Raw genomic sequence first — 72089 nt, forward strand, 5'->3', positions numbered from 1 at the left:
CTATTAGCCATGGTTAGCATGATGAAAAGAATGCCGGGGCCCATCATTATCTCAACAGATCCTTGTTCTAAAGAAGGATCACTGGACCTGAAACTTTGTTTTCTCTTCAAGGATGCTGCCAGACCTGTTGAGTTTCTCCCGCAATTCCTGTTTATGTTTCAGATTTCCATCACCCGTATTTGTTTGGTTTAATCAAGTCATGTCTTTCTCTCTTGCAACAAAAGAGTTTGAGGATATCCCGGCCCATTCTTAAGGACTTACGGTACGATTGTGGGTTGGGGGTGGATATGTTGGGGTTATAAGATGGGGCATGTGTTATAGCACCAATTTTAAAACACTCACTCATTCATTCACTTATGGCATGAGTTTCATCAGCACAATCACGACTGTAATGAACTTAACATAGTTCGAAATTCCAAGGCATAAGTCATCTTCAGACTGCATTCATTGCCACTTACTAACTAAATAGTCAAACCACATATTACTCAAGGCCTTTTATTTTATCATTTTGTTTGTCACAGTTAATATAACTGGTAACTTTCATTTATTAATGGATATGGCAAATATGCTTACTAGACAAAAAATATGGAAAATTCTGAGCACACTCAGCAGGTCTGGCAGTTTCTGTGCAGCGTGGCAACACGTTCCTGTAGGCTTTGGGACCCCAAAGCTGGGACCATGTAGGTGCCCCCTGAGTCCATACTTGTTGGCAGTGTGATTAGCTCAGCAAACTTCTAGAGGCAACTTCCAAACGGGTGCCCTCTCATTCAGTGTTCCATTCAAGATGGGCAGCCTCTTGATGCAACATGGAAGAGATTTAGGATGCATCTCAGGATAGGTCTATACGTCATTTCAATGTGCTTAAGTTAGTATTACTAAGTACTGATTTCTGGGATAGCAGGACTGACATATGAATAGAGACCGGATTGATGAGGATTATAATCACGGGAGTTTAGAAGAATGAAGGAGGAATCTCATAGAAACCTATAAAACCTGTAACATTCTAACAGGACGAGACAGGGTAAGCACAGGAAGGACGTTCCTGATGATTGGGGTGTTCAGAACCAGGAGTCAACAGTTTAAGGAGATAAAGTAGGCAATTTAGGGCTGAGAGAAGGAGAAGTGTCTTCATCCTGAGGAATTCTTTGGCCACAGAAAATGTTTGAGGCCAAAACATTAAATGGTTTCAAGAAGGAGTTATAGGGTCAGAGTCTTACAGCATGGAAACAAACCCTTTAGTCCAACCTGTCCATGCCAACCAAGTTTCCAAAACTAAAGTAACCCACTGGCCTGCGTTTGGCTCAGAATCCCTCTAAACCTTTCCTAGTCATGTACCTATCCAAATATCTTTTAAGTGTTGGAACTGCACCTGCATCTACCATTTCATCTGGCAATTCATTCCACATACAAACCACCCTCTGTACAAAAAAGTTGTCCCTCAGGTCCCTTTTAGACTCTTCTCCTCTAACCTTAACAATATGCCCCCTAGTTTTGAATTCACCAACGTGAGGGAAAAGAACTTTGCTATTCACCTTATCTGTGCTCATGATTTTATAAACTTCTGTAAGGTCACCCCTCAGCCTCCTATGCTCCAGGGAAAAAAAGTCCCAGCTTTTCCAGCCTCTCCCTATGACTTAAACCCTCAAGTCCCTGGTAAACCTTTTTACGACCTCTCCAAATTAATAATATCCTCACTGCAGCTGGGTTACCAGAACTGTACTCCAAAAGTGGCCTCACCAACATCCTGTACAACCTCAACGTGACGTCCCAACACCTGTACTCAAAGCTATGACCGATGAAGACAAGTGTGCTAACGCCTTCTTAACCATCTTGTCTACCCATGATGCAACTTTCAAAGAACTATGTACCTGAATTCTTAGGTGACAGTGTTCAACAACAATACCCAGGGCCCTACTATTAAGTGTATAAATCCTGCCCTTGTTCATTTTAGCAAAATGCAATACCCTGCATTTATTTAAATTAAACTCCATCTGCCATTCCTCAGCCCATTGATCTAATTGATCAAAATAGTTCTTCAAGCTAAAGGGATCAAAGGGTATGGGGAGAATGCAAGAACAGGGTGCTGACTTGGGAATTAACCTTGATCGTAACAAAGGGCCAAAAGGCCTACTCCTGCTCCTCTTTTCTCTGTACTTATGTTACTTTATGCTTGTAAAGTGTAATAACTATACATTCCTGCATTATAGTAGACTTATAAACATAGAAAATAGAAACAAACATAGGCCATTTGCTCCTTCAAGCATGCTCTACCTTTCAATATGATCATGGCTGAAAAGCCTGTTGTCGCTTTTCCCCGACATCCTTTGATCTTTTTAGCCTCAAGCGTGATACCTAACTCCTTGAAATCACACAATGTTTTATCCTCGTCTGCGTTCTGTGGTAGACACTAATTGGACATCAATTTGATTCAGTTGGTAAAATGTTTAGCCAGATTCAGAAGGAAAGGTTAGATCTCACGGAATAAAGGGAGAACTAGACATTTGGATACAGAACTGGCTCAAAGGTGGAAGACAGAGGGTGGTAGCGGAGAGTTGTTTTCAGACTTGTGGCCTGTGACCAGTGGAGTGCCGAGAAGTGGCAGATGGAGCTTAAGTCGGATAAATGCGAGGTACTGCATTTTGGCAAAGCAAATCTTAGCAGGACTTATACACTTAATGGTAAGGTCCTAGAGAGTGTTGCTGAACAAAGAGACCTTTGAGTGCAGGTTGAAAGTGGAGTTGCAGGTAGATAGGATAGTGAAGAAGGCATTTGGTATGCTTTCCTTTATTGGTCAGAGTATTAAGTACAGGAGTTGGGAGGTCATGCTGCGGCTATACAGGACATTGATTAGGCCATTGTCAGAACACTGTGTGCAATTCTGGTCTCCTTCCTATCGGAAAGATGTTGTGAAACTTGAAAGGGTTCAGAAAAGATTTACAAGGATGTTGACAGGGTTGGAGGATTTGAGCTATAGGGAGAGGCTGAACAGGCTGGGACTGTTTTCCCTGGAGCATAGGAGGCTGAGGGGTGACCTTATAGAGGTTTACAAAATTATGAGGGGCATGGATAGGATAAATAGACAAAGTCTTTTCCCTGGGGTGGGGGAGTCCAGAACTAAAGGGCATAGGTTTAGGGTGAGAGGGGAAAGATATAAAAGGGACCTAAGGGGCAACGTTTTCACCCAGAGGGTGGTACATGTATGGAATGAGCTGCTAGAGGAAGTGGTGGAGGCTGGTACAATTGCAACATTTAAAAGGCATTTGGATGGGTATATGAATAGGAAGGATTTGGAGGGATATGGGCCGGGTGTTGGCAGGTGGGACTAGATTGGGTTAGGATATCTGGTCGGCATGGCCGGGTTGGACCGAAGGGTCTGTTTCCATGCTGTACATCTCTATGATTCTATGAAAGAAAGTTCAAAATTTGACTATTCTCAGGTTAAAATGGATATCTATTTATTATTATGCTGCTGGTTGAGACCTTGCTGTGTACAAACTGGCTACCATTTTCTACATTAGCACAGTGACTACAACACATGGCTAAATTTGCAGTGCAAAATACTTTCATACAATTTAAAAGTTGTGAAAGAAAGAGACTTGCATTTATGCAGTGCCATTCACAAACAGCAGTTATCTCAAACATATTACAGGAATTGAGGAACTTTTGTGGTCATTGTTGTCAAATAAGATGCGTGATGTGGATGTTGGAAATCTGAAATAAAAACAGACAGTGCTGGAGAAACTCAGCAACTGTGAGGAGATTAACAGAATTAGTGTTTTGGGCCCGATATGACTTCTTCAGAACCGAAAGGAGCACGGGCAGGATCCTGAAAAAAATCAGAATAAAGTTCACAAGACAGGTCTATACATTACTTCAATGTGCATAAGTTAGTATATCCCTTCAAGCTTCCAGTTTGTTTTTATTTTGTTTAATTTGAGTGTTTAATTCAGTGCCAACTCACTTCCAGGTATGCCCACCTCGAAGAAGTTCTGCCCCTGGGATTTTGATATTAAAAACTGAAAGAATTGCGAATGCTGTAAACCGGAGACAAAAATAGAAATTGCTGGAAAAGTTCAACAGCCCTGGCCGCATCAGTGGGGAGAAATTAGAGTTAACACTTCAGGTGGAGTGACCCTTCCTTGGAACCCGTCCTGGATTCCAAATTAATCTTTTGACTCGTCCACCTTCATTGCAATCTTGTGTAGGATAAAGTATTTACTAAACCTCACTTTCACTGACATCTTTTGTCAGTGACTGCCTGGCTTCCTGATGAAGGGCTCTTGCCTGAAACGTCAATTCTCCTATTCCTTTGATGCCTCCTGACCTGCTGTGCTTTTCCAGCAATCCACCTTAGACTCTTTCTTCCCCACACAGATGCCAACTGAAGTCGCATCTTTTAATGTTTCAAACCCAGCCGTGGGTTGGAATTAAGATATCTTTATGACATGAAACTCTCCTGAGACAGATCCTCTCACCCTATCCTGGCATCCACATTCAGTGCCATGTGCAGCCAAATGCATACTCTTGACCGCTCTATCAACACTCCTTCATACCATCTCTAAACTGTCTTCATCCCCACTTCCATTTCATTCTTTGAATCATTCAACATTTTAACAACTTGTTCTCTTCTTGTCAGGTGTTAATAAGCACAAGGTCCAAAGACCAAAAGTACCAATGTTGCTCTGGATTCTTCTTCCCCTTTAACTCCATTTCTCTTATAACCCCACCTCTCTGCCTTTATTAAATATACCCTCTGACCTTACGTGCTCTGATGCTAAACGATCTGTGCTCAGCAAAGTACTTAGTTGTATTCCTTTACAGCCTCACCTCAATGAATTTCAGGCTCAGTTCTTCTTCCATTGCCTTCAACCACGTGCCCATTTCTTTGAACAGAAGTCCTCTCCCCACCACATGGACCCTTTCACCAACCTCCACCTGGACACCTCCCTCTTGCCTTTTACCTGCACTCGATCTCTTGAGAACTGCTGACGTGACATAGGTAGCTTTAATTACTCTGCTCCCTCACCTGCTCTAAACTGTCTCCTTCTGAACTTGCTGCACTCCATTCCCTCAGGTCCAACCCCAATCTTGGTATCAAATCCGCCAAGGGTGGTACATGTGTCTCTTGGCATGCTGACCTCTATCTGTCAAAAGTTGAACTCCAACACAGACATTTCCTGTAATCTCCCTGGACCACGATCCGCCAGTGATCCATCAAAGCTGTTCCTTGTAGGATTCACGCACATCACATCCTCTGAAGATCTCCCATCCCCAGCTTCACATCTCAGACAATGGGAAAATCACCGTGGCAGAGGCAGTCACAGGGAAGAATTCATAGAATGCCCTTGGGATAGTTTCCTAGAATGATATATGTATATCTAACCAGGGATCAGGCTACTCTGGATCTGGCAACGTGGAATGAGGTTGGTTCGATAAATGTTCCTCTATGGAACAAATAAAATAAAAGATCCTCTATGGAATAGTGACTATTACATGAAAGAACTTAGTTTTCAGTTTGAGAGTGAGCATCCAGGGTATAAAACAACTAAACTCATGGGAATGAGGGCAGAATTTGCTGGAGTGGATTGGAAAGGATTTTAGCAGTAAGACACTTGATGAACAATAGCTGATGTTGAAAAAAACTCACAGCAAAGATATACCCCAGTAAAGAAGGATACTGGGAAGGGGATGAGTGGAGCTTGGTTAACTAGGGAAGTTAAGAACAGTTTTGAACTGAAAGGAAACATTCAAATGTGGCAAAGATTAAAGGTAAATCAGAGAACTGGGCCACAATCATTCCAGGTAGATATTAATAACTTGGATGAAGGAAATGAATGTACTGTCACCAAATTTACTGATGACAGAAAAATAGATAGGAAGGCCAATAGTGAAGATATGCAAGAAATCTGTAGAGGGATATAGACACGTTGAATGGGCAAAAGCTTGGCAGATGGAACGTAATTTGAGGTTGTGCACTTTTGCAGTATTATTCAAATGGGAAAAGACTGCAGAAAGCACCAGAACAAAGGGATTTGGGGAAGGGTCTAGGTACATGAATCACAAATAAAAAACTAGCATAAAAGTTCAGTGATTATTAGGGAAGAAAAATTGAATGTAGGCCTTCATTTCAAAGGGAATGGAGTATAACTAAGTCGGCCTTTCTAAAATGCTACAAGGCACTAATCTGCTGGAATACGATGAACATTGAAAGAAGAGATACTGGCATAAGAGGCAGTTCTGAAAAAATTCAACAGGTTAATCCCAGGTATGGACAGATTGTCTTATGAAGAGATGTTGGGTAGGTTGGGCTTTTACTCACTGAAATTTAGAAGAATGAAAATAGACTTTTTTGAAAAATAAGGTTTTTATGGGCTTCACAGAGTAAACATGGATTATTTTCCCTTCTGGGAGAGGTTAGGACCATTTAAGACACAGATAGTTTTCTCTCTCAGAAGATGGTGAATTCTTTACCACACTTAAAGGCTCCGCAGACTTAATGCTCCAAATGGCCAAAATTTGCTCCCAGGTTTATGATCCATAGTAATTACACCTACTTTATGTGTTTATATCACTCCTGTACCACCATTAGCATGTTTTGTCTTTTGCTTTGGGCACTCTCATCATCTGTATCACTCATCCCTCCTCCCACTTTATCAGCAGAATAAAGCCCACCATTTTCTATCCCCTTTCAGTTCTGAAGAGTCATATCAGACTTGAAACATTAACTCTGTTTCTCTCTCATCCAACATTACCTGTTTTTATTTGACTGGCAATCAAATTGTGCAAGTAAACTTGTACGAACAGCTCTGTTCTGATTTGAACCCCCTTTTTTTGTGAAGTTGACTAAGATATACACTTGCTAACAGGAATAACTTGCCCGCCCAACTTTGAAATAGTGTAATGGAATCTTTTATGTTCACCTTAAGACAGTGGGAGCCCCACAGTGAGTGATTTGTTTTGTATTTAAGTCAGACTTGAACTCAAAACATCTGACTTAGCAGCAAGTGTGCTTTCAACAAGTCTAAGACTTTCTGAGCTACAGCTGATGCACAATGGTGCTACATAAATACAACTTATTTATTGTAAACATTATAAATGATCTTTTGCATGATTATATCTAGCGATCTCCCCATCTGCAGGAATGAGGTAAGTCATATTTCTAGCTGTCAATTTGTGCTTTTAAAATCACAAATAGAATTCAACGTTTGAAATTGTTTGCAGGTAATATTATCTGTGTGGGACTGCGGCACTGTGTTGGATCTAGAAGTAGGGAAGGTATCCACAGAAGATAATTTGGAAATTGACAACATAGAAATTTACAGACAGAGCTGAGATACCTGCAATGGCACCAACTACACAATAAATTAGACCTGCAGGACTCAAATCAGACTTTAGACCCATAGGAATGTAGGTGACTCTTGACTGCCATGTGGGCAATAAATGTTGACCTACAGGAAGTGATGGCCGAATGGTATTATCGCTAGACTATTAATCTAGAAACACAGGTAATGTTCTGGAGACCTAGGTTCAAATCTCACCATGGCAGCTGGTGGAATATGAATTCAAGAAATAAAACCTGGAATTAAGAGAGTTGAAAGATGATGAAAAGCATTGTTGATTATCTGGTTTATTAACGTCCTCTTGGAAAGGTAACTGCTGCCATTACCTGGTCTAGCCTATGTATGATTCCAGACTCATAACAATGTTGTTGATGCCAACTGTCTGATGGGCAATAAATGCTAGCCTAGCGATCAATATCCACATTCTATGAGTGAATAAAAAGCAAGCAAAATTATTATGGAAAATTCTGATGTAGCCAGACATAGAAAATAAATGTGATTCTAAAGTGAGACACAGGAAATTGAGTCATGGGATGTGAGCAAAATATTCAAGATGTTTAATGCACCAGGTAGCAACTGCTTACAAGAAGAAAACATTTGAAACACAAAAATAATGAAAACAATGAAGTTTATAAAAGGCAATTTCTGTAAAATGAACTCATGCTTACTTATTTAAAACTTCAGTCAAGGTACAGTTACTGATCTTCTTTCTGATCCAAATTAACGCAATATTTCAAATAACATGGTACAGTGTTGCTTATGAGGGTAGGGATAACACATACCTTCCTACGTAACAAATTAAAGAAGGTATAAAGAACAAAGTTCAAAGATAAAAATAGGAAATCTTCCTTCCTGTCTTAGTCACAGCAACTGGAGAAATCAACAACAGATTATTAATTCAGACACTTCTTCAATAGGTTTGGCTTTTCCACAATGTGTTTCCTTCTTGATTTAAATAGGGGTCAAACACAACCCACCCCAGCATTTTACACAGACTATATTAATGCTGTATAGCTAACTGACTGTTACAATTAATCAGTCAATAACTTTATCACCATACTGCATGACTACCAGGGTAACAGAAGGTGATTCCTACTCAAATTCGGTGACCAAGCTGCACAAAACAGGTTCAACAATAGGAAGATTTCACAGTAACACCTCAACAAAATGCAGTGTAATATTCTCAAATTGTAACAGATTAAACATGAAAGAACATGAAAACAAACTGAACACACTGTTAGTACTAGGTGATTTTTCATTTGCCATCCCTAGTTTTCTCTCTAATAATTTGGAGATTGAGATTACTTAGAAATATTCGAGGCAGCAGAGACAACATTCAGTGGACAGAAACTGGGAGAATGCAAAATTTCCTCTTAACCATCACAAAAACATTTACATTGTCAACTATATACATGTGTGCAATATGCACAAATTATGATTTGCAAACAAGTGTGCTCGTCTGTAAAGAAAATCATTTCAAAAACCCTCACAAGAAGGAAAGATATATAACATTTCTGATTTTGAATTAAAAATTTGTAAAACATTTTTATTTGCAGACTGTATACTACTCTTATGGACACATTATGCGATTATTGGCAGTCTTCGTTCCTGCACTAATCTAAACTTATCTACAATTTATTAGCAAATAGGAAAGTTAGGTGAACATCAGAAATAATAATTTAGCATGGGTGCAGAGTGTAGAGTTTGCTAATATGGAAAGCTATGTAAACATTTATATGCAAGATATTGATAAAATGACAAATAAAACTCAAGGTATTCCAAAAACATCACACAGTCATCAGAACTCATTTTAACTTTGCAATGTTGTGCAGTTTGCACGTGAACCAGTATTAACTCCAGAGTCTGATTACACAAAGTACTGAAGACAAGCTGCTCACGACTCAAAGGCAGGATGTTTATTTCGAATAAGACTCTGGGATGCGTGAAAGTGGATGTGGAAAATCTTCAGTAACATGGCTTGTCTAATCTGACAATACAATTGGCAACTCCATAAGCAATTCACAGTTTGTGAAGTAGTTCATAGGCACATGTACAAGAAGTACGGTAAGGCACTGCAGAATTTCAAGTCTTTTTTTTCATTAAGTGGTCCACTGGGCACTTTAGAAACATAGTTTAATGGTATGATTAATAACCTTAGCAGACTGGGGCTGTGGCAAGGGTGGAACCATACAAGAATTGAGCTGACTCCCAAATATTTGCAGTCTGAACTGTAAGTCATGAATGGTTAGTTAGAGTTGTACACTCTAGACATTAAAGCTGAACTGCAGCTAGCAAGTATTCATGATCTGGCAGCAAAAACAAAGTAATTGCTCATAAGGACACAGATCTGATCCCGAATGTGATTCACTCAAAACTACAAAAATATATTTGAACTCTCAAGTTTGGCAGAAGGTCCAATTAACGAAGGCAGTAAACCTTCTCTATAACTGCAGGGTTTTACCAAAGAAATCAAAGCCTCATCAAACTCAGTGCAAGTTTAGAGGGAGAGAAGAATGGGATTGGCCGATTACAAAATGAGAGAACTTATCACTTGACACTGAGAGATCACAATATAAACACCCACTGCTAGAACGTCCTATCCAATTCAAAACACATATAAATTGCTCTTGACAGAGAAAACATAATGAACATGTAGTTCCAATTTAACAAAAATTCTTCTGATTTACTGGGCGTGGCTCCACAAAAGATGATTGGATGAGGCACAATATTGCCTATTCAATATTCAACAATACTTTTGTTTCTGATATAGCGAACCCTGAGTGCCCTTTAAGTATCAGGACTGTTTGTTTAAAGAGGCAGTGAGTAGACTGTGTACTTCTTAAAATTTCTTTCTTAAGTCAAGGGTGTTGTTAGCAATGTTGTGACTTATTGCCCATCCCTAAATCTCTTTAAGAAAAAGTGAGCTTACTGTGTGCACAGCTGGTAAATTCCTCAACAGAACCTGCAGGGTTTTAGTTGTGACTAAGAATTAGCCTTGTCTGTCAAGTAAATTAAACACTGATTTATCAAAACTTTTGTTCACAGCAATAGCGTCTCTAGCTACAGAGACCTTGTTATAAACAGTTTAGATTGTAACCCCGAGTCAAACGTTATTACAAATAACACAGTATTAAACATTTGTTATGCACACAAGTGATAACTTTACAAGTCTGCACTTGCAGGACTGCGTGGGAGTGTACTATTGAATGAGGCACACTATTGGGAAGGATCATAAAATACACCCACCTCAGTCAGTTCTAGGTGAATCATATTTATAACAGTGCAGTCACCAAACTGACTGAGCCCACTAATTGCAACAGACAGCAACAAAATCACAATGAGGCCAGTATACAGACAAATGCCTCCATTCATAATTACAAAAATATACTGCAAGCCTCACATGCATACTGGAAGGTTCCATTAACCAGTAAAGCTCCACCATAGGGCTGGAAACACCATAAACTGGTCACTGGTTACCAGTGGCAATCTTTTCAATGCCACCTATTTCATGCTGCCATTATAAACTGCTCATGTTTACAACATCAGACTCTAGTTTTACAATACTGGGTGTCGTCCACTGTTCAAGAGGACATAATATTGAGATATTCCACCAAGTTCACAAAGGCATTGCCGCAGTTATCATCATAACACAGTTTACAATTTATTCCTTTGACAGGATGTTGTGTTAAAATAAAAGCACTCATAAGTCATTTTCACAGTTTAAAAATCGTCCATTTGATGAAAGATTTTACAGGCTCATTACTTATGAATTTTACAGAATTAAGTCAATAAAAGTTAATACAGAAGGCACCAGTGCATAATCAAGGCTGTAATCTGAACACAAAAGTGAGTAGCGATGTCGAAAACGGGTCTGCCACTTTGTTCAGGTTAAAAACTGGATAGCCCATTATTTTTCTCCAAAAAGCTATATTAAAATTTCTGAAATGAAAATCAAACGCTTCCTACCACACTGCCATTTTATTTCCAGTTACAATGTGGCAATGTTATTTAGCAGGATTTCAACAAAATTGCACAGAACCCAAATTTCTACTTCCAGTCAACAATCAAAGCTCCCTGTCAGGCTTTGGGAACTTGGCAACTTCCCTTGGAAACAAGTCCAGCCTTCATTTTTAAGGAAGAGTGAGCAGAATGAAAAAAGGAGCAGTTTCTAAGGGCTTCTGTACAAACTGTTGCATTATCAGGATAAAATGTTGCTGGTGGCATTATGTGTGGGAGACAAACAGCAGTTGTGGCATTTTGTTATTGTTCGGCTTCTGGAAGGTGCAAAGTGACTGAAGGGTTCTGCACTGCCACATTGATTGGAAAACTGGGGCCTCAGCCACAAGTTAAATCCAGTATAGATGACATAAGTCTCACACCTTATCTGCCACACATGTCCTAGAAACATGGAGGAGCTAAAAAAGCAGGTTAAAACTGCAGTTCAACAAGCACAGTGGAACCTTCACAAGGCCCAAGTGACTTGACCAGGGTAATTCCCATTTAACGAGATTGAATAGTTTCCTGAGGCTCCAGTTATAGCAGTCCTGCAAAGGGATGAGGCAACTTTGTCCCAAATATTTTCTTAAAAGTTACTTTACTTTGAAATATGCAGAGTTCCTGGCATTTATTGCCCACTCTCACTTTGTAAATAACTTGTTAGGCAGTACCAACAGGCAGGTAAGTGTCAAAGACATTCATTAGCTGTCCCTTGATTATGAGGATGTCAACTACTCAGGATTGAGAGTTTCTGTAGTGAGTTTTCATGTGTTTGTATAGAGTGATTCTCATCCTGCAGATCTTTCAGTACATGGTGCAGGACATCCCAAGAGGCAGTGGGATACAGGGTGCACATTTGCTTCCATTTCTTTCTTTCTCTCCTTCTGCTCCACCTCATAATGAAGGCATTTGGGCACAAGGTTACATAAGGGACAAATTATGGCTGTTTAAATGGATGATAGCCAGCTCTCCCTATTTCTAAAGATGCGCTTCAAGGATAGCTTCAGAATGTCTTTGTAACAATTTATTTGTTCTCTCTTTAACACTGGACATAAGAGTTAATTACCTGGCAGTGAATCGAATTGATGTGGTGATTTGCCTGAATGCTTGTAGAGCCAGCTTCAAGAAGGACGCTAGCATTAGTTCAACAGTTCCCCTAATTAAAAATGGATGACAGGGTGAGAGGCATTTCTGTTGGAATGCAGGAGTGTGGTGACAGCCGCTTTGTACATGAGGACACTTGTTGACTTGCAGAGGCTTTTATTGCCCAAAACAGTTGCTGCTGGAGTTTTTTTTAAGAAGGCTGATCTAGTGCAGCTGAGTTTTTGATCAGATTAATGGCATCCATTCAAGACAGGTGGCCACAAAGTTATGGCAAGTGTTCAACATATCTCAGAGTCTCTCCTTCAACATGTGTGGCACGTGGAATATTTGGTTGTCCAACTGTGAGTTGATGTTGTCACAACATTCAAGAACAGGCTAAGATTTTTGTATGATGAAGAGATCAAAGGTGGCTAGCAAATCTGCTGCAGTGTGGACAATGACACTGCAATCATCTGCAAAATGTAGGTCTACATATGTATTGATGTGGAACTGGAGTCACACATATAGATCACAGAGGAGTTAAATGCCTATTTCCTTTACAGAAGGACAGTAATGAAACAGCCAGATCTCCCCATTCTCAATTAAACGTTTGGACTTACACATGGACAATGTTTCCAAAGCCTCAGTCAGAACTTCACACTAATGGGCAGAAATCATCACCATTGACACGGTGAAAAGCAAGGGTATACGGAGTTGAAGCAAGATTAAAAATTACACTGGTATTAGCCACTGTCTATTTATCTCTCATGCTGGGGTGGTTCTGTGCCATTGATGAAAGCAGTACTGTGGTATAAATAAGGTACATTTCTAAACATTACAAAAAAAAACTTTATAACTGTTTTAAGGATAAGTCAACCTCAGATGACCCCACATGAAATCATTCAAAAGTTAAAAAAGTCCTAACAAAAAAAGTCATATTTGCTTTTTAGTCAAAAAAAAAGGAAAAGGTGAGTGGATACAAAAGGAAAACTGATTTTTAGATGATTAAATTGAGGAAATAACAGAGGACAAGTTCACTACATACTGGAGAGAAACAAAGAGGGTTGCAAGAGAAGTGAGGGCACTATTTCAGAGATGGCTCAGTGATGAGTTGGCAGTCAGCCAGCCAAGTTCCTCTAAGGGATCAGAAGCTGAACCCTGAACTCATTTAGCAGTCTACTTAATTGTCATACAGTGCTTGGGACAACAGATCTTAGACTAACATCTGACCTAATGTCAAGAGTGATATGTACGCCATCTGTGACTTCTCAATTAAAATTTGAAAAAAGTCAGAATAAAATATATAATTGAGCTGCTCTGTGCAGGAGACACAAATTCATGCACACATCTGTGCTGGCTCTGTAGCTAAAAGAATAACATCTCAAGAGGGATCATAAAGGTTGTTAAATGGGATAAAGTAACCGTTAAAGAGAGGGAGCAACAGCTACAGCAGGTTGACAGGAAGACTGGCCAAGACACTGAACTTCATTTAAAATAATCAGTTGTATATCAGAATGATAATTCAGAATCCTCATATTTCCTTCTTTGGCTCGACATTCATTGTTCTTCTGTGAAGAGTCTTGGGTAGTTTTTCTAAATCGAACATGTTCTATATAGGCGTTGGCTTTTGCTGGCTCCTTTGCTGTTAAGAAGGGCCCATATATCATCTGAACCTATCTTGTCATTCCCTCAATCTCAATACAATTGCAGATCAAGCTGTTCCCTCCTGCCAAGAACACTGGAAGACAATGGTCGACAATTAGTGAGAGACAGGTACAGTCGGGGGCCTCCTTACCCTTTTCCAACATGTTCAGGCACGGTGAATGCTCTGAATAATTTTTTTTGTTTGTTTGTCTCTATCTCCACAGATGCTGCCAGACCTACCGAGTTTCACCAGCACTTTCTGTTTTTATTTTAGATTTCCTATATCCACAATCCTTTGCTTTTAAGCAAGAATAAGAAATTGATCTAGCATCCAGTTGATGGTTATCTAAAACATCTGAACATGCAGCAAGCTCTCAATACGTATAATATACAGACAGTAGGACCCTGTTAAGTTGTAACTCCAAATCCACCCCCACCCTCCCACATGACTAAGCTTTATTTATGGAACTACTGTTCAAAGAAGTTATGGACCTTGGTTTCACCAATTCGCTACCAGCAACCCTAACTATCCAATTATCTGAATGCCAAGACCTCGTGCTACCTTCTCCAATGTTTCAACAGGGTCAAGAGAGGAGACAGCTTCATTCCTTTCGGGAGCAGTAGGATGCCCGGTTGCTGACTGGGATACATTATGAAGGACAGAGTTGGTAGGAGAACCATTTCCAGAAACGTCTGAACATTGCTCAGCCCTTTTGGGAGGCTCTAGAGAGTTGCACTGCTCCAGCTGTGGGGCCTTCTCTGAAGGCTTGGTTGGCAAGTTGGTAGCTTCCCGGTGCCCAGCACGCCTCAGCCGAGTGGCGATTGCGAGATAGTCCTCCTCCTCTTTGCTGGCTTTGCCAGTGGTGGGCTTTGCAGAGAGGGCCTTGCGGCGGGATTCTGGTGCAAATAGACACGCTTCTGTCACCTTCCTTCGGGGTCCACGTCTCTTCTCCAAGTCCTTAATGACCTGTTGAGTCAGCTCAACTGTTTCATAGCGCACCACATGTAGTTGCAAATATCCATCCGCATGCTCCTTGTATCTAGACAGTTAAAGCAAAATAAATCGTGTTGGATCCATTTTCATCATCAGAGCTAAAATACTTAATTTGAAAGGGATGGGGAAAGGGAAGAGTGTGGTTGAGTGGTACAATGGTGGAAGTACTGACCTTTCACCTCTGGAATTGGGTTCAACTCAAGTGGCCCAAAAGTCTTGTGGCCAATGATGTTTCAATGAACGAGTCAGCTTTAATCCAGCATTGCATAAAACAGCATTCAACTGGCAAATCTCACTCAGAATGCTATTGGGAGACCAAAATTACAGAACTGTTGCATTGCAGGAGGGGGCCATTTGGCCCATCGTGCCTGCACTGGCTCTCCAAATGAGCATCACCACCTCACGTCAATATCCTGCTTTTTCCTCTTACCCTGACACACTATTTCTTTCCAAATGAACACCAAATACCCTCTTGCATGCCTCAAGTGAACTTGCTTCCATCACACTTCCAGGCCATGAATTCCATACCCAAGCTACTCACTGTGTGAAGACATTTTGCTCATTTCACCCTTGCTTTTCTTTTTTGCAGATCACTTTAAAGCTATGCCCTCTTGTTCCTTTAATGAGCGGGAACAGCTTCTTTTTAACTGCCCTTTCCTGCCTGCTCACAGTTTTTAAAACCTCAATCAGTTCTCCACTTAGCCTTCCACTTCCCAAGGACAACAGTCCCAAATTCTTCAATCAATCCTCATAACTAAAGTTCTTTCTCCCTGGAACCATTCGTGTAAATTGCTCCTGCAGTCTGTCCAATGCGTTTCAAACCTTCCAATAAGGAGACCCCAGAACTGCAAACAGTTCTCCAATTGAAGTCCACCATTTACTTTATACAAATTCAACATCAGCTCCTTGCTCTTGTACTCTATGATCCTATTAATAAAGCCGAGGATACTCTATACTTTATTTAATGCTCTCTCGGTATGTCCAACTACTTTCAATATCTGTGCACATATACCCTCCGATCTCGATGCTCCTGTATCCCCTCCACCTTTAGAATTGTATCCCTATTTTGAATTGTCTTCAACATTCTTTATACCAAAATGCATCACATCACATTTCCATACATTGAAACTCATCAGTCACCCATCTGCCCATTCTCCCAATTTATTTTTGTACTTCTGGAGCTCTATATTGCTCTCCTCACAATTTACAATTCTTCCAAGTTTGAGTCATCTGCAATCTTTGAAATTGTCTCTTGCGCACAATGGAACAAAATGGAACAGCACTAACATTCTTCACTTTATTGGAACACAAAGCTCAAAGAGGAAATCCAAAGTGTGGGAAAAAAAATGAAGCTCTTGCCCTGCTATGTCCACCTGAAACTGGACAGAAGTTGCCCATCTCATTCACAAGGAAACTTGAACAAAAAAATCTTATCCATTCAGATCTGAATCAGGTAACTGAAGTGAAAGTTCATGATCTAAACCATAGCACCACCCAAGCAACAATGTGAGTCTTCTTTATGTAGGAGACTTGTCAAATTGAGAAGTTAAGCTTGTTTCATTTCAATCATTTACTGCAGCTGTACTGACAGGTGTAAAGTGAGTCTCCCACTATTCTGCCCCAACATGTGCTGGCCTATTAAATTACACAAATAAAAAGCATTAACACTGTGACTTCCTGCCAGATAAGACATTAGCAAACAAGTTTTAGGTAGTCAGCAGTTGATAGGATTAAGAGGCCTCTACTGCGACAAGTTTATAATTCTGAAGACAGTTTTTTTCTGAAAGCTGAAGTGATGTGGTTGTACAAGAAGGCAACAGAAGTCCTGCTTATATCTGGCAATGCTCAATGAAGAATTAGTGTGACTGTCTATAGGCCAGCCCATCACCTGAATTCCCTTTACACTGCTTCATATATTGTTTTTAGATAATTCCCCATTTGCCATCCTGTATCATTGCTTATACAATTGGATTTCAGTTTCTCATTTCTGTAACTGGATCCCCTCTACACTCAGAGCATTAATGTTCCATGTCAACTGGATATATCTTGACCAAAGAATTAACTAAAGCTGACTGAATGGCCTACTTCATCTCTATTTAAGGTAGGGATCTCATACTTCTTTTAAGCTGCTCCAACACGTGCTGGCCTATCAAATTACACAAATAAAAAGCATTAACACTGTGACTTCCTGCTAGATAAGACATTAGCAAACAAGTTTTAGGTGGTCAGTAGTTGATAGCCCCATCTATTTTTCAAAGAAGCACTGCAAAAAGAATGGTGTGGCTTGCTGCTGACAGCTGTCCTGACTCTGAATTGGAAGGCTCCAATCCCAGTACATACAGGTTCATATTATGCGTGGCATCAGCATTTTACTAGACTCAATGCTAGGCCTGTAAGTGATTTAAATTTATCTGGGATGTTGAAAGTGGAAGGACAAGTTATGGAGGGCCCAGGACTAAAGGGGTTAAAGTTCAAAACCAGAGATAAGAACCTTCATCAGAATATCCAACCAAAGATTAAATCTAACTTTCCTCTTGCAGATGATATCCATCCGCTGTGAATGTACACATGTATATATACAAAAACTGCATTCTAGCAGTGACTCTTTTTGAATGACTGTGGGTGTAAGAGGAAACAAACATTTTAGTTCTGCATCCATAGGTGAAATACAGTTCACTGGAATAAATAGCATCAGCAACAGATGGTTTAAGGCAACACCCTTTGGCTCTCGGCAAATGATATTATCCTACCTGAATCGTGCATGCCCAGAAGGCCACTTCAGCTGGTGCATCTTGCGTAGGTGCATTGTTAATGTGTAGGCCCAAGAAAAACACTTGGCACAAATGTGGCACTTATATCGAGGTTTTGTTTCTCCCTGAATAAGACAGAAATATCAGTGACCCATTGCACTGTTAATTTGAAAATGTTTTGAATAGGTTAACTATTTTCTTTACAAACTTTCCTCCGAAGAGCTATTCTTCCATAATATGGTAACCAGGCAATAGGGAAGAACTAATCTGAAAAATCCATTTATTATCCAGTAGTTACACATGATGTTTCTAAACTCAGTAAGTAGCAAAATCAAAAGATGCTATAATTCTGTCCATAGGTTTGACATGATGTCAAAGAAAGCGCATACAAATCTCCAGAACAGGAACCAATTAAAATTCAAAGATAAAACAAAAATGACCATACAGTCATAATGCACATGAGATTGGCAGTTTACCTACTAAATCCATGCCAACTCCTGCGCACAATCTACTTAGTCCCCTAGCTCTCCACGTTTATTTCCATCAAGTGTCCATCCTTTTAAAATCGACTCCACATCATCGGCAGCCAGTTTCAGGTTGTTATCATTCACTGCATAAAAAGCACCTTCTTCATGTTGCCTTGAAATAGTCTGACCAAAACTTTAAATCCACGTCCCCATGTCCTTTGGTCTCTTGGTGGCCTGTGGCGATCTCTCAACCCGGTGCCAAGGTATCTTGGCATGCGAGTGGGTCCTGCCCGAGCATGTTCTGGAGGCAACAGAAGATCAGGGAGATGCCAGCTTCAGCAGCAGCAGCAACGATGGCATTGCAGCCCAATGCAAGAACAGCGAGTGGTGAGGGAGATCCCCTGGTATCTCCGGCAGCATCAAGAACAGCTAGATGAGGTCTCCTGGAGACTGAGCTAAGCAGAGGACATCAAAGACTGTTGAACTTTTAACCTTTACTCCTTTATTTTTCTAGTTATACAAGAAGGACTTAATGTTAACTATATTTCTTTATTTTTCTACATATTCTATCAAGGTAATTAGATTAGATTAGATTACAGTGTGGAAACAGGCCCTTCGGCCCAACAAGTCCACACCGACCCGCCGAAGCGAAACCCACCCATACCCCTACATTTACCCCTTACCTAACACTACGGACAATTTAGCATGGCCAATTCACCTGACCTGCACATCTTTGGACTGTGGGAGGAAACCGGAGCACCCGGAGGAAACCCACGCAGACACGGGGAGAACGTGCAAACTCCACACAGTCAGTCGCCTGAGGCAGGAATTGAACCCGGGTCTCTGGCGCTGTGAGGCAGCAGTGCTAACTGCTGTGCCACCGTGCCGCCCACCAATGCTTAACCTTTTTAAACTTTGTTTCTTCAACAACTGTGTATCAAAGCTTTTTGTACATAGCTACCTTTGTAAGGTAGTACTGTGTGCTAACGTTATATACTTTTCACTGTACTCCTGTGCTTGAGTACATATGACAATAAAATATAAATCTAATGTGAATAACATAGCTTTATCTATTTTATCCAAAACCTGTCAAAATGTTTAACACTATTGAATCTCGTCTTTCTCAATTTATCCTGTCACAGGCAAAGATTTATGCCAATAAACCCCAGCTTTTTCTATCCCCACACTCTTTAAAGCTGTTCCAGTAAGTCTATCTTTTATTCTTCTATTTCTTCTGTTAAATTGCATCACTTCACAATTCTCTCTTATATTAAGTTCCATCTGCCACTTGTTGGTAATATTGTTAACTTTTTAATGTGCTGTTGCAGTTGATTGATTTCATCCTCACTGTTTGCCACATAGTTAAGCTTGGGAGAAAGTGAGGATTGCAGATGCTGGAGGTCAGAGTCGAAAAGTGTGGCGCTGGAAAAGCACAGCAGGTCAGGCAGCATCCGAGGAGCAGGAGAATTGACCGCCTCCTCCATCGCCAAATTCAAGCCATCTAACGCCTGGAGGAAGAACGCCTCATCTTGGTACCGTCCAACCACATGGCATCAACGCAGACTTCACTAGTTTCCTCATCCCTCCCCCCCACCTCAACTGTAAAGGAAAAGCTAAGAGGAAGGAAACAGCTCCATGCCACTGACCTTAAGTGATTTCAAATTATGGTCTCTGAGACAAAAGCATACGAAATCCCATAGCATTGCACAGATCAGCTGTCACTTGGTCACCTACCTCATGTATTCTCCTGTAGTGCTGTTTCAGGGTTTGTACACTGCGGGCACTGAAGTTACACCCATCTGAGCTGCAGCGGTACGTAGGTTCATCATTATGTGTTTCGATGTGCTTCCGCAGATCATACAAATTCTTAAAACTGTAAGTGAAGGGCAAAAAGAAAAGAAGCAACTCTTAAACAAGAGAACTTTAAGAAATGGCCATTAGGGTCAGCAAGCTGCTCTGGATGGCTGGTTTGCATCGAAAAGTGATGTCAAGTGTGCACATTCAATTACCAGGTTACCAGGAAGGACTTTTCTTCTCAAACTCTCTTCTTGTCTGAGGCATGGTGACCCTCAGGTTAACCATCACTAATCATCTCTCATCTCTAATGAGAAAGTAGTCCTATAGTCTGGTAGGACTATGGTGACTTTACTCTTTTAACCTGATCAACTCATCTCTAACCTCACCCATGAAATCATATGATCTGACATTTCAAACTAGAAACCTGAAAATCAGCGACTTTTATTTTCTGCTTGTTCATGGGATATAATCCTCACTGGCAATGCCAGCACTTATAGCCAAACCCTAACTATACATCAAATGGTGACAGTAAGCCACATTCTTGAACCATTGTTGTCCATTCCATGCTATGCGAGTACAACCCACAGTTCAGTTAGGCAGCTCCACAGTACGTGGCATTTAGAGAGCTTTGATACATTCAGTTTTGTATGGTGTCAATGAATTAATTCAAACATACATGAAAGAAAACATAAGCCTGGTCACCTCCACAAAACATAGGAGTGTGATAATATCACAAAACGCAAAGATGAGATGAGGAGAAATTTCTTCACTTAGAGGTTAGAGAACCTGTGGATTTCTTTACTACGGAAGTTTGTGAAGGTTAAGTCACTGAACATATTTAAGAAAGAAATAAATCTATAGAAGTTAAAGGTATCAAGTGGTTAAGCAGGAAGCGGACAAATGGTATTGAAACGGAGGATCAGCCATGATCATGTTGAATGGCAGAGTGGGCTGAATGAGCCAAATGGCCTACTCTTGTGAGGAAAAGAACCTGAAATAACTGCAGAAGCTGTAAATCAGAAACAAAAATACAAGTTGCTGAAACAGATCCTGTTCTGAGGAAGGATCACTTGATCTGAAATGTAAACTCTGATTTCTCTTCGCATATGCTGCCAGACCTGCTGAGTTTTTCCAGCAATTTCTTCTTTTGTTTCAGGCCTACTCTTGGTTCTGTTTCCTATGGTTCTAAAATGTTTATGTTAACATGTCAATTAAGATGAAAGAAGATTTCTTTTGGAAGCTGTTGGCCTGCCTCAAAACAAACACAACGATTACCTCATCAAATCATGATCCTGATCTGTTCCCACGGTTCTCTGATCTTAATGACTAAGTCATAACTAAACCACGTTCCATCCTTGCGTAATCTACTTGGTCGAGGGAATTGCTTGCTATATGAATTCACATTAAGGGGATCAATGAAAACATGAAACAAAATTAAATGGAGCGGAGAAACACAAATTTCTGTGGCTTCGGGCAACTTCATATTCCGTTAAACATCCCAATGCAGTGCAACAGTCTAATTTTCTATGCCTTGCTGATACATCCTGCTATCATCTCAAACAAGCCACAGCTTGCTAAACTGCACGTACTTCATCAATGCATGTAAGCTGATCAAATTTAATAGACTCTCTCTCAATTGTACCAGGATTGCAATGTAGACCTGACTGTGGACAGCTCAAATCAGATGAAGATACACGACTGCTCCCTGCCTGTCTTCACTACCCCAGCAATGAGCAACTAGGCCTGGACAATTTTCAGTCAGTCAAAGTGATATTAATGAAATACATAGTCCAGGGGCTTTTGAGTCATAGAAATCAGGCATAGAAGTGCTAAGGTTCTGCTTCTATCTGTGTCAGCCTGCCTGATCTGACACAAGGAAGTACTGAATATACTATCACTGTCGGAATATCAAAGGAATGAGCAGTAGAAAAAACAGGCACAAATTCAGCCTGGTGGCAGATAAAGAAGCATGATTAAAAGGATTTACGTGGGGGTCTTGGGCACCACTCAGGGACACAATACCATGTTTAAAGATTTGGATAAATGAATGGGAGGTTAGGGATGGCCAGTAGTTTGGAAGGACAGAAGGGTCAAGGCTGAGTTTGCAAAGCAGGTGATGACGAGCAGTCTTTGAGAGAGAAGGACCAAGTAGCTGAGGAGAGCGATTTTACAATGTTAGCTAAGATGGGGATACCAAGGAGCGAAATGTTTGTACTAAACATTTACCGTGGGACTGGATCAAAGGAATGGGGAGCTGAATCTTTAGTCCAGCCTACAGCCCAGAATTTTGAATGGCCAGCATGGTCTGAGGCTGCTAACCAGGTTAGAGGAGTCTCCGCCATTTGGAGGAATGCCCAGCACAGTAGGGAGAAACCAATGTCCTTCTCTACCAGCATCTTCTCTCCAGTACCTTATACTCATTCTCTCTCTGCTACTGCACACATCACTCACCAAGGGTTTACCATTCTCACTAATCTATGCAACATCTTCTCCACCCGACCTCACTGACACCAACCTAAAACATCATTAACCTTGCATACCATCTGTGCAGTCTACTCAATTGCTTAGAAAACCTCCCCATCTGCACCAACTGTAATAGCTATGCCATCCACTTTCAGCTTTTTAATACTTGCCCCTCTCTCTCATTCCAGGACCAATATAGCACACAAGGGAGAAAGTGTCAAGATAGGTGACATACTGCCCATCAATCTACTCCTCTATGAGCAGAGGATTGTAACTCTGAGCTCCTGGAAAAGTCCTGGACTGGTATTGGAGGCTGCCCTTGATTTAGTGAGCCAGAAACTCGTGAGCAAATGCTAATCCCCTTGACGAGACTGAAGCCTGTTGACAACCATAATAAGCTTCCTGGCTTTGTTTCTATATTAAATGGTGCGGCAAGACAAGAGTATTATGAGTCTGATATCACTGGCTAAGGAAGCAATATGCAAAAAAGTTAGCAAGCCAAGAATGCTGGAAACATCTAGATAGGTGCAGAATGAGTGAGTGCTACGTCAGTGAGCAAAGAGCGAAGGGATATAGTCTAGTCCAGTCCATGAGCACCAGGTGATTTTGTATTATAATGATAGTGGCTGATGCAGTCTGAGGCACAGTACTGAAATGCAGAAGCTTCTTATAAGTAGCCTGTTTATATGCCCTGAAGGCTCATAGAGACTGATGCATATTGGATGCCAATGTTCATGGATATGTGAACAGGGTAGCAGGGGCCCATGGAGCTTGCCTGAGATGCTGATACCAGATATAAAATAGGAATGACTTATGGAGTAAGTGATGAGTTGAAGCTGCTATGCTCTGTTTACATGTCGAATTTTCCCAACAGCTAATTTGCATATTGAATTTGGTACAATAGAAACTCGTGTTTGGCTGTTAATAAGAGGCTGAACAAATGATTTTGAGGGTCAACTTGGGATTCACCACTGCCTAATGAGAATCTCAACACATCACTTTAGAAAAGCACACGAACTGCACTGAAATGATTCCAACATTGAGTTGTGGAGGGGTGTTTCTCTGACTACAGGTTTGTGACCAGTACTGTTCCAAAAGGATCAGTGCTGGGACCTCTGTTGTTGGTAATATATATAAATGATTTGGATGAAAATGCAACTGGTCTGATCAGTCAGCTTGCAGATGACACAAAAGTTGGTGGAGTCATCAAAGGATACATCAGGATATATATCAGTTGGAAAGTTGGGTAGACAATTGGCTGATGGAGTTTAATCTGGACAAGTGAGAGTGACACATTTGGGGAGGTCAAATGCAAGAGGAAAATGTACAGTAAATGGTAGGAGTTTGGGTTTCAAGTCCATACCTTCTTGAAAGTGGCAACACAGGTTGGTATGGTGGTAAAGAAGGCATATGTCATGATTGCCTTCATTAGTCAGGCATCGAGTATAAAAGTTGGCAAATCATGTATAAGACTTTAGTTAAGCTATATCTAGAGTACTGTGTACAGTTCTGGTCACCATACTATAGGAAGAATGTTAGAGGGTGCAAAAGAGATTTACCAGGATGTTACAAAAGTGAAATTATTGGAGAAACTCAGCTTGTCTGGCAGCATTTATGGAGAGAAGGCAGAGTTAGTATTTCTAGTCCACTGACCCTTTTTCAGAACTGAAATAGCGTTCACTGTACAGATCCTACCGGACCTGCTGAGTTCCTCCATCAATTTCTGTTTTTGTTTATGAATTCCGCATCTGCAAATCTTTATTTATCAGGATGTTGCCTGGATTGGACTGTATTAGCTATAAGGAGAGGTCAGACAAACTTGCATTGTTTTCACTGGAGCAATGGAGGCTGAGGGGCAACCTGATCGAATTGTATAAAATTCTGAGACATGGATCGGTTGGAGAGTTGGAGTTTTTATGGGTGGAAATGTCAAATACAAGGAGGCATAGGTTTAAGGTGAGATAGGGAGAGTTTAAAGGAGATGTGCGAGACAAGTTTTATTTTACAGAGAGTGGGAGGTGAAAGAAACAGATACAATAGCAATGTTGAACAGGCATTTAGATAGACACATGAACAAGCAGGGAATAGACAGATACAGACCATGTACAGGCATGCGGTTATATTTAAGAATGGCATCATGGTTGGCACAGACATGGTGGGCCAAACAGCTTGTTCCCATGCTGTTCTATGGGCCTTGCAGAACATCTTGCGCAATTCAAATCCACATCTCGCCAAGCGCATATCGCTCAGCTTTGCCAAGGTACTGCATGAGCAATATAAAAGTGCAGTAGCAATTTGAGTAACAACCACAACACTTACCTGTTCTCACAGAAGTCACATCCATATGGCCTCTCATCACAGTGGCGGAATTTAATGTGTGTCCTTAATGAGGAGAAAGTAGTGCAGGTCATGTCGCAGAGTGGGCACTTAAACTGGTTCACTGACAAACAGAAGCACAAAATTATCTGTTAAAAACTTTTGCTCCTGGATACAAACTTTTATGGGAGAAAATTTTATTCTGCCATCTTCTGTATAATTTTTAAATTTACTCTCTCTCCACCCAATCTATGATACGGAAAAATCTAGAGTATTAGATGAAGCACCTGGAATTCGGTAAAGGTGAGTGGAATACTAGAAGTTAAAGGTGGCAGGAAGAAACCCACACTGCTGTGGTGTAGAAACAAATTGACCTTAGAAAGCTGCATTTGTGCACCGAGTAAAGTTCTTTTACAAATATATCAACTGCAGATTCAATTACAGCTCCAAATAATAATTAGCTCAAAACTTTAAACAGTTACAGTGCACCTCATAGTCAATACAGGTGCCAGTGTCCCTGTACTGACAGCATTGAGCGAGCAATGGCATATGTTAAGCAAAAGCAGGGGGAGCCTAGTATTCTCTGATGTCAAGAAACAAAACTTACAAGGTAGTGGTCTGGACAACACTCCAGTACAGTACAGAGGAAGTGTTGCACAGTCTGGGTGCTGTACTTTGGACGAGGTCACACTTGCCCTTTGAAAGGGCAAAATGCCTTGGCATGATGCAGAAAAGTGTTTGAGGGTGTTCTTCTCAAGTTCCTGGCCAATATTTATCCCTCACCTGATGTCAGTAACAATAGATGATTTGTTCATAATGATTTTTTTCTGGGACTTGTTCTGGGCAAAATAACTGGTGCATTTTCTACATTGCAACCTCGTTGCAAAGCATCCTAAAGTTATGAAGAGTTTTTCTTTTACTTTGGCAGCTCAGGGTTCTACACTGCAGAAGGTGGTTTCAATCATCCTGGTCCTTGTTGGAACCAGCAACACAGGAAAGAACAGGCATGAGGCACTACTCAGAGAGCATCAGGAGTAAAGAGCTAAATCAGAGAACACGATTCCAGGGATTATTCTCTATGGATTAATACTCGAGTCACAAATAAATTGACATTGGTATAAGGAGATTAAGGAGGTGCACACATAGCTGGACGAATCGTATGTGAAAGAGGAATTTGATTTTACAGCACATTGGAAGTGGGACAGAAAGGATTGAATTCTAAAACACATGATGACAAAGAGAGCTGAGTTTAAATAAAATCGTGCTTTATGCCAACACAGCAAAGGAAACAAAAGAGTAAACTAATTTGAATTTGTCCTGCTTTCTGGGCTGAAGACATACCTTAGCATTTGCCTAATAGATACCAGTGCTGTTGTTGTACTGGAATAATTTGTTCCAGTATTCTAGACATTATTTCCTTTTTGTCCCAACCTCACATCAATATTATTTTTGTCAGGGTTAGCAAGTGTTGGGATTACATATCTATATTAAGAAATGTATAAAGGGAGTTAGAGGAGATAAAATTATTTGGATACTTTTCTGGATTGAATGAATCATGTGATTTCCTAGAATTGTATTTAGCAGTATGCGTGCTGTGATTCACCTGTTTAATTTGCACTGCAAGCCACCTACTGTTTTTCTGGAAATGATTTTGGAGGAGCAGTATGTGTGTATAGGTGGGATTAAGAGGATATAGTTTTAGTTCTGGATCACAGTATATGTTAATCAGTAATTACCATTTGCTTTAAGAATAAGCTCTGTTCCTACAAATAGATTGCTTTGTGAATTCATTGAAGAAATTGGGTAGATGTTTATTTTGAAGTCAGGCAGAGGAAGACAGCATTCTGCAGTTAACACATGACCTGAGGCCCTCACACCACTAAAGAATAGAACTCAAACAACCATATCATTAGCTTTTGCAACCATTAACAAATGCACTGATGCACCCTACCGTGATTTCGTACGTGGTCCCTTAGTAGCCTCTCATTGGCAAACTGCTTGTCACAGTGCTGACAGGGAAAGGTCTTCTCTAAAATTAAACATATATGAAATATAATTAAGTATGTTCTGTAAACAAATGTACAGTTCAGAGATCAGTCTAAATTCAGTACTTTTGTAAGTAACTGTTTCTCTATCCAAATGCAAATACGTAATATATCATATCAGCAAACTGCACTATTGTTTAATTTCACATTCGTACGTATGCCAGCAATCTTTAGACACTCCCCTTGCAAACACAGGAAAAAAATATTGGACAGGGCATTGATGTCGAGGCAAGACATAGGGAAATGGAAGAAAAAATGAAACAAATGCAGCAAAAGATTTGTTGTTTAACGCAAGAATGATATTGATTAGTTGGGAGCTAGAAAATAAATTCAAACTTAGATTCACAGGTTGTTCATATTGTTGAACCATGCTCCACTCAATCACAGCCTTATTCCAACAGTGAGAAAATAAGAGCAATCTAACAGCAAGCTTACATTCCTGAGACAGACATCAGAGGCTAGAGCAGCAGCTCATGGAAAGAGTAAGTGTGAGGTGTTGTGTTAAAAAGACAACCTTCACCAGTATTCCAGTTCTGTAGAGTCCAGTGAAGCAAAAGAATGGCCTGAACATGCTGATCCTAGTGTGGTTCTTTGAGGTAGCTGAAGATCATCAGCCAGAAGTCCCCTCTTAATTAGTGAGTCCATAAGGATAACAGACATCAGGTGATGACATGATCTGGATAATTTTCAACACTCACTGCCCAATCTCACAAAAACAAAGAAAAACAACAGACAGCATCATTGATATCGTAGGAATTGAACATCAACTTTCAGTGTGATGATCTCTGCAATGAGATTTGCATTGAGCTTTGACTTTAAAAGAAGATCAAGACATTGAAAACTTGTTTCTCATTAAATTTATTCTTGGGATAAGGTCAAGACTGACTAGGCTAGCATACTGTCCATCCCTAATTGCCTGAAAGATGGTGGTGGTGGTGAGCTGCCTTCTTGAAACACTGTAGTCTACGTTGAGTGGATATACACACAATGCTTTATGAAGACAATTCCAAGATTTGATCCAGTAACATTAGGAAAGAAAACATGATACAGCTCCAAGCCAGACAGAGGTGTGCCTTGGAAGGCAGCTTGCAGGTGGTGGAGTTCTGTGGGCTGTGCAGCCTGCATTCTTCCAACTGGTAGAGTCACAGGTTCAAAAAGATGCTGATACTGTCAAAGAAGCCTTGACAAATTACTACAAAGTACCTAATGTGGTACATACTGCTATCACTGTGCATTAGTAACAGGTATAAGCACTGAGATTGGGTGCAGATCAATTGGGTAGCTTTATCCTGTATGCTGTTGAGTTTTTTTTAGTGTTGTTGGAACTGCATTCATCTAAGTAAATGAACAACATTCTAAAAACTCCTGACTTACATGGTCTCTAAGTAGCTGGCTAGGCTGCAATTGGAGCATTGTGTGCACAGAATAGGAAGGATGTAATTGCACTACAGACGGTGTAGAAGAGATTTACCAGGATGTTTGTCTGGGTTGGAGGGTCTGAACAATGAGAAAAGAGAAAATGGCTTTGTTTGCTTTCCTTGGAGCAACAAAGGTTGAGAAAGGATCTGATAGAAGTGTACAGAATTGCGAGGAGCACAGGTAGGATGGAAGGCACTTTTTCCATTAGTAGAGAGGTCAATAACAAGGGGGCATAGATTAAAGGTATGAGATAGAACCCTTAGAGGAGAATTGACGAGAATGATTTTTACCCAGAGGGTGGTGGGAGTCTGGAACTCACTGTTTGAAAGGATGGCTGAGTCAGGAAAATTTGTAACACTTAAATAGTATTTAAGTATTCACATGCTTTGCCAGAGCCTCCAGGGCTACGAGCCAAGAGTTGCAAAACAGTGTTAGTCAGATATTTGTTGACTGCTGCAGATATTGTGGGTCAAATGATCTACTTCCGTGTTGTAATCACCTATGAGACTTGTGCCTTTCAGAAGGTGGACAGGGAGAGTTACATACTTTAGAATTATCGACCTCTGATCTGCACTTACAATGACCGTATTTGTATGGCTGGTCCAGTTCACAGTTGAGTTTCTGGTCATTGGTAACCCTTCCTGGGATAGTATGGGATTCAGCAATGGTGAAGCCCTTGAATGTCAAGAGACAATAATATCTGCTTTCCTGTTGGAGATTGTCCCCATATGACATAAAAAGCAATAATGACAGTAACAGGCATTAAAGTAATAAATTTGTGAATCAAATTCAGCCCCCAGCGAAAAGAGGCAGACCGTGAAGTACTGTTCAGCGTAATCAACATTTATAAATCAAAAGTCAGAATAACTTGGAAAATTCATTTTGTGCAAAACCAGAACAGGTTGTGAGCAGGGGACTGTACTTTATAAGTTTAGATATATTTTGATTACGTTTTATACATATTGCAGTTTCCTATGGAACAGACTGCCTTCTACTGCTGTAAATGTGTATTCCAGGTATTCAATAGAAGTGTATTCCCAATGAAACATATTTTGTAGTGCAGGAGTGCAAAGAACTGATCCTAATGCATTTAGACCATAAGCAGTAGGAACTATATGAAGGTTTCAGGATTTGAAATTTCAGCAATATGAAAAATTAAGGCACCTGCCAACAGGCTGATAGAGTAAGAGGAAATGGAGTGGGTATGAGTTTCAAGCAAACCACAGTCACTAGCTTGGACTAGTTAGACTGAATGCCCCATTTCTATGCAATACCAAAGACATAAGGCTGCAAAGAAATAGTCTTTGTGACTAGGGTAACAGGGAAGGTACAGGGTCAAAAAGGTTTCTGTAAGTATTAAATGATAGTATGATTGGATTGTTTGAATGACAAGGATTGTTTTAAATCCTTGCTTAAAGACCTGAGTCATGATTTTGAAAAGACTTGGTCATTTTCCACATCAGCATTAATGCTTATCATCATCAGAGTATATTTAATGTGTAAGCCTGTATCAATTACAATGGTTATAGAACACCAACTTCATCACTCCAACTCCCACTGCACAGTCTTGAGCACAAACATCTGGACTGGCGTAGTACTAAGGAAGTGCTATAGTTTTGCAAGTGCTTTCTATTAATGAGACATGAAATAAAGGCTTCTCAGGTGTACATGAAAGATCACAACACACTTACTTGAAGGAGAGAGGGAGTTACCCCACATAAAAAAAACAGAAATTGCAGGAGAAACTCAACAGGTCTGGCAGCATCTGTGGAGAGAAAGCACAGTCGACGCTATGGGTCCTGTGATCCTGGTGAATTTCTCCAGTAATTTCTATTTTTGTTTTAGATTTTCAGCATCTGCAGTTCTTTGTTTTTCGTTTAGTGTTTAACTCACTGCAACATCTCTTCCAGGTATGCCCACCTTGAAGAAGTTCTGCTCCTCTCTGTGACAGAATTTGATCCATCTGGTAATTTACCCCACACAGCCTCCAAGCTCACAATCCCCCAACCCCGTACAGCCCGCTTCTACCTTCTTCCTAAAATCCTCAACAGGCTTCCATGTCCTTTACCCACCCCCATACCCCAGGCCTTCTCATCACATGGGCTGCTTTTATTACAGCCAAACCATTTTCATCCACTAATGATCTCCATTAGTCCTCTTTGTCCTTGGCTCACAATTATCCATTCCTTTGTCTTTGTCTCTCTGGATTTCACCTCCACCTATTGTTTACACTCTTTCCCCCTATCCCTCCCTTCTTTAGCATATATACTATCTTTTCCTAGCTACAATCAGTTCTGAAAAAGGGCTATTGAACCTGAAACATTGACTCTGCTTTCCCTCCACTGATGCTGCCAGATATGCTGAGTTTCTTCAGCAATTTCTGTTTTAATTTAGATTTCCAGCCTCCAGAGTTTTCTTTTGGTTAGGGAGTTATCCCAATTAGTTTTGGCCAATATTTATTCTTCAACCAATGTTACAGCACTGAATGCAAAATTACTTAATTGGTTATAAAGTGTTTCAGAACATCTTCATTATGGGAAAGGTACTACATGAATGCAAGTCTTTCTTTCTGTTATACATCGATTATAATGCAGGAAATACAAAATGGGCACAAAGCGGTCTTACACCCAGCAATGAAATAACAAGCAGGTTTTTGTTTTAGTTTATAAAGGGTTAGTTCAGACAGAAGTGAGAATTCCCCTTCTCTTCTTTGTATCAATGCTGTGGAATCTTTTACCTTCACTCATTACAATGGTGGCAACACCTCAAAAATGAAAAGGTCCTACAGGACCACAGGGCTGTTCTCTCATCAGAGACAAAACAACTTTTCTCAGTTTAACTGAAGAATTCTCATGCCTCAGACAAGGGAAAGGTGAAAGCCCTGCATGACAACCTCAGCTGGTGCAGGAATTGAACTCTGTTGGCATTAGTCTGCATTGCAGACCAACTGTCTAACCAATTGAGCCATAAACCCCGTACTTCAAAAGTACCTCATCAGCTGTAAAGCACTTGGTATGCTCTGTGAACAAACAATTATAACTAGTTACTCTACAAATTAAACTCTAAACCCCACATAAATACACTTTTACACTCAAATAGGAGGAAAAATGCATATGGGCAGAGTGCAAAAATGGGAAAACAGCTTCCTAGGCTGTTTGTAAACCAGATCTGTTGGTTTACTTCTTCCTGATTTGAAGGTTTCTTCTTGACCTTGATTTTTTTCTGAATGCTTCCATCGGTTCACAAGAGACATGGTTCACAAGAGTTCACTTACAAAAACTCTCTGATTTATTTAATACAAAGTAACAACTTTGTGGGCAGCATGGTGGCTCAGTGGTTAGCACTGCTGCCTCACATCACTAGGGTCCTAGGTTCGATTCCAGCCTGGGGTAACTGTCTGTTTGGAGTTTGCACATTCTCCTTGTGTCTGCATGGGTGTGCCCTGGTTTCTTCTCACAGTCCAAAGATGTGTAGAACAGGTGAATTGGCCATGCTAAATCGCTCATTAGTCAGAGAGAAATGGGGCTGGGTGGGTTACTCTTTGGAGGGTCGGTGTGGATTTGTTGGGCCAAAGGGAATCTAATCAACAAGAAAGGAGTTATAGAAATCAAAGTTGACAGTGTGTGGCTGGAAAAGCACAGCAGGTCAGGCAGCATCCGAGGAGCAGGGAAATTAACATTTTGAGCCGGAGCCCTGCATCCTGATGAAGGGCTCCAGCCCAAAGCATCAATTTTCCTGCTCCTAGGATGCTGCCTGACCTGCTGTGCTTTACCAGCAACACACTGTCAACTCTGATCTCCAGCATGTGCAAACCTCACTGGCTCCCTATAGAAATCAAAGTCAGTCTTTCTTTCCATAATACACGAGAAACAAAAAAACTCAGGTTCTCAACAAACCTAGCAGCACATGAAACAGACAGAGCATCATATATGTGAGGATTATCTGCTTCATTACTAGGGTGCATTAAAAAAAATCAGAAACTGCGTTATCGTTTCTTCAAATTTCAGCTAAGTTATGCCTTCAGGAAAGAGGCGATATAGAGGCCCAGCTTACTCCATTTGGCGAAATAGAGTCATAGAGATGTACAGCACGAAACAGACCCTTCGGTCCTACTCGTCTATGCTGACCAGATATCCCAACCCAATCTAGTCCCACCTGCCAGTACCCAGCCCATATCCCTCCAAACCCTTCCTATTCATATACCCATCCAGATTCCTTTTAAATGTTGCAACTGTACCACCCTCCACTACTTCCTCTGGCAGCTCATTCCATACACGTACTGCCCTCTGCGTGAAAAAGTTGCCCCTGCGATCTCTTTTATAGCTATCTTTCCCCTCTCACCCTAAACCTATGCCCTCTGGTTCTAGACTCCCCCACCCCAGGGATAAGACTTTGTCTATTTATCCTATCCATACCCCTTATAATTTTATAAACCTCTATAACATCACCCATCAGCGTCCGACGCTCCAGGGAATACAGCCCTAGCCTGTCCAGCCTCTCCCTGTAGCTCATATCCTCCAACCTTGGCAACATCCTGGTAAATCTTTTCTGAACCCCTTCAAATTTCACAACATCCTTCCGATAGGAAGGAGACCAGAAGTGCACGCAATATTCCAACTGTGGCCGAACCAATGTCCTATACTCAATACTCTGACCAATAAAGGAAAGCATACCAAATGCTTTTTTCACAATCCTATCTACCTGTGACTCCACTTTCAAGGAGCTATGAACCTGTACTCCAAGGTCTCTTTGTTCAGCAAAACTCCCTCAGATTTGCTTTCCCAAAATGCAGCACCTCGTATTTATTTATCTGAATTAAACTCCATCTGCCACTCCTCAGTCCTCAGGCAGAAATAAATAGAAGATTTTGTGGCTTCCAAGCCATGTGGGTATTCTTCACCTGTGAAATTACTGACGGCAGAGAGATATTCAACCACTGAAACATCCTCTGCTAGTTCCCATCCTCAATACATCCATGGTTACACACACATGAACTAAATAGTGACCAGCAAGTTTGGTACAACTTCCTAAAGCAAAACCCTAAAGTTAATTTGCTTTAGAAATTAACTATTCAGTTGTAAGAACCACATACGTTCGTTCGAGGTCTGCCGGCGAACATGATCATAGAACTTGGTGTTGTTGGAAAACATTCCTCCACAGTTGGGGCAGGAGACAACCTTCTCCTGTGTGTGACTCCTCAGGTGCTCACGAAGTTTAAACTTGATTTTAAATGTAGCACCACAACCTGGAGCATGAATAAAATGTGAAAAACAAGTTTAAAAATGTCTGGAAATGTACATATTTTCCTACTATCTTACAGGACAGATTTGTGCTGGTGGTGGGGATTTGCATTCAGCCCTTTGTGCCTATGCCAATCATTCAATGGCCATTTCATTAGAATTAAAACACTCTGAAGGGATACATTGGGAGAGGGAAAGCAAAAATATTTCCCACAAATCAAGTTGCAAACCGGCTATCCATAAGACCGTAGGTTATGGGTGAAGAAGTAGGCCATTCAGCCCATTGATTCTGCTCCATCTTTCGATCATGCATGAATAGGGTTCATGTGGGTATTTCTCAACCCTATTCACATGCCTTCCCTGTAACCCTTGATCTTATAACCAATCAAGAAGCTACCTGTCTTAAATCTAATCAATGACTTGGCCTCCACAACCTTCTGTGGCAATAAGTTTCACAGACTAATTACCTTCTGTCTGAAAACATTCTGCCTCATCTCAGATCTAAAGGGTCTTCTGAGGTTGTGCCCTCGAGTCCTAGTCTCTCTTTCTCGTGGTAACATCTTCTCAACATCCAGACCTCTCAGTATGTTGTAAGTTTCAATCAAATACCCTCTCATTCTTTTAAGTGCCCAGAGTCCTCAGCTGCTGCTCCTTTGTCAAGCCCTTCATACACAGGATCATTCTTGTAAACCTCCTCTGGTCCCTCTCCAACGCCAACATATCCTTCCTTAGACACAGGGTCCAAAACTGCTTTCAACATTCCAAATGCAGTCTGATTAGATTAGATTAGATTACTTTACAGTGTGGAAACAGGCCCTTCGGCCCAACAAGTCCACACCGACCCGCCGAAGCGCAAACCACCCATACCCCTACATTTACCCCTTACCTAACACTACGGACAATTTAACATGGTCAATTCACCTGACCTGCACATCTTTGGACTGTGGGAGGAAACCGGAGCACCCGGAGGAAACCCACGCAGACACGGGGAGAATGTGCAAACTCCAAACAGTCAGTCGCCTGAGGCGGGAATTGAACCTGGGTCTCTGGCGCTGCGAGGCAGCAGTGCTAACCACTGTGCCGCCCACGGTCTGATCAGAGCGTTATACAGCTTCACTAGTGTATCTCTGCTCTTGTATTCTAACACTCTTGAAATGAATGCTAACATTGCATTTGACTACCTAACCACCAACTGAACCTGCATGCTAACCTTAAGAGAATCCTGAACTATGGCTCCTAAGTCCCTTTATACTTCAGATTCCTGAAGCCTTTCCTGTTTACAAAAAAGGCTACACTTCAATTCTTCCTATCCAAGTGCATAACCTCACACTTTGCCACAATGTATTCCATCTACCACTTCTTTGCCCACTCACCTGGGATGTTGAAGACCTTCTACCGACTCCCTGCTGCCCCTCCACATATGTTTGTGTCATCTGAAAACTTAGCAACAATGCCCTGAGTTCCTTTATCCAGACCCTTAATATATGATGTGAATAGTTGTGGCGCCAACACTGACCCCTGCAGACCTCCACTAGGCACTGGCTGCCAATGTGCAAAAGACCACTTTATCTCTATTGTCTACCTTTTGCCAGTAAGTTAATCCGCTATCCATGCACTTAACGCCATGGGTTCTGATCTTATTTAGCAGCCTCCTGTGTGAAACAATGTTAAATGCCTTTTGGAAATATAAATAGATCACATCCACTGGCTCTCTTTTGTCTAACTGGCTCGTTATCGCCTCAAATGAATTCTAATAGACTTGTCAGGTATGAACCCCCTTGATGAAGCTGTGCTAACTCTGCCCTATTTTACTATGTACTTTCAAGCACTTGGCAATCTCATCCTTAATAATGGACTCTAAAATCTTACCAATGATCAAGGTCAGGCTAATTAGCCTAATATGTCCTGTCTTCTGGCTCCCTCCCTTCTTAAACAGGGATGTTACATTAGCCATTTTCCAGTCCTCTGGTACCTTGCCTGATTCCAGTGATTCCTGAAAGATCACCACCAATGCCTCTACAATCTCCTCAGCTATCTCCTTTCAAAACGCTGGGGTGTAGTCCTTTAAGGCCTTTCAGCTTCTCCAGAACTTCTTCCTGAGTGACGGCTACTACAGTCACCTCTGGTCCTGACTTTTTTGAAGTTCTGATATGCTGCTGGTGTATTCTATGAAAACTGAAGCATTGGACAGAATCTTTGACAAAATCTTCTTCTTGCTATCAGTTTAGTCAATTAGTTGTGCCCTTGCCTCAAAAGATCGAACTGCATGACCTTCTAATTATAAGCTGACACTTCAGCTTCGTAGCAGGGAATGCTATATTTGAGTTGTGGTAAGCATTTTTCTTTAAATTTGAAAACATCTTTTTGGACTGAAAGAAAGAAACACTTGTCTCAAACATTACACCCCAAAGCACTTTATAACTCACAATGTACTTCTGAAGTACAAACACTATTGTTAGAAATGTGGCAGGCAATTGGTGCATAACAAGATCCCAGAAACAGCACCAAGATAATGATCAGATTTGTTTTAGAAGGCATCAGCAGTATGATAAATATTGGAGGGATGTTAAGAAAAGTTCTCAGCTATTGTTAGGAATGAGTCTCACATGAACTTTCACCAGAACATAGAACAATACACCGCAGAACAGGCCCTTCGGCCCTCAATGTTGCGCCGACCTGTGAACTATTCTCAGCTCGTCCCCCTACACTATCCCAAAGTCATCCATGTGCTTATCTAAGGATTGTTTAAATCTCCCTAATGTGGCTGAGTTGACTACATTAGCAGGTAGTGCATTCCATGCCCTTACCACTCTGCGTAAAGAACCTGCCTTTGACATCTCTCTTAAATTTATCCCCCCTCAGTTTGTAGTTATGCCCCCTCGTACACGCTGAAGTAATCATCCTAGGAAAAAGACACTCACTGTCTACCCTAGCGAATCCTCTGATCATCATATTGTTTAAGTGAGCAATTTAAAACAACAGTCGCAGTCATAGACTCATAGAGATCTACAGCACGGAAACAGACCCTTCAGACCAACCCGTCCATGCCAACCAGATATTCCAACCCAATTTACTCCCACCTGCCAGCACCTGGCCTATATCCATCCAAACCCTTCCTATTCATATACCCAGTCAGATGCCTTTTTTAATGTTGCAATTGTACTAGCCTCCACCACTTCCTCTGGCAGCTCATTCCATACACGAACCACCTTGTGTGAAAAGGTTGCCCCTTATGAGTCTTTTATATCTTTCCCCTCTCACCCTAAACCCATACCCTTTAGTTCTGGACTCCTCCACCACAGGGAAAAGACTTTGTCTATCTATCCTATCCATGCTCCTCATAATTTTATAAATCTCCATAAGGTCACCCCTCAGCCCCCAACGCTCCAGGGAAAACAGCCCCAGCCTATTCAACCTCTCCCTATAGCTCAAATCCTCCAACCATGGCAACATCCTTGTTAACCTTTTCTGAGCCATTTCAAGTTTCACAACATCTTTCCGATAGGAAGGAGATTGGAATTGCAACATAACCTCCCAACTCCTCTACTCAATGCTCTGACCAATAAAGGAAAGCATACCAAATGCCTTCTTCACTATTCTACCTACCTGCGACTCTACTTTCAAGGAGCTATGAACCTGCACTCCAAGGTCTCTTTGTTCAGCAACACTCCTTAGGACCTTACTATTAAGTGTGTAAGTCCTGCTAAGATTTGCTTTCCCAAAATGCAGCACCTTGCATTTATCTAAATTAAACTCCATCTGCCACTCCTCAGCCCATTGGCCCATCCTTGTGCTATAAATTCTGTGTCTTATGATCCTGCCCCACGAGCTACCTGACGAAGGAGCAGCGCTCTGAAAGCTAGTACTTCCAAATAAACCTGATGGACTACAATCTTGGTGTTGTGTGATTTTTAACCAACTTCATGGAGTCAGAGGGAGGAAATTACAGCAGACAGAATTTGCCTGCCACGAAACAATGCCTTGGGAATGTGGTCAGTGAGACTCAGGGGCATTCCACTTTGGGGGTGCTGCTAGGAGGAGGAGGGGAAAGCCATCATTCCACAGTTTCTGTGATGCATACCTCATCGCTTCTGGATAAGAGGTGCATCAGTACAGAACTGGGAAATAAGGTCTGTTAGGCCGCAAGTAAGTTTTGGTCCAACAATACTAAAAATAAAAGTAATAGTAAAATACTGCAGATGCTAGGAACGAGAAATAAAAATGGAATGCATTGCAGGTCTAGCAGCATCTCATTAAACCTTTTCTCTCTCCACAGCCAGCCCCCTTGATTATCATCAGTATTTTCTGTTCTTAGTAAGAAATCTGGAATTTCTACCTTTGATGTCTAAAAAAGATTTAAACAAACATGATTTCAATTGTAAATGAATAAAATTGAGGTTAAGAAGACATTTGAACCCAGAATTAAAATGCAAACTTTCTAACTTGCTGCAACTACCTGCGTCACCCAGTTACCTTTCCAGCAGCATGAAATGGTTTCATTTTTGTTAGGAAGAGTTTCTTTATCTGTGCACTGTCCATGCATGTCCACATGCCGGTAAAACCATTCTGGATTGTCAAATGTACTCTAGAAACAAAAAGTAAATTAATGCTGTACATGTCTATGGCTCTATAATACACAACTAAAGTATTTCAAGTAGGGGTTTAAAAAATAACAAGGGTTACGCCATCAGGTGTTGCATTTGAAGGTTTGAATACACATATGGTCATCAAATATCAACACCTCGACTTCACAAATATTTCACATTGTAGAAATTCCAAATAAGGTTAAGACAATTGACAGAGTAAATACTCAGACTTAGACAAGGCACTTTTTTTGTTCCTAGGTACTTTGGTACATAAGATGCCGCCATGTATGGCAAAATTATATACTTTTCACTGTACTCCTGTACTTAAGTGAGTACATGTGACAATAAAGTCTGAAAACTAATAAAAGTCTGAAAGTCTAAAATCTTCTTCAACACCCTTCCCCCAAGATTACTCTCATCTTCTGTCCAAAAGATAGTAATGCTTGCAAGGTAGTTTTGTGGATCAGTGATTGCCAATAGTAAAGTATGTTTCTGTCTCTAGCTAATGTTCACAGTGAATCACTGGTTAATATCTATAAATTTGGTTGACTAAACTAAAAACCTTTCATTCTTGGGTAGTCAGCATTTATTACCCAGACCCGGTTGTTCCAAATTTGTTGCAACTAAGTTGCTTGCTGGGCCATTTCCAGCGGACTCTTAAGAGTTTAAAATATTTGTGTGGGATTGATGTCATGTCTTGGCCAGATCAGGTAATGATAAGCATGGGAAGAAGACAGGAAAGTAGAGTTGAGACCACAACTCTTTCAGCTAGGATTTATCGAATAGTTAAACAGGCTCAAGAGGCCAAATAGCATATCTCCAAGTTCTATGTTGTATAATGGCAGGTTTCCTTACCATTAGGATGACAGCAGTGCGCCAGTTGGATTGTTATGTCAATCTGACAGCTTCCTTGTTGCTTTAACTGATAACCAAAACTCCTCTCAGTTTTGGACGCACCAAGACATGTAAAAGGCCAACACTCACACTAGATGGTAGTCAAGGTACTACATTTGAACTTTCCTGGGCTGCTGGTGTCCACGTTCCATGAATGAATAAAAAAAAGTCAGGGTTCAAGTATAATGATTTTTAAATGATATACTCTGGAAAATAAACAGCGTGAAGCGATGAAATGATCAGGTTCTGAAATGTTGCCCTGTTTGGACTATAGCCTGCCAGCACTGTCTAAGCAAGACACCCGTGGGTGACAATTAGCTGTAGAATCCCACTAAGAAATGGCCAATGCCTCTTGATTAGAAAAGGAAGAACAAAAGATATTTCTCAGATTCTGTTATCAGACTTTGTAGGGACAGGGCATCTTGGTGTGTGCTCCATGAATGGGGATTTGATTCTCTCACTCCTTAGCTCAAAAAATGCTTCCATTGTCAAATGGTGGAAATGCAAGTTGATAAGTTTATGTCAAGGTCAACAGGACCTTGGTAAATGACAGGACTAAAAGTTTGCTTCCTTAATAAATGAGATGCAAAGACAGAGGAGGAAACAGGATAGTGGAGAATAGGGTGAACTGAGCAGCAAATTAGGTACAGAAAGAGAAGTAATGAGAGAGAAAGGATTATTTGATTAAGAGAGCATCAAAAATTAAAAGATAAAGAATCGTAGAAATGACATAGATAGAAGGGAGCCATTTGGACCATCCTGTCCATGCCAACTTAAAGACACTCAGGATATAAACATACAGACATCACTCAAATTTCATGATTAAAACGTCCTTGTGTTTTTATACCCTAAAGTTCCATGGTAATTTTAATTTGTTTTAAAAGTGTAAATGCAGCAACTTCATGAAAATCACACAGAGGTTAAAAGCAAGCTGTCGTAGCAGAAAAGCGGAATAAATTATCTAGCCACTTTTGAGACTTTGTACTTCTGGGATATTTCTTATGCATCCCAATCACTGATTTGTTTTAAAAATAACCACCCAATGATAGCACATACACTGAAGAGCATAATAAGTAGTAGTAGTAGAAGTGAGTTATTTGGCCCTTTGAGTTTGTACCACCATTCAATGAGTTCATGGTTGAGGAGATAACTCCTTACTTCTACATTCTTGCCTTTTTCCCATGAACAGTAATTCCCAATTAAAAACTCACCTATCTTAGCCATGAATACACTTAAAACACACAGCTTCCACAGCCCTCCATACAGAAGAATTCCATCAATTCCTCCTTATTTCTGTCCTTACCGGGCAACCTGTTACTCTGAGATTGTGTCTCTGGTTCTAGATTTTCCCAAAAGGGGAAACAACCTTCCATATCTACCCTGATAAGATATTAAGAATCTAAATCGATACTCACATCGCAATGCTCCCACTGACAGGTGAAGGTCTCTGCAATCTCTGGAATCAAGTTCTGGTTCTGGTTGTCCAGAGAACACACAGGAAGATCTGGACGTAGGCGCTGCAGCTCCAAGCCAAAATATTTCAGCTTAGCATGATAGCTGTGGAAGTTTACGTGCACCACCAGTTCATTGGGGCCTTCTACAGCCAGGAAGCCACAGCCCCGCCAAAGGCACTGGTACTCATCTGAAAGGAGAATGTAAGAGCAAAGGATTCATTATTTGACATAATCGTCTTTTATTATTAGATTAGATTACTTACAGTGTGGAATCAGGCCCTTTGGCCCAACACGTCCACCCCGACTCGCCGAAGCGTAACCCACCCAGACCCATTCCTCTACATTTACCCCTTCACCTAACACTACGGGCAATTTGCATGGCCAATTCACCTAACCTGTACGTTTTTGGATTGTGGGAGGAAACCGGAGCACCTGGAGGAAACCCACGCAGACACGGGAAGAACACGCAAACTCCACACAGAGAGTCACCTGAGGCGGGAATTGAACCTGGGTCTCTGGCGCTGTGAGGCAGCAGTGCTAACCACTGTGCCACCATGCCGCAAATAATGAGTGTTTGGTTTTGGTGTCCTTATCCTTGGTGCTCTTCTAACTATAGGAACTGCACTGCTGCTTAGGGACCCTCCCATAAGTTCACTTGGAGAAGACTGAATGCACCACTGGAACTCTCACAATGCTTCAGACAAATTACTGTGTACACTCGATTAATAATCAATCTCACGTAAAAGTCGACCCCCCAGTTCTAGCCAAATAACCTGGAATTTTCCATATATCTCATATTAAAGTTGACTCTAGTTCTGCACAGATAACAGATCAGCGTTAATGAGTCAGTGTGCCAGCCATCACGGCCCACTCCAGCTTTCCCGTCTGCCGGTTGTTCCGCTCTGCTCCCTCTCTTTCCAGTTCACTGGCTGTTGTGTTCCACTCCTGTTTTCAGAATTACCATAATTCGTTTTGTTTTCTTCATTTGTTCAGAGATAAATTGGGATTCTGCTAATGATATGGTAAGAATTTTGATGGGCATGAATTTCAGCCCCTCAAAAGTCACATCCATGTAATAGTTGACCACAAATATTTAACATTAAAACTCAAGCAAAGAAATTTGACTATTACTCAAGTATATACAGTAATTTTTGAATTACAAAATGACTGCTTCTCTTCAAATAAGAATCATCAGTTTGGATATTTAAGACTTTCTCCATGCACATCTTTACATAGCTTCACCTGTATCTGGTACTGTTTCACCAAAATAAAGACTTAAGGAGTTAACCAGACAACTATCACTACGAAGGTCTTCCCTCCAATGTCTCTTCTCCGCAATTCACGAAACTCTGACTCACACATCTTGCGAACAAAAGGTTAGTTATTGGCATTTTGCTATTTTGAATCAAAAATCTTAACCCATGCACATCCCAGCTTCAAAAACATTCTACAGCAAGCGTAATTGGATTGGAACTCTTAACAAGGAACTTGGAATCCAAGTGGAAAGATGTTGTGAAACTTGAAAGGGTTCAGAAAAGATTTACAAGGACGTTGCCAGGGTTGGAGGGTTTGAGCTATATAGGGAGAGGCTGAACAGGCTGGGGCTGTTTTCCCTGGAGCGTTGGAGGCTGAGGGGTGACCTTATAGAGGTTTACAAAATTATGAGGGGCATGGATAGGATAAATAGACAAAGTCTTTTCCCTGAGGTGGGGGTGTCCAGAACTAGAGGGCATAGGTTTACGGTGAGAGGGGAAAGATATAAAAAAGACCGAAGGGGCAACTTTTTCACACAGAGGGTGTTATGTGTATGGAATGAGCTGCCAGAGGAAGTGGTGGATGCTGGTACAATTGCAACATTTAAGAGGCATTTGGATGGGTAGATGAATAGGAAGGGTTTGGAGGGATATAGGCAGGGTGCTGGCAGGTGGGACTAGATTGGGTTGGGATATCTGGTCGGCATGGACGGGTGGGACCGAAGGGTCTGTTTCCATGCTGTACATCTCTATGACTCTATGGTCTACTAGTGGCTGAGAAACACCAAGATTGAAGTAGGAAGTAGCAGAGAGGGGAATTTCCTGTCACATTGTCAATAAACGAGCAAATTTTGAGAATGCTTCCGTATAGCATTAAAACATAGACATTTAAGTGTAACTGAAATTGGGGAACGGTACACAGTAAATATGCACATTCATGATTTTAGTAAATATTCTGATGCTCTTCAGTGGAAAGGTTCACATATAAAGAAACTCTAAATAAATCTAGTCCCACTTGCCAGCATTTGGCCCATATCCCTCTAAACCCTTCTTATTCATACACCCATCCAGATGCCTTTTAAATGTTGTAATTGTATCAACCTCCACCACTTCCTTTGGCAGCTCATTCCATACACACACTACCCTCTATATGAAAACGTTGCCCCTTACGACTCTTAAATCTTTCCCCTCTCACTTAAACCTATGTTGTATAATTTTGGGCTCCCCTCACCCTGGGGAAAATACCTTGTCTATTTACCCTTTGCATGCCCCTCATCATTTCATAAACCTCAATAAGGGATGACCACACCCCTCAGCTTCCGACACTCCAGGGAAAATAGCCCCAATCTATTCAGCCTCTCCCCAAAGCTCAAACCCTTCAACCCTGCCAACATCCTTACACATCTTTCCTGAAACATTTCAAGTTTCACAATATCCTTCTAATAGGAAGGAGACCAGAATTGCATGCAATATTCCAAAAATGGCCTAACCAATGTCCTGTACAACCCAACTCCTATACTCAATGCACTGACCAATAAAGGCAAGCTTACCAATGCCTTCTTCACTATTCTATCTACCTGCAACTCCACTTTCAAGAAACTATGAACCTGCACTCCAACGTCTCTTTGTTCAGCAACACTCCCCAGGACTTTACCATTCAGTGTATAAGTCCTGCCTTAATTTGCCTTTCCAAAGGGCAACACCTTGCATTTATCTAAATTAAACTCCATCTGCCATTCCTCAGTCCATTGGCCCATCTGATCAAGATCCCATTGTAATCTGAGGTAACCTTCTTCGCTGTCCACTACACCTCCAATTTTGGTGTCATCTGCAAATTTACCAACCATTCTTCCAACGTTCACATCCAAATAATTTATATAAATGACGAAAGGTAGTGAACCCAGCACCAAACCTTGAGGCACACTGCTGTTTACAGGCCTCCGGTTTGAAAAGCAACCCTCCACCACCATCCTCTGTCTTCTACCTTCGAGCCAGTTCTGTATCCAAATAGCTAGTTCTCCCTCTATACTAAGTGAGATATCAGAGGACACCAGTGCCCCTGGAACCACATAGAAACAGGAATCAGAAAAGGATGTGAGGGGCAAAGATTAAAACAAAAGAGACAATTGGGACTAGACTCAAGAGTGATCTCAACGGATATTTACCTAAATCTCCGAAGCTGTCATACTCATTGACATACTCTTTCAAGTGCACAGCTATGTGGTCGCAGAACTCCTCCATCGTCTTCCCAACAAAGGCACAACCATCCCATTCACAGGACAGTACCAGTTCCAAGTACTTGATGCTTTTTCCAGGGGCCATGTTCCAACCAGATCATTCCACTCAGGACGTTCTTCTCACCAAATACTACAGATGATGACAAAACAAAGATTTTCTGATATCATTTCTTTTCCCAAATAAAAGAAAACAAAACAAGCTCAGAATTGGTTCTCATCATCCCCACTGCTGTGACAGAAGATCCAAAATTATACTTGCTCCTTTAGACTGAATAGTGCCTTACAGTGGCAGCTTAAATCAAAACAGTAAACCACATTGTTCAAGGATACCAGGTCATTTGGGAATGTGCAAATTGGTTTTGTGCAAATTAGAATGAGCTTTTTAATAATATTAGGAAAGATTCAGTCTCAGCCAAATCAACTTCAAAAATTGGCAAAAAGAAACATGGAGAGGATTCACAACATTAATGGCACACCATTGTTGAGAATAAAAACTTACACAACATTCTACTTTTAGGACCAATTAGAGTCACAGAGATGTACAGCATGGAAACAGACCTTTTGGTCCAATTCATCCATGCCGGCTAGATATCCCAACCCAATCTAGTCCCACCTACCAGAAACTGGCCCATATCCCTCCAAACCCTTCCTATTCATATACCCTTCCAGATTCCTTTTAAATATTGCAATTGTATTAGCCTCCACCATTTCCTCTGGCAGCTCATTCCATACACATATTACCTTTGAGCGAAAAAGTTGCCCCTTAGGTCTCTTTTATATCTTTCCCCTCTCACCCTAAGCCTATGCCCTCTAGTTCTGGACTCCCTGACCCCAGGGAAAAGACTTTGTCTATTTAACCTATCCATGCTACTCATGATTTTATAAACCTCTGTAAGGTCACCCCTTAGCCTCTGACGCTCCAGGGAAAACAGCCCCAACCTATTCAACCTCTCCCTATAGCTCAAATCCTCCAACCCTGGCAACATCCTTGTTGAAATTCCAGAAAGCGTCACTGCAAGTAGGAATTTCAATATTTATCATGTTGATTCAATGTGCCTCATACAATAAATGTATTTTAACATAAAGTTTGTGAGAAGATTTGTAGCTCGGGTGCTCGTTGCTGTGGTTCTGTTCGCCGAGCTGGAAGTTTTTGTTGCAAACGTTTCGTCCCCTGTCTAGGTGACATCCTCAGTGCTTCGGAGCCTCCTGTGAAGCGCTTCTGTGGTGTTTCCTCCGGCATTTATAATGGCCTGTCCTTGCCGCTTCCAGTTGTCAGTTTCAGCTGTCCGCTGTAGTGGCCGGTATATTGGGTCCAGGTCTATGTGTTTGTTGATGGAGTTTGTGGATGAGTGCCATGCTTCTAGGAATTCCCTGGCTGTTCTTTGTTTGGCTTGCCCTATAATGGTAGTGTTGTCCCAGTCAAATTCATGTTGCTTGTCGTCTGCGTGTGTGGCTACTAGTGATAGCTGGTCATGTCGTTTCGTGGCTAGTTGATGTTCGTGGATGCGGATCGTTAGCTGTCTTCCTGTTTGTCCTATATAGTGTTTTGTGCAGTCCTTGCATGGGATTTTGTACACTACATTAGTTTTGCTCATGCTGGGTATCGGGTCCTTCGTTTTGGTGACAAAATCCCACAACAAGGCATCGAGATAGAAATTGTCCCGTTGGGCAGACGCAGCATGGGTTCATGAAGGGCAGATCATGCTTAACTAATCTACTGGAATTCTATGAAGACCTTACAAACACGGTGGAGAACAGGGACCCAGTAGAATTGGCGCACCTAGATTTCCAAAAGGTATTCGACAAGGTGCCGCACAAAAGGCTGCTGCATAAGATAAAGATACAAGGTGTTGCAGGCAATGTATTAGCAATGAATAGAGGATTGGTTAAACAACAGGAAGCAAAGAGTGAGAATAAATGAGTACTATTCTGGTTGGCAATCAGTGACTAGTGGTGTGCCTCAGGAATCAGTGTTGGGTAGCAGTTATTTACAATTTATATAGATGATTTGGAGTTGGAGACCACATGCAATATGTCAGTTTGCGGATGACACTAAGATGAGTGGTTGAACAAAATGTACAGAGGACTGTAAAGGCACATGAATCGTTTAAGTGACTGGGCAAAAGTCTGACAGATGGAGTATAATGTTCATAAATGTGAAGTCATGCATTTCAGTTGGAATAACAGTAAAAAGGATTATTACTTGAATAGTAAAAAATTGCAGCACTCTGCTATGCAGAGGGACCTGGGTGTCCTTGTGCATGAATCACAGAAAGTTGGTCTGCAGGTGCAACATGTAATTAAGAAGGCAAATGGAATTTTGTCCTTCATTGCTAAAGGGATCGAGTTTAAAAGCAGGGAGATTATGTTGCAGCTGTATAGGGTGCTAGTGAGGCCACACCTGGCATACTGCACGCAGTTTTAGTCTCCTTACTTGAGAAAGGACTTATTGGCACTAAGAGGGGTGCAAAGGAGGTCCACAAGGTTGATTCCAGAGTTGAGGGGGTTGGCTTATGAGGAATTTAGAAGAATGAAGAGAGATCTTATAGAAACATAAAATTATGAAGGGAGTAGATAAGACAGAAGTAGAAAGGATGTTTATACTGGCAGGTGAGACTAGGACAAAAAGGTATACCCTAAAAATTAGGGGGAACAGGTATAGGACTGAATTAAGAAGGAACTTCTTCATCCAGAGGGTTATGAATCTATGCAATTCCCTGCCCAGTGAAGCGGTTGAGGCTTCCTCAGTAAATGTTTTTAAAACGAAGATAGATAATGTTTTGAAAAGTGAAGGAATTAAGGGTTGTGGTGAGAGGGTGGATAAATGGAGCTGAGGCCACAAAAAGATCAGCTATGATTTTAGTGATTGGTGCAGCAGGCTTGAAGGGTCAGATGGCCTACTCCTGCTCCTAGTTCTTATGTTATGACTGGGTCACAGGTAGGAAAGGCAGTCCCCAAAGCCCAAAATATGCACACTGAAGGTTGTGACTCTGATCCAAGGTCATACTGCCAACCCCTTCTCTAACTTATTGAATTTTCCTTCTCCTAGTCACCTCAGCAGGAACCAAATTGCCCCAATGGGGCTGTTGGTAGATGACAGAAGCAACTGAACATGCAAAACTATGGCAGGACAAGGAAAAGGAGTGTAGGTTGAAAAGAAAATGTAACTTGTTGATGAGCAGAAACCTAAAGTTTCAAACAAATGATTTCCTGAAAATGCAATGTAATAAAGTCACCACTGTACCACAGGAACATAGGGCTGTTCTCATAAGAGAAGATTACTGGTAGCGAATTTAACTTAGGTGACGACACCCCAGGAGAGTGATGAGATTGAGAATGCAGGACCTTCAGACAGTACGGTATGGGGATCAATTTGCTCAGTTGGCTTTACAGCTGGTTTGCGATGCAAAGTGATACCAACAGTGCAAGTAGATAAACCAAAGATTAAATAACATTTGCATTTTATAAAAAGAGAGAAAACAGTAAAGAAATAATGATAAAATTTAAACATAACAATAATTAGACTATGGTGCGTTGTGAACATCACATCACAGCAAAGATGTTAAAACATTACATATTTAGAGAGAAAGTATTGTACATCATTACTAGTATATTACCAAAGCTGGAAAAGCATATTTATGAAGAGAAACAGATTTAAAATGAACTATGTCTAGTGAAATAATACTCTATTAGGAAATGCTAGAAATACCTAGTAGTAGGCCTGGCAGCATCTGAAGAGAGTTAATTTTTCATGTTGATAAAATTTTAATCAGAAAACCACTGAACTGGAAGTTAACTGTTTAGTAACATAGGAGGAAGCCATTCAGTCTGTTGAGCCTTTTATAGAGTCATGCAGCACAAGAGACTGACTCCTCAGTTCAACCAGTCCATGCCGGACACAATCCCAAACTAAACTAGTCCCACCTGCTTCCTTCTGGCCCATATTCCTCCAAACTTTTCCTATTCATGTATCTATCCAAACGTCTTTTAAATAATTGTACCCACATCCACCATTTTCTCAGGAAGTTCATTCCACATGTGAACCACTGTGTAAAATATTTGCCCCTCATATCTTTTTTAAAATCATTCTTCTCTCACCTTAAAAACGTGCCCCCAGTCTTGCAATCCCCCATCCTAAGGAAAAGACAACTAACATAAACTCTATCTGTACCTCTCATTACTTTATAAACTTCTATCAGATCACCTCTCAACCTCCTACCCTCCAGTGAAAACAGTTCCAGACTATCCAGTCTTTCTTTATAATTCAAACCTTCTATACCCAGCAACAGCCTGGTAAATCTCTTCTGAAACGTCTCCAGCTTGATAATATTCTTCCTATAACTGGGTGACCACACAAGATGTTCCAGAAGAGGCCTCATTAATATCCTATATAACCTCAACATGACTTCCCAACTCCTAGAGGGGAAAGTGAGGACTGCAGGTGCTGGAGATTAGAGTCGAGTGTGGTGCTAGAAAAGCATACCAGTTCAGGCAGCTTCTGAGGAGCAGGAGAATCGACGTTTCGGGCATGAGCCCTTCATCAGGAATGAGGCTTGTGGGTCGGGGGGCAGCTGAGGGATAAATGGTCTTGGGACTGGGATAAGGTGGGGGGAGAGGAAATGAGGAAACTGGTGAAATCCACATCGAGCCTGTGTGGATGCAGGGTCCCAAGGTGGAAGATGAGGCGTGCTTCCTCCAGGCGTTGGTTGGTTAGGATTTGGCGATGGAGGAGGCCCAGGACCTAAATGACCTTGGTGGAGTGGGAGGGAGAGTTAAAGTGTTCGGCCACGGGGCGGTGGGGTTGGTTGGTGTGGGTGTCCCAGAGATGTTCTCTGAAATAATCCGCAAATTGGCATCCTGTCTCTCCGATGTAGAGGAGACCACATCGGGTGCAACGGATATAGTAGATAATGTATGTGGTAGTACAAGTAAATTTCTGTCAGATGTGGAAAGATCCTTTGGGGCCTTGGACGGAGATGATAGGGGAGGTGTGGGCACAGGTTTTGCACTTCTTGCATTGGTAGGGGAAGGGGCCGGGAGTGGTGTGTGCTGGTGGGTGTGGGTCTGACAAGGGAGTCGCGGAGGCAATGGTCTCTCTGAAACAGAGAGGGGTGGGGAGGGAAATATATCCCCAGTGGTGGGGTCTGTTTGTAGTTGGCGGAAGTGGTGAAGGATGATGCAATGTATCCAGAGGTTGGTGAGGTGGAAAGTGAGGACCAAGGGGGTTCTGTCCTTGTTGCAATTCCCTCCCCTTCCTGGACCTCTCCATCTCTATCTTCAGCGACCGACTAACCACAGACATCTACTACAAACTCACTGACTCCCACCCTGCCTTCTACAAAAATGTCATCATTTCTTCCCAATTTCTCCACCTCTGCTGCATCTGCTCCCAGGACGACCAATTCCACCACAGAATATCCCAGATGGCCTCCTTCTTCAAAGTCCACAATTTCTCCTCCCATGTCGTTGATGATTCCCTGCAGCACATCTCCACCACTTCTTGCACCTCCGCTCTTGAACCCCACTCCAACAATCGCAACAAGAACAGATCCTTCCTGGTTCTCCCCTTCCAGCCCACCAACCTCCGGATATATTGCAACATCTTCCACCACTTCTGCCACCTACAAACAGACCCTGCCACTAGGGATACATTTCCCTCCCACCCCATCTGCATTTCGGAGAGACCATTCCCTCCGCAACTCCCTTGTCAGATCCGTGACACCCCTAACCAGACCACACCCCACTCCCGGCCCCTTCCCCTGCCTACGCAAGAAGTGTAAAACCTGTGCCCACACCACCCTCTTACCTTCTTCCACATCTAACAGAAATTTACCTGTATTTCAACATACATCATCTACTATATCTGTTGCACCCGATGTGGTTTCCTCTACATCGGGGAGACAGGACGCCAATTTGCAGATCGTTTCAGAGAACATCTCTGGGACACTTGCACCAACCAACCCTACCGCCTCATGGCCAAACACTTTAATTCTCCCTCCTACTCCACCAAGGACATGCAGGTCTTGGGCCTCTTCCTTCGCCAAACCCTAACCAACCAATGCCAGGAGGAAGAACGCCTCATCTTTTGCCCTGGGACCCTGCAACCACCCAGGCTCAATGTGGATTTCACCAGTTTCCTCATTTCCCCTCCCCCCACCTTATCCCAGTCCCAAACCTCCGACTCGGCACCACCCTCCTGACCTGTCCATCTTCCTTCCCGTCTATCTGCTCCACCTTTCTTTCTGACTATCATGTTCCCGCCCCATCTTCATCTACCTACCACAGTTTCAGCTACCTTCCCTCCATCTCCATCCCCCTCCTATTTATCTCTCAGCCTCCCCGGCCCACAAGCCTCATTCCTGATGAAGGGCTTATGGCTGAAACATTGATTCTCCTGCTCCTCGGTTGCTGCTTGACCTGCGGTACCTTCCCAACTCCTTTACTCAAAGGACTGAGCAATGAAGGCAAGCATGCCAAATGCCTTTTTAACCAACCTATCTACTTATGACATAAACTTTAAAGAATTCTGTACCTATACCCCTAGGTCCCTGTGTTCTATAACACCTACTCAATGCCCTACCACTAATGTGTAAACCCCACTCCTGTTTGTTGCACCAAAACGCAATACCTCACATTCACCCAGATTGAACACCATCTGCCATTTTTCAGCCATTAGATCGTTGCTGATCATCAACTTCAATGCTATTTTCCTACGCTATTCCCATCCCTTGGTGTCATTAATCTCTAGAATTGTTGTCTCTCTCTAGATGCTGCCAGTGCTGCTGACTTGATTTAATTTTAGTTGTTATTGAAAAGTGTGGTGCTTTAAAAGCAGAGCAGGTGAAGCAGCATCTGTGGAGCAGGAGAGCTGACATTTCAGGGTTTCAGAACATGTTTTTATACTTCTAATAATGACTGATGGCCTGCAAGAAACTATCATAGCTTTACTTAAATTATTTTTGTTAAATTATAATCTGTATGATCTTCTAGTCCTGACAAAATGTCAAACTGAAATATCTGGATTATTTCACTCTCCAGAGACTGCCCAACTTGTTGAACGTTTCCTGTATTTTATCAAATTTCTGAATTCAAACAAGAACACAATCCTAAAATCCAATTCTGATCCAAACTCTAAAATCTAACAGTGACCCCAATTCTGATTTTATGCTCAGTCGTATTCTCTGATCCTATCTCCCTCAGCCCTGACCCCAATAATGGCCTTTTATCATATCCTGAATTGGACCTTATCCAAAATCATATTACCTCTGATCCTATCCCCAAATCTGAGCTTTGACCATGGCTACTGATGCTAACCCCAATCCTGACATTGATCATATCACCAATCCTGAACAATTTATCCCGATCCAATCCCTGATCCTGACCCCTTACTTTGTCCCAAATCCTGATCCTTAATCCCCTGATCCTATTCCTAATGGTGACCCCGATCCTATTACTAACTGTGATGTATTCCCAATGGTGACCCTGGATCCTGATCCTAATCCCAGTGGTGACTTCTGATCCTATTACCAATCTTGATCCTATTCCCAATGGTAACCCCTGATTCTAGTCATAATCCTTTTCCTATTTCCAATGGTGACCCCTGATCTATTACCAATCCTGACCACTGATCCTATTCCCAATCTGGGTCCTATTCCCAATTCTGATCCTATTTTCAATGGTGACTCCTGATCCTATTCCCAATCCTGTGCCTATTTTCAATGGTGACTCTCTGATCCTATTCCCATTGATGACCATTGATCTAATTCCCAACAATGACTCCCTGATTCTATTACCAATCCCAGTCCGATTACCAATGGGGACTCCTGATCCTATTGCCATTGGTGACCTCTGATTCTATTCCCAATCCCAGTCCTATTCCCATTGGTGACCCCTGATCCTATTCCCAATGCCAGTCCTATTCCCATTTGTGACCTCTGATCCTATTCATAATCCCAGTCCTATTCCCAATGGTGACCTCTGATCCTGTTACCAATGGTGGCCTCTGATCCTTTTCCCAATGGTGACCTCTGATCCTATTCCTAACCCCAGTCCTATTCCCAATGGTGGTCTCTGATCCTATTAGCAATGGTGACCTCTGATCTTATTCCCAATGGTGACCCCTGATCCTAATCCCAATAGTGGCCCCTGAACCTAATCCCAATAGTGGCCTCTGATCCCAATCCCAATGGCAGCCCCTGATCCTAATCCCAATGGTGGCCTCTGATCCTAATCCCAATGTTGGTCTCTGATCCCAATCCCAATGTTGGTCTCTGATCCCAATCCCAATGGTGGCCTCTGATCCCAATCCCAATGGTGGCCCCTGATCCCAATGGTGGCCTCTGATCCCAATCCCAATGTTGGCCTATGATCCCAATCCCAATGGTGACCCCTGATCCCAATGGTGGCCTCTGATCCCAATCCCAATGTTGGCCTATGATCCCAATCCCAATGGTGACCTCTGATCCCAATCCCAATAGTGGCCTCTGATCCCAATCCCAATGGCAGCCCCTGATCCTAATCCCAATAGTGGCCTCTGATCCCAATCCCAATGGCAGCCCCTGATCCTAATCCCAATGGTGGCTGATCCTAATCCCAATGTTGGTCTCTGATCCCAATCCCAATGGTGGCCTCTGATCCCAATCCCAATGGTGGCCCCTGATCCCAATGGTGGCCTCTGATCCCAATCCCAATGTTGGCCTATGATCCCAATCCCAATGGTGACCCCTGATCCCAATGTTGGCCTATGATCCCAATCCCAATGTTGGCCTATGATCCCAATCCCAATGGTGACCTCTGATCCCAATCCCAATGGTGGCCCCTAATCCTATTCCCACTCCTGGTTCTGTTATCGATCCTGACCCTGACCCAGATCCTAAATTCAACCTTGCTTCCTAACGTTCGGCTCGAATGTGAACGATAAACGCCAGCCCGTGCAATGTGCCCTGTGTGGGGTGGCCCGGGTCTGTGCGGACACTCACCGCCGGCTCAGGATCAGGCCGCACTCCCCACGCGCTCACCTCACAGCCCGTTACTATGACAACCGGGGACGGACCGTGCCCCGCACACCCCAAATGACTCCGCGCCCGGGCGTGGACCTGCTCTCACCCAGCGCGCGCGCCCTGGCCGCACTCCTCCCGTGAACTGTGCACACGCACGCACACCCAACACAGCCCAGCCCAACCCCACGAGCCGCGCTCCCACTTCCCCGGCGTCTCCGTCTCGCGCCGCTCACCCTCGCATTTACCGCCTTCAATGACGTCCCGCCCCCACCCCACATCCATTGGTCCGGCTCCACCTGCCCTCCGTACCTTACGTACCCCTGATAGCTCAGCCAATAAGGTGCGGGAACTGAAGCGAAGAGACAGCCAATGGCGGCGCTGTGCACTGCCACGCACGGCGTCGGGTCGCATCGAACGGCAAGGCCGCCATCTTTGTCGGGGGCAGTCATGGAACAATCCCTAGTGGAGTAGGCCACTCAGCCCCTCATACATTGGCCTGGCTTTAAAACGTCATGGCTGATGTGAGTGTTGCAATTTCCTGCCTACCACAGATATCCTTATCAAGAATTCTTGTACCTAAAGATTATCAAGGATTCTGCATTCACCACCTTTTGAGGAAGATCACAATAATCCACGAAAAAAATACGGTTTTGAAGAAGTTGACCCAAAACGTTAACTCTGTCTCTCCACTGATGCTGCCTGGCCTCTGGGTTTCTCTGGCAATTTCTCCACAGTTCTTGAACATAGAACATTACAGCGCAGTACAGGTCCTTTGGCCCTCAATGTTGTGCAACCACTCTGAAGCCCATATGTCCTGCACAATTCCCTTTTTGTCCATATGCCTATCCAATGACCATTCAAATGCCATTAAAGTTGGCGAGTCTACTCCTGTTGCATGCTTCCACGGCCTTACTACTCTGAGTAAAAAAGCTACATCTGAAATCTATGTCTATCACTCCCATCATCGTCCAAGGCAAAAGGCTCTCACTGTCCACCCTATCCAGTCCTCTGATCATCTTGTAAGTCTCTATTAAGTCACCTCTCAACCTTCTTCCCTCTACCAAAAAGTGTCAAGTCCCTCAGCCTTTCCTCATAAGATCTTCCCTACAAACCAGGCAACTCCTAGTAAATGTTCTCTGTACCCTTTCCAAATCTTCCACATTCTTCCTATAGTGCGGTGACCAGAACCGTATGCATGCAACACACCAAGTGTGGCTGCACCAGAGTTTGTACAGCTGCAACATGACCTCACGGCTCCGAAACTCAATCCCTCTACCAATAAAAACTAACACTCCGTATTTCTTCTTAACAACCCTATCAACTTGGGTGGCAACTTTCAGGGATCTATGTACATAGACACCTGATCTCTCTGCTCATCCACACTACCAAGAATATTACCATCAACCCAGCCCAGCTCTGCAGCTTATCTATGTACCTCTGTAACTTGCAACATCCTTCAGCGCTATCCACAACTCCACTGACCTTCATGTCATCCACAAATCTACTAACCCACCCTGCTACGCCCTCATCCAGGTAATTTATAAAAATGACAAACAACAGTGGCCTCAAAACAGATCCTTGTGGTACACCACTAGTAACTGAACCCCAGGATGAACATATCAACACCACCCTCTGTCTTCTTTCAGCTCGCCAATTTCTGATCCAAACCGCTAAATTGCCCTCAATCCCATGCCTTTGTATTTTCTGCAATTCTGATCTTTATTTAGAAAAGTACTCCAATTTTAGATGGATGACTCCTTATTTTTGAATAGTGACACCAGAGGGAGGTGAAGATCTGTTGGTATTATTACTGGACTCTGGATTAGTGGTGCTGGAAGAGCACAGCAGTTCAGGCAGGATCCATAGAGCAGCGAAATCGACGTTTCTGGCAAAAGCCCTTCATCAGGAATTATTACTGGACTCTTAATTCAGAGACCCAATGTACTGGGGATCTGGATTCAAAACATATTGCAGCAGATGGTGGAATTTGAATTCAATTAAAATCTGGAATAATGAGTCTAATGATGATCATGAGTCTCTTGCCAATTAACAGGAAAAAAACCCATCTGGTTCACTAACATCCTTTAGGGAATGTAACTGCCATTCTTGGGGAGACGATGGCCAAGTGGTACTTTTGCTAGATTATTAATCTAGAGACCCAGGTCTTCATCTAGGGACTTAGTTCAAATCCCACCACAGCAGATAGTGGAGTTTCAGTTCAATAAAAATCCAAACCGCTTCCAATGAATTTATATCCTTCCTTAAATAAAGTGATCGACTGTGCACAATACTTCTCATGTAATCTCACAGAAACATGGAAGGTAAATGCACGAGTAGGCCATTTGACCCCTCGAGACTGATCTGCTATTTAATATGGTCATGGCTGATCAATCCCACCTCCCCACCTCACAAGAGCTATATCTACCTCCTTGAAAACACAATGTTTTGGCCTCAACTATTTTCTGTGGTAGTGAATCCCACAAGCTCACCACTCTCTGGTGAAGATGTTTCTCAATCTGAAAAGTTTAGCCTCTTATCCTTAGACTGGTTGTGGACTCTCCAACATTAGGAATATCCTTCCTGTATCTAACTTGTCTAGTGCTATTAAAACTATTATAGGTTTCTATGAGATTCCCTTCATTCTTCTGAAATCCAAATATATTCCTAACTGACTCAATCTCTCCTCATACGTCAGCCCTAACATTTCAGACATCAATTTGGTAAACCTTATATTGCCTCTATTGCAAGAATATCCATCCTTAGATAAGGAGAACAAAACTGTACGCAGTATTCCAGATATGACCTCACCAATGTCCTGTACAATTGCAGCAAGACATCCTTGTTCCTGTACTTGAATTTTCTGGCTATGGGAAGGCCAACATAGAATGAGCCTTCTTTACTACTGGCTGCACCTGCACGCTTACTTTCAGTGACTAGTGCATGAGGACACCCAAATGTCGTTGAACATTTCCCCCGCTCAATTTACAGCCATTGAAATAATAATCTGCTTTCGTATTTTTGCTACAAAAGTTGATAACCTCACAATCATCCATACTATACTGCATCTGCCAATGCATTTGTCTACTCAGCCAGTCTGTCTGAATGGGATTTGTCAGCTCTCAATCCCATCAATTTCTCCAACACCATTTTTTTTTACTAATACACTTTGCTTCAGTTCCTCCCTGTCACAAAATCCTGTGTTCCCCAACGTATCTAGTATGTTAGCGAGTTTTGAGAAGATTTGTAGCTCAGGTTGAGGTTCTGGATTTAAGTTTGCTCACTGAGCTGGAAGATTCGTTTTCAGATGTTTCATGACCATACTAGGTAACACCTTCAGTGAGCCTCTAGTGAAGCATGGGTGGTATGGCCTACGTTTTATTTGTGTGTTTAGGTTTCTTGGGTTTATGATGTAATTTCCTTTTCTTTTTCTCACAGGATGGTAAATGGGATCCAAATCAATGTGCTTGTTGATTGAGTTCCGTTTGGAGTGCCATGCTTCTATGGATTCTTGCGCGTGTCTCTGTTTGGCTTGTCCTAGGATGGATGTGTTGTCCCTGTCAAAGTGGTGTCCTTCCTGAGCTGAATGTAAATATACTGGCGAGAGTGGGTCATGTCTTTTTGTGGTTAGTATTTGTTCATGTATTCTGATGGCTAGTTTTCTGCCTGTTTGTTCAATGTGTCCTTATATACAGATGAAGAAGGACATCACTTTGATTGGGATAATACATCACCACAGGAATTGACATCACCAACCCAAGGAAACCTAAACATATATAAAAAGTGGGCCATACCACCAGTGCCTCACTGATGATGTTACCTAGTAGGGTGACTAAATGTCTGAAAATGAACCTTCCAGCTCAGCGAGCAAACCTACATCCAGTATCTAGTATATTATTAGTGTCCTTTTTGAAAACTAAAGCAAAGTATGAATTTAGATTATCAGCCATTTCTTTGTTCTCCATTATAAATTCCCCTTTTTCTGATTGTAAGGGACAGACATGAGTTTTCACCACACCTAGATAAACTTTTCCAGATAGATATGTTCTCTGCAAGCTTATTCTCATACTCTATTTTTTGTTTCTTAATCAGTCATAGAGATGTACAGATCTGTTATTTTTCTTTCCCATTTTAAGCTTTTTTTTGTATCAAAACTCTGTAACTTCCCTCATAAGCAATGGTTTGGCACTGTTCTCTTTACACTCGTGGCAGACAGGAATAAAATTTTGTAATTTACCCATTCACTCTTTGAATGTTTATCATTGCCTATCCACAGTAATTCCTTTCAGTAACATTTCTGAATCCATCATAGCCAACTCATGCCACATACCATTGTAGTTTCCTAATACTAATCTCAGAATCACTCTATTATAATGGAGAATTCTATCATATTATGGTCCCTTATCCCCAAAGGGTCTCTCACAACTAAATTACTAATTATTATTTTCTCATTGCAATATGGCCAGTCTAAGGTGGCTGTTTTCTACTTGGCTTCTCAACATATTGGTCAGAAACCAACCTGTATACATTCTAGGATATCCTCCTCTACGGTATTCTGACTAATGTGATTTGCCCAATCTTTATTGCCCAACCGTCACGGACTTCGTTAGCATGTGCGTGGAGGACTGTGTACCAAGGAAGTCATTCCAACTGTTGGGCAACCAGAAACCTTGGATGAACCTGGAAATCCACTGCCTACTAAAGGTGTACAGAAAATCCAGACATGCCTTCCAAAAAGCCAAAGATGCCAAGAGGCAGTACCAGACAAAGGTAGAGGCCCAAACCAACCATACTGACACCTGCTGCTTGTGGCAAGGCCTGCACAACATAACAGCATACAAAATGAAGCAGAGCAAGATAGCAGACAAAACCACATCCCTCCCTGATGCGCTCAATGCTTTCTATGCTCAGTTTGAGTAGAATGCTAGTGGCAGAGTGTCACCTGCCCCAACAGCCCTAGATGCACCTGTTATCTTGTCACCGCTGCAGACGTCCGATTGTGCACTTCATTGGGAGTCAACCCAAGGAAAGCAATGGGCTCGGACAGAGTTCCCAGCCATGCAATTAGGTCCAGTACAGACCAGCTGGTGGAGGTACCCATTGACATCTTCAACCTCTCCTTGTTACAATCCAAAGTCCCCACCTGCTTCAAGAAGACTACCATCATCCCAGTATAAAAGAAAGCACATAGAATGTGCCTTAGTGACTACCGCCCAGTGGCTCTGACCTCCCTAATCATGAAGTCCTTCGAGAGGCTGATCATGGCCCACATCTACTCTACTCTCCCAGCCTGCCTTGAACCCCTGCAATTTGTCTACCGATGTAACAGGACTCCATTTCCTTAGCTGTGCAATCATCCCTGGTACATCCGTACAACAAGGTCACTGACATCAGACTCTTACTAGTGGACTACAGCTCCACCTTCAACACCATAGTCCTCTCCAGACTAATCTCAAAACTCCTGAGACATTAAGTTTCAGCTCTGCCCTCTGCAACTGGATCCTCAGCTTCCTGACCCACAGACCACAATCACTGAAGATGGACAACTGCACCTCCTCCACGATCGCCCTCAATACTGGAGCTCCCCAAGGCTTGGGTGTTATGGTGCAATGAGAACAATCTCTCTCACAATGTTAGCAAAATAAAAGAACTGATTATTGACTTCAGAAAGAAAGGAGGACACACCCCCATCTATATCAACAGAGTGGAGGTTGAGAGCGTCAAGTTCCTTGGAGTAACAATAACTGACGACCTGCCTTGGACTTCCTATGTAGGTGCGATAGTCAAGAAGGCACAACAGCGCCTCTGCTTCCTAAGGTGACTTAGAAATTTTGCATGTCCATAAGGACCCTCACCAACCTTTACAGATCTACAATAGAAAGCATACTGCATCATAGCCTGTACAGCAACTACTCTGCCCAGGACCACATTAAACTACAGAAGGTTGTGAGCATAGCTCAGACCATCACGGAAGCCAACCTCCCATCCATGAACTCTACTTACACTTCTTGTCGCCGCAGAAAGGCTGCAAACATCAAAGACCCTCCCAACCTGGTAATGCTCTCCTACAACCTCTTCCCTAAGGCAGGGATTATAGAAACTTGAATACATGCACCGACAGGTACAAGAACAGCTTCTTCCCTGCCATTATTAGACTGAGCAATGGACTCGCTAACTTCACAAAGCATTGATCTTGCTAATGTTGATCTTCCTTTGCATTCCTCCTGTGCAATGTAACCTGTATGCCTTGCTCTGTCTAAACACACTGTCATCTATATGTCCTTGTTTGCCATGATCTGCCTGTACTGCTCGCTACACAGAGCTTTTCACTATGCTTAGCTACATGTAGCTCAATAAATCAAATATATGATTTTGGTCCATAATTAAGGTTGCTGCTTTACCACGTGCACCTCTGCCTGTTTAATGCCATTTCCGATGTGCCCACTATCGACAATAAACGATAACATTCTATTAGCTGTCCTAATTAGTTGCTATGAGCATATTTATCTTTTACAATTCACGCGTGGGCATCTAGATTCATGCATCTCAGAACTCTGTAATCTTTACACATTTATCCTTTCTGCCAAAATAGACAATCTCTAATTTTCTTAGATTATATTCAATTTGCCAGACCTTTTCCCACTCACTAAACTTATACCGTTATAGCATCCTTATGTCCTCTTCACAACTTCCATTCCTGCCTATTTTTATGGTATCAGCAAACTTAGCAACAATACCTTCCTTGATAGAAATCATTTATCTCAAGGGTTACTGGACTTAAAATGTTAACTCTGTTTTCTCTTTACTGTCAGACCTGCTTTGTCTCTCCAACACACGTTGTTTTAAATTTCCGATTTCCAGGATCTGCAGTTCTGTGTTCATTTATCCTTATTCTCTTTCCTGTTAGCCAGCCGCTTTTCCTTCCATGCCAATATGTTATCCCCTATTCCATGAATCTTTATTTTCTGCAAACATTTTGATGCCTTGCTTTATCAAATACCTTCTGGGAATCCAAGGACAATACATCTATTGTTTGCCCCTTTATCCAAGCACATACTACTTTCAGAAACTGCAAAGAGTTGGTTAAATGTGATTTCCCTTTCAGAAAACTTTGTTGACTCTACCTGCTTATCTTGATTTTTTTTTGAAGTGGCTTTCTGTAATGTCTGTAACAATAGCTTCTAAATTATTCTCTGGGAGAAATGTCAAGCTAACTGGTCTGTGTTTCCTGCTCTATGTCTCATTCCCATTTTGAATAAAATTAAATGTTACATTCACCATTTTCTAATCGAATGAAATCTTCCTTGAAATTAGGGAATTTTGGAAAATTAAGCCAACTATCTCACTGACCAGTTCTTTACGACTCCAGGATAAAGTCAATCTTCTTTAAAGGGCTGAAGATATTTTTGTTTTTACAAGATTCAAATATACAACTAATATTACCAAAAAGACCAATTCAATCACTATAAAAAGTTGTGGAAATACTCAGTAAGTTAGAATGAAGCATATAAGGGGAGGAAAAACAGGTCATATCTACCTAAAACATTAACCTTTTTATCAGCACGAGGTAGAAAAATTAAAGATTTCAAGATTATAAAAGGGACGATAGTGGGAAAAAGATAGAAAGTGAAGAGGAGAGATAAGTGACAAAAGAATTCATAGTGTAAGACCAAAGGAAATGATAATGGTAAAAAAAATCTCCCTCCACTATTGATACTCAGTAACAGCAGTGTGTAGTATCTACAGTATGCACCGCAGAAGTTTGCTAAAGATCCTGAGTCATCCAAGCCCATGAGCAATTCCATCTAGAAGGACAAGGCCAGCAGATACACGGGAACACCACCAACTTTAAGCCACTCACCATTCCTAAACTTGGAGATATATCACTGTTCCTTCACTATTGCTGGGTAAAGAAAGTCCTAGGAATCCCTTCCTTAATGGCATTGTGGGACGACCCACATCATGGACTACAATTGTCCAGGAAGGCAATTTTCCACCACCTTCTCAAGGGCAGTTACAGATGGGCAATAAATGCCAGCCCAGCCATTGCACCCAAATCCAATAAGTAAATAAAAAATCCTCCCCTTTTGATCTTTTAATGCCCAATCCTCAACCCAGTTTCATTTGCTTACAATTTACTTCTAACATTTTCTAAAAACCACAAGAACTACTGATACAGAAATAAAAATAGATGTTGCTGGAAAAACTCAGCAGCTATGGCAGCATCTGTAAAATCAGCGTTAAAGTTTCGGGATGGGTGACCTTCCTTAGAACTTTTGATAGCTAGGAAAATATTGGTTTATATGCCGAAGACAGGGGAAGGAGTAAATGCTAGGTGGGGATAGAGCCCAAAGAGAGGGAAGAATAGTTGGACATACAAAGGAGTGATTAATGATTTGGCTAGGAGGGTGAATAGCTATTAATGGAGGCTGTTAGTGGCTAACAAAGGATAGTGTTTAATGGCAGACTACGTGATAAGACATGTTGTGTGGGGTAAGAGGCTGGACCATGGGAGAGTTCAGGCCCTAAAATTATTGAACTCCATATTGAGTCCGGAGGGCTGCAGGGCCCCCAAGCAGAAAATAAGGTGTTGCTCTTCAGACTTATGCTGAGTTTCACTGGTAAACTTCAGCAAGCCTAAGGTAGAGATGTTGGCCAGGGAACAGATTGGGCTGTTAAAGTGGCAGGCAATTGGAACGCAGGGTCATTTTTGCAGACAAAATGTAGATGTTCTGCAAAGCAATCAACCAGTCTACGCTTTGTTTCCCCAGTGTAGAGGAGGTCACATTGTGAGCAGCGAAAGCAGTAGAACGGATTGTGAGAAGTGCAGGACAGCGGTGCTTCACCTGGAAGTACATTTGGGCTCTTGGTGCTGAGGAGGGAGGAGGTAAATGGGCTGGTGTTGCTCCTTCGGCGATTGCAGGGGAAGGTTCCATGGAGCTGGTGGAAGTTGGGAATGAAGGAAGTGGACCAGGGTTTTACAGAGAGAACGGTCCCTGCAGAAGGTGGACAGGGGATATGTGTCTGGTGGTGGCATCTCGCTGGAGCTGGCAGAAATGGCAGCTGGTCTTCTGGATGTGGAAGCTGGTGGGATGGTAGGTAAGGACAAGGGGAACCCTATAACTGTTGCAGGAGATAAGAGAGGGGGTGAGGGCCGATGTGTGGGAGATGGGTCATACCCTGTCAATAACGATGCTGGGGAATCCTCAGTTGAGGAAGAAGGTGGACATTTCAGAGGGTCAACGTTCCTGATGTAGAGCTTATGCTCAAAACATTGATTCTTCTGCTCCTCGGATGCTGCCTGACTGGCTGTGCTTTTCCAGCGCCACACTTTTTGATTCTGATCTCCAGCGTCTGCAGTCCTCACTTTCTCCCAGACATTTCGGAGGCTTCCTTGTCAAAGTTGGCCTCATCGGAATATATGTGACAGAGATGGATGAACTGAGAGAATGGAATGAAATGGAATCTTTACAGGAAGTAGGAAGCAAGGATGCATCGTCCAAGTAGCTGTGGGAGTTGGCGGGTTTACAATGGATATTAATAGCTAGTCTATCCCCAGATATGGAAACAGATAACATTTTCTAGCTCTGATTAAAGGTCATTAACCTGAAACATTCCCTGTTTCTAACTCCACTGATGCTGCCTGACCTGAATGTTTCCAGCAGTCAGGGTAAAACCTGTGGTTATAACATTTGTTCTTTGTAAACATGTATTATTTGCATTCCCAATTTCTATGTAATGTTAAAAGGTACACAGTGCAGATGAAGAATAAAAAGAAATTAGATCCGATAACCTGCTAGTGTTTACTATCTGCACTAACACATGGTCATTGGATCAGATGCAAGATGGTTGCTGGCATGTACGGAATGTGAGAAGGGCACAAAGATTGTCAAAAAAATTCTAGCATTGACATACATTGCCATTTTCTCCATCAAAACAAGGGAAGTAGGATATTCTTACGTACCAGCCAATTATGTTTTAGCAAAGATATCTTATTGCTGAATTTTTTTCTTCAGCATTATAACATTTTCTGAAATTTTATTAGTGTAAGTGTTCAATTGCTTTTAAAGGATGTACTAGGCAGTGTCCTGATGAAGGGCTTTTGCCCGAAACGTTGATTTTCCTGCTCCTCGGATGCTGCCTGACCTGCTGTGCTTTTCCAGCACCACTCTTATCTAAACTCTGGTTTCCAGCATCTGCAGTCCTCACTTTTGCATAGTATGCTGCACAACTGAACCATTTTTCTCCTTCTTTAACAAGGAGTGGACGGAACTGAAGATAAGTAATACATACAATAATTACATTTGTATACGTATGTTCCTGATAGTGAGTATATACAATAGAGAGAGTATAAAGGTGGGGAAGGAAAGAGAGATTCTAGAAGCAGCACATGTCTGGATTTTCAGATCAAAACTATCTTTCAGTTTGAATTAACAATCATTTCAAATGGATGAGTGCCAGCTTAAAAATCATTCCCATTCTTTCAGAAAAATCTAATATATAGCATAGATTTCAGTGTAAGTAAGCGGATAAAGCAGAATGTACATCTAAACGAACCACAATGACCCACAGCTGGAGTCAGCAGCTGTGTTGACCAATTCACAAATCCAACTTATCCTAACTCACATCTCAAGATTGTCACAGGATTGTAGGTACATTTATTTTTCACTTCAAGTCTGCTTTGTTTTAAGGATTTAATTTTTTTTAAAAATGTTCATTTTAAATCACGAATATCACACTCATGACATCATCTTTCTGCTGTGTTCATGTTGTCGCCTCCCAAACTGGAAACCTGTGTAGAATGGAGAAAAGTGATTGAAGATGGGTGTTTGATGTTGCAGAATCAGTAAACTCTGGTGCAGATTGGGAGAGGGGGACTGTACCAACCCCTACGTAAAAGTGCTCAACGTCGGCCACAATTGACTTTGTGTTCCGTGTTTCTGATATGAGGGTGGGGGTAGAGGGGCTGTCTTTAAAAATTGTATATCTGCTGCTGGGTCTGTTGGGATTGCGGTGTCTGAATCTGAACTTGCTGCTGCTGCTGTTGTTGCTGCTGCTGTTGCTGTGCTGGTGCTGGGGCTGGCTGTGCCTGGAGGATGTGGTGAGAACTGTCCCCGGCTTGTGGTAGAGCCCTCCAGGTCATGGTGTGCTGCTGTTCACCCAGTGAGCTGTCCACTGGGGCAATGGAGTTGACGAAGGTGGTCAGGTTCATGGACTGGGCAAGGGAGTGAGCCTGTTGGGCAGCTGCTGGCTGTGCCTCGATCTGGATCTCCATTGGCCGGCTGTGCACCACAGTGGAGCCGCTGATGGAGTCAAAACTGACCGTCAGGATAGAGTCAAGCTGCATTTGACGATCCTGTAGGGTAAGGTTGGTCACCGTGATGGGCTGGAGGTTGGTGAAATGGGTGCCGGCCACTGTACTGATATTGGGCGAGACCGCAATGTTAGTCAGCCCAGCGGAGCTGGTTGCCGTGGTAGCATTTGAATCTCCTAGTGTCACGACCACCTAGATCAAAAGAAATAATTTCCTTTTAAAAAAAAGTCATGAATACAAATTAAACACTGGAAAGAAAGAATATGTACATCTATACAGAGGCCTTTGCAACTACAGAAAATCCGAAACTGATTAGATGCCTCAAGTATGTTTGCTGCTGCACAGTCAGAAATGCAAAAGGTGTACACAAAATATCACAGCTGAATGGGAGCTCTGCTTGGTGTCCTGGCTTGTGCTCACTTTTTAAAAAAAAAATCATTCACAGAATATGGGCATCAAGGTGGTGGGAAGCTGCCTTCTTGGAGCCACTGTAGTGCCCCCTACAATGCTGTTAGGAAAGGAGTTGCAGTGACAATGAAGGAATGGAATATACAGTATTTCTAAATCAGGATGGTGTGTGGCTTAGCAGGGAATCAGAAAATGATGGTATTTATGTGCACTTGCTTAACAGCGAAACAAAATCACTAGAAATGATTACCCAGTCATAATTTCATTGCTGATTGCAGGTCTCTGCTGTGAAAAAATTGGCTGTCGCATTTTCTATGTTACAGTACTGTCTACAAAAACTGGCTGTAAAGTATCTTAATACATCCTGAGTCATGAAAGGGATATCTGTAAATACGTCTTTTTTTTATTTTAATGTCAGTGGAGCATTAAAGAAAGACTTGTATTTATGTAGCATATTTCACCACCACTACAAATCTCAAAGCACTTTGTAGCTAATGAGATACATTTGTAGTCACTGTTATAAGAAACACAGCAGCTAAATTGTGTGCAACAAGCTTCCACCAACAAAATGTGATAATGAACAGATAGTCTATTTTCTAATGTTGATTGAAGGATAAATATTGGATAGGATACTGGGGATAACCACTCGTATTTCTTCAATTTAGTGTTGGGATCTTTCACATGAATCCAACGGGATTGACAGAGTCTCAGCTTTTAATATATCTGACAGTACAGAATTTCCTTGCACTGTCATCAGCCTAATGCTTCTTGCTTAAGTTCTGCAGTTGGGATTTGGACCATGAATCTTGTGAATCAAAAGGTGGTACTATTACACCAACTGAGTGATGACTGACACAGGGCCAATCCCTACAAGGCAATTACTGAAACAGCAACCCTGTTTAAAAGGGGGAGTTCTCTGTCAGTGACCCAGTTTAAAGATGGAGTCACTTCATCATGGCTTATATTGATTATCACATACAAGTTCCAATCTGGTTTTCACCATGATCCCTCACTGACCTGACTCATATTCTGTACTGCAGAATCGGTCTCATCATCAACAGTTCCTGTGAAACCGGTTTCTTTATCTGTGTAAGTGTACATTGTTGCCTCCTCAGCAGCTGTTGCTGATTCATCATCATCGTCCTCATCATCCTCATCTTCATCTTCTTCCTCCTCCTCCTCCTCTTCTGTCTTCCATTTCTTCTTTTGCCCTCGTTTCGATCTTTTCACTTCACCCATTTCTGTTAGCTCGCTCTCATGTAAGCTGATGTCTTGCTGCAACAAGTGTAAAATAAGTTAGTGATAACCATTGTCAAGTACTGAGTGTCAGTCTCAAACACAGAGACACACAAATGGTGATGTGTTACTGTTCACCTCGAGAAAGCAAGTTATTTTGCCAACATACACATTTACATGAATGTTATAATTTGGAACCAAGGTCAATGGGTGATATAAACTCCAAACTTCCACCTATCTCTCCCACTCTATCCATCGTTATTGGTATTGCAAGTTGATATTTGATCTGTTTGACCACTTAGGAATGCACCTTCCTTATCCATCAAGTGCGGGTGTGGAATGTGAAAATGGAGCTGCTGGGTCAGAGCCATGGATATAATCCCATGTGCCACAAGACCTTCATATATGTGCTCACACACACACACAACCGCAACAGCAGGAATCAATGGCTTCAGCATTTGCAGACCATTTGGGAAATAAGGCAGGGCAAGTGACTGAGGTGTCAGTGGGGGAGTAGTTTGGGGCCAGCGACCATAATTCTATTAGTTTTAAAATAGTGATGGAAAAGGACAGACCAGATCTAAAAGTTGAAGTTCCAAATTGGAGGAAGGCTAATTTTGACAGTATTAGGCAAGAACTTTCAAAAGCTGATTGAGGGCAGGTAAAGGGACAGCTGGAAAATGGGAAGCCTTCAGAAATGAGATAACGAGAATCCAGAGACAGTATATTCCTGTTAGGGTGAAAGGAGAGGCTGTTAGGTGTAGAGAAAGCTGGATGACAAGAGAAATTGAGGTTTTGGTTAAGAAAAAGAAGGAAGCATATGTCTAGTATAGACAGGAGAGATTGAGTGAATCCTTAGAAGAGTATAACGACAGTAGGAGTATACTTAAGAGGGAAATCAGGAGGGCAAAAAGGGTACATGAGATAGCTTTGGCAAATAGGGTTAAGGGATATTATAAATACATTAAGGGCAAAAGGGTAACCAGGGAGAGAATAGGGCCCCTCAAAGATCAGCAAGGCAGCCTATATGTGGAGCTTGGATGGGTATATGAATAGGGAGGGTTTAGAGGGATATGGGCCAAGTGCTGGCAAATGGGACTAGATTAGGTTGTTTATCTGGTCGGCATGGACAAGTTGGACCGAAGGGTTTGTTTCTGTGCTGTACATCTCTATGACTGTATGTGGTGGTGATGTGCAAAACGATAAAGGGTTTTAATTGAGTAAATAAATAATCAGCAGAAGAGTAGGCAATCAAAACACACATATAGGTGACTGTCAAGAGAACCAGACTTGACATAAGGAAACTTTTTTTTAAGCTTTGCACAATGGATTGTGATGATCTGCATTGCATTTCTGGAAAGGTAACAGAGGTAGATTCAATGGTAATGTTCAAAACAATCAGATAAATGCTTACAGGGAAAATGCACAGGGCTACTGAGAAAGAGCGGGGAATGTGGAAATAATTGGAATTCGGGCATAATGATGGTCTGAATGGCTGCCTTTGTTTTGATTTTAATGTGGAAACATGTAAGCATTTGGCAACCAAATTATTGGACTGTAATGTAATTAGCCAAATATATGATCAAACTGGGTTCGTGACACCACCATATTTCTGCATTTATTGATTTACCAACATCTAAGGTTGGGTTTTTTAGTCTTGTGGTAGTTCTAGTAGAGGTGGGCTCCCAATTGAGATGGTGAGAGCCCTAATTAGGGGCAATTTAAATGGCACACCAGTATTTTGCTGCTGGCAGAACAGTCCCAATTACAACCATCCCCAAGTCTGAGCAGTGCCCCATCACCTTCAGTGAGGCTGCCAAAGTTCCTGAGCTGCTGGCCCAGTGATGGAGGTCCCACAACAGTGAGAGCCCTTCATCAGCTGCAGTTACAGACTGAGCTGGATTGGAGGCCACCTTCAGAGGATTGAAATGCAACTTCTAACAACTGCAGGCTCTGGACCCTCAGCAATTCTTGATTGAAGAGACCCAGAGATCCCAAAGCACCTAGTCAAATCCAGCCCTTTCTTTCTGTTGCGGCACAAGTACAGTAGGATATTGGCAGCAAATCAATGGATGTTTGTAGCCAGCATGGTGTGTCAGAAGTTAGGACATCAGGTCCCTCGGATTATCAGTATTTGCCTCAGAACTCCAGAAAAATCATAAAATAATTATATCACAAAAGGAAGCCGTCATATCCATGCTGGCTCTCAAAGAAAGTAACTCAGCCAGTCCCCCTCAAGGATCCTTCCCCTGTAGCTGGCAGCTTGTTCTTTTCAGGTTCTTATTGAATTCCCTTTAAAACACCATGATTGACTCTTTGTCCACCACACTCTCAGGCAGCATATTCCAGGACTGAACCTTATGCTTAACCGTATTACATTGGTTCCATGGCCATTAGCTTCCCTTGAGCTTCTAAACCTTCCAGACAATGTGTAAAAAAGCTCCCACTTATACCTCCTCTTAATTTTACCAATCACTTTAAACTGCAGTCCTCCAGTTTCTACCCATCCTAGTTTCAAATCTACGGTCAAGACTTCTCATAATTTTATAAAATCAAAGTGAAATCTCCTCCCAACCTTCTTATTTCCAAAGAGAACAACTACAGCTTCTCCAATTTATTCATGTAACTCAAATCCCTTAGAAACATACAGTATGGACTTTTGGCATGTCAAGTGTGCATCGACAACTACTCTCAGTGTATCCAAATTCCCACTTTCTAGAACTTGGCCCATTGCCTTCAACATTATGACATCTCAAGTGTTCTTTTTTTTAAAATGTTGTGATGTTTTCTGCCTCTACTGCCCACCCAGACAGTGCATTTCAGATTCCCATTACCCTCTGTGTGAAAAAAATCCTCTATAAATCTTCTCTAAACCTTTCAGCTTAAAAATTATGCCCTTGTTAGTACTGACCCTTTAAATACGGGGAACACTTGCTTTCTAAGGAAGGGTCACTGAACCCGAAATGTTAATTCTGATTTCCCTTCCAGATGCTGTCAGACCTGCTGAGCTTTTCCGGCAACTTCTGTTTTTGTTTCCGATTTATAGCATTTGCAGTTCTTTTGGTTTTTTGCTTTTTATTCACCATAGCCATGCCCTTCATAATCTTATACACCTCGGATTAGGTCCCCTTTTAACTCTCAAGAAAATAACCCAAGCTTATCCAGCCTCTCTTCTGGACCTAAACTGTTACAGCCCATACAACATCCTGGTGAATCTCCTCTGCACACTCTCCAGTGAATCACATCCTTCCAATAGCGTGGTGACAGAACTGCACACAGCACTCCAGTTGTGACCTAACTAATATTTCCACATCTCTGGAAATATTTTCCTAAATATTATCTATCACCTTCTCAAGCCTTCAAATCCTTGCTAGGGAGTCGTGCCTAAAGCTGAACGCAGCACTTCAGTTGAAGAAAAAACATTATTTTATAAATATTCATCATAACTTCCTTGCTTTTATATTCTACTTACAATACTATCTACATCTCTACTACTATTCTCTGTCGTGTACTCCATTTGTTCAGCCCTGTTACATCTATACTCCAGGTCGCTCATTACATTGTGCTGTCACGGTCAAAGTACTGCACTGAGCTAATGTCTAACAAAACGTTCTTCTGGCATTGGTAAGACAGAAAATAAAGGGCTGATATCTCTCTCAGCATTGTACGCTCCACCAGCCCCCACCCCACTGTTATGGGCTGTTCTACTCACTGGAGCATCTGAAAGTCAGTCTATCTGAAACACCTCTCACCTCAGGGTGTTTGCGCCTCATGTGCCTGTTCATTGAAGCTCGTGTAGAAACCTTTGTGCCGCACAGGTGACAGTTCTGGGCCTCCACCTTTTTGTGAGTCAGCTGTATGTGTTTGAAGAGCATGTATTCAGTGACAAACTTCTTCTCACAGATACTGCAGGTCCACTGCTTTCCAACTGAGCGTGGGAAAAGTGGATGGAGGAGGAAGGAGAGACAAAAGAAAGGGTTTAGAAATAGGGTCGCTGCTGATTGAAATTGATGTTAATAAAAGTGTTAATTAAATGTGAACGTACAAATTAGGAGTGGGACAAGACCATTCTGCCCGTAAAGCCTGCTCCATCATTTAATAAGATCACATCTGATCAGCTTGTCTTTTGATTTCCACATTCCGATCTACCCCAGTAACTTTTGATTCTGTTGCCTTAGAAGAAGCTATCTACATCCACGTTAAAGATATTTCAGAGAACGCACTTGCACTGCAATCTGAGACAAAGTTCGAAAGTTGTGTAACCCTCAGGGAAAACAAAAAATTCTCCTCCTCTTGATGACAAAAGGACAATGTTTAATTTTTAAACTATATCCCCTAGGTCCGAACTCAATCGTGTCCACCTTGTCGAAACCCTCCAGGATCTTAAATGCTTCAATTAAATCAGCTCAGCTCTTAGAAACCCCAGTGGGAACAAGCCTGGTCTGTGCAACCTTTCCTCATGAGACAACCTACTCATTCCAGATATCAGCCTTATAAATAAGTGTGTGCTGGAGAAGCTCAGCAGGTTTGGCAGTATCTGTGGAGAGAGAAACTGAGTTAATGTCTGAGTTATGACACTTCTGTCAGAATTGAAGTTAATCTGAAGCTGTTGTATCTTGCTCCAGAGATGCTGCCAAATCTAGAGTTTCCCCATATGTTCTCGCTTTATTTTAGACTTTCAGCATCTACAGTATATCAGGAAGTACTTTTATATCAATCTATTAAATCTCCTCCAAACTGTCTAATACATTTACATTATTGTTTAAATCAGGAGATCAAAACTGTACATTATTTTCGAGTTGCAGTCTTACCAATGCCTTTTAAGTGTAGAGAAACACTTGCTTATTTAATTTTTCTCATAAGGTAACGTTATTACTTGCTGCACCTGCACATTAATGTTTTTTGTGACTTCTGCTTGAGAACATGCAAATTCCTCTGCACCTCTCAAGTCTGCAGTCATTCTCATTTAAATAACATTCTGCTGCTTCTTTCAACATGAACAATTTCAAATTTTCCCACGTTAAACCGCATTTACTAGATTTTTGCTCACTCATTCAACTACAACCTACTTATGTCCTTTTCACAACATATTTTCCTACCTCTGGTGTCATCTGAAAATTTAGCTACAGTGTGTTTGGTCCCCTCATCTAAGTCATTGATATCTACTGTCAAAATCTGAGGTCCCAGCATGGAGTTCTATGGAATGCACTTGTCACATCCTGCCAATCAGATAAAATTTCCCTTTTGCATAATCCCCATTTTCTGTTAGTCAGCCAGTCTTCTATCCATGCTAATATGTTATCTCTACACCATAGGCACCTATTTTATGCGGTAAACTTTTATGTGGTGTCTTGTCAAATACCTTCTGGACACCCAATCTACAGGCTCTCCTATATTCACAGCACACATTACTCTTTCAAAGAATTTCAATAAATTGATTGAACATGATTTTCCTTTCACAATACTTCCTGATTACCTGGAGATTTCTAAGTATCCAGCTATAAACTCCTTAAAGATCGATTCTAACACTTACCTCATGACAGGTATCAAGCTTATGGTCTCCTGTTTTATGCCTCTCTCCCTTTTGTTTTTTACTTTGCATTCTGATGGAATCTTTACAGAATCTAGTCAGTGTTGGAAAATGAACTCTAATGCATCTATTACTGCATCAGTCACCTATTTTAAGACGCTAAGATGAAGTCTATCAGGACTGTCAACCCACAGCTCCAACAGTTTGCTCAGGACCACTCTCTAGTGAATGTAATTTTATCAAGTTCCTCAATCTAGTTTTCCTCCTGACTTACAGCAATTAGTGGAATGTCTTTGTACCATCTAAGTGAAGGTAGAAGTAAAATAGGTTTTTATTTCATCTGTCATTTCCTCATTTGCCATTAACTACCCATTCTCACTTTCTAGAGGACTAATATTCCCCTTATTATTTATTTAAAGGGATTTTAGAGTATGCAAAAAGGAAAAGACTAAATAGTAACCTTTACTATCGGCTTCTCCTTTTCTAGCTAGTTTCCTCTTATACTTTTAATTTGTTACCTTGACTAATCTTTTAGTAATTCTCAGCCATTCTTTATATTGTGTCCAATCATCAGACCTGCCACTTATTTTTACGCCTTACATAATTTTCCCTCAAGTTTGATGCTTT

The 72089-nt window shown here is 41.8% G+C and overlaps 2 protein-coding genes across 7 annotated transcripts in view; both read right to left on the minus strand.

Moving 5' to 3' along the window:
* Positions 1–7874: 7874 nt before the first annotated feature.
* zgc:112083 (uncharacterized protein LOC550461 homolog) lies at positions 7875–53030 on the minus strand. Of its 2 annotated transcripts, XM_043701378.1 has the most exons (11): positions 52957–53030; positions 43907–44108; positions 40450–40676; positions 38028–38139; positions 33407–33559; positions 26802–26879; positions 24854–24974; positions 20009–20147; positions 17808–17932; positions 14626–15103; positions 7875–14157 (listed from the first exon to the last, which is right to left on the minus strand). In XM_043701378.1, exons 2-11 carry the CDS (start codon positions 44061–44063, stop codon positions 14131–14133), a joined length of 1617 nt encoding a protein of 538 aa, XP_043557313.1. In that variant the 5' UTR covers positions 44064–44108; positions 52957–53030; the 3' UTR covers positions 7875–14130. The 2 variants fall into 2 exon arrangements, with proteins under 2 accessions (XP_043557313.1, XP_043557312.1); XM_043701377.1 differs by having other exon boundaries at positions 7875–15103.
* A 10624-nt stretch (positions 53031–63654) lies between these two features.
* prdm15 (PR domain containing 15) overlaps positions 63655–72089 on the minus strand; it is an 84609-nt gene continuing 76174 nt past the window's right edge. For all 5 annotated transcript variants that reach the window (XM_043701382.1, XM_043701380.1, XM_043701383.1 and 2 more), the window contains 3 exons: positions 69685–69860; positions 65714–65971; positions 63655–64480 (listed from right to left, as the gene is read on the minus strand). In XM_043701382.1, coding sequence (XP_043557317.1) covers positions 63947–64480; positions 65714–65971; positions 69685–69860 — 968 coding nt within the window. In that variant the 3' untranslated portion in view covers positions 63655–63946. The remainder of the gene's footprint in view (positions 64481–65713; positions 65972–69684; positions 69861–72089) is intronic.

Source organism: Chiloscyllium plagiosum, chromosome 12, assembly GCF_004010195.1.
Source record: "Chiloscyllium plagiosum isolate BGI_BamShark_2017 chromosome 12, ASM401019v2, whole genome shotgun sequence".
In the NCBI taxonomy this organism is placed as follows: domain Eukaryota; kingdom Metazoa; phylum Chordata; class Chondrichthyes; order Orectolobiformes; family Hemiscylliidae; genus Chiloscyllium; species Chiloscyllium plagiosum.

Excerpts from the sequence above, each read along its gene's own strand:
- zgc:112083 (XM_043701377.1), bottom strand. The coding sequence starts at position 44,063 with ATGGCCCCTGGAAAAAGCATCAAGTACTTGGAACTGGTACTGTCCTGT. Across the intron at positions 40,677-43,906 it reads TGACAGCTTCGGAGATTTAG|ATGAGTACCAGTGCCTTTGG; the intron begins GTAAATATCCGT and ends TTCTCCTTTCAG. Across the intron at positions 17,933-20,008 it reads ACTACAGGAGAATACATGAG|GGAGAAACAAAACCTCGATA; the intron begins GTAGGTGACCAA and ends TGTCTTATTCAG.